Source organism: Hemicordylus capensis, chromosome 5 (genome assembly GCF_027244095.1).
Source record: "Hemicordylus capensis ecotype Gifberg chromosome 5, rHemCap1.1.pri, whole genome shotgun sequence".
NCBI classification, from domain to species: domain Eukaryota; kingdom Metazoa; phylum Chordata; class Lepidosauria; order Squamata; family Cordylidae; genus Hemicordylus; species Hemicordylus capensis.
Genome location: NC_069661.1, coordinates 193448345 through 193520433, shown reverse-complemented (window position 1 = coordinate 193520433; position 72089 = coordinate 193448345). Strand labels below are relative to the sequence as shown.

Sequence of the window (72089 nt, the reverse complement as noted above, 5' to 3'; positions counted from 1 at the left end):
TTGATTGAACAGCTAAAGAGGCAAATCCTCAGGAAAAGATTATATCCCCCCCCCCCGACTTTTTAAGGGCCAGTGTCAGGTGGTGGGCTCCGCTCTTAGCTTCCATGTTCACTTACATAGACCTAACAACAAATATGCCCAATGGCTGGGGACAGGCAATTGTCGTCCCAATTCACAAAAAAGGCCCGTCTCATGACCCGTCGAATTACAGACCCATAAGTCTATTAAGCGTAATTGGTAAGTTATACGCTAAACATCTAAATTCCAAATGGATGGAGAAAGAAAACATACTAGAACAAGAACAAGCGGGGTTCAGAAAAGACAGATCAATGATGGATCACTGTTTGGTCTTCCAATGTTTAATAGAGAAATACGCTGAGGGCAGAAAGGCGCTAGGGATGTGCATAAAACCGGTTCTCCCGGTTCGGTTCGGGTCCGAATCGGGTCCGGACCGGACCGGGGAGGTTCGGTTTTGGTTTTGCCGGACTACCCCCCCGGTCCGGTTCGGTTTCGAACCGGTTCGGATCCGAACCGAACCGGTTCGGATCACAAAAAGTGGCTGGTTTTGAAGGGGACATTGTGTTCTACCTGCCACCCAAATTTCAAGTCGATTGGACCTTCCTCTGATTTTTTACAAATTTTTTTTTAAAAAATTAATTCTTGCCCATAACTCACAATGTGGAGCCCTTAGGGGCAAAAAAGCTGGGGTGGGTGGTAGCCACCCATGGGTGTCCTCCACCCCAAAAATCCCAAGGCAATTGGTTGCTCCTAGTATTATTGGTGAATTTTTGAAGAAAATTTTTTTTCCATTGGCTAGAATGGGGGTTTGGGGCTGCCCCAGACCCGCCTCTGTGGGGTGGCAGCACCCCCAAAGTGGGTCCTGGGCCATGGCAAAAATGCCCTCAGTCCCTCCCTGCAATCCCCGTAGAGATAGGAGTGATGGTTCTGTTGTTTTTATGAGGTGTTCTGAGTGTAGATTCTATGATAGCTTATGAGATTTCCAATGAGACACCATGAATCCACTCTCATTTGCTATCACAGAATCCACACTCACTCAGAACACCTCAGAAAAACAACAGAACCATCACTCCTATCTCTACGGGGATTGCTGGGAGGGACTGAGGGCATTTCTGCCATGGCCCCGGACCCACTTTGGCGGTGCTGCCACCCCACAGAGGCGGGTGTGGGGCAGCCCCAAACCCCCATTCTAGCCAATGGAAAAAAAATTTTCTTCAAAAATTCACCAATAATACTAGGAGCAACCCAACAATTGCCACCCCATCTTTTTGGCCCCTCTCTCTGGGCGCCCTAACACGTAACACCTAGTCAGTCCATCTTAATGCCTACCTACTACCACCACTCCTATCCAAGCAAGTAAGAGGAGGACACTCAGAGAGACAACACCCACTCTCTGATCTAACAAAAAGGCCACTGCTGTGCTGCCTGCCAGCACAGCAGCAGCAGCGGAGCAGCACACTAAGCACAAGAGCAGCACACACAGAGAAGAAGCAGGAGGCGGAGCAGCAGAGCAGCAGACCTGCCGCTCTGCATGATGGGTGATGTGACGCCCAAAGAAACCACCGCCTCACTCAGTGCCTGCCACTGACTAGGCCCGACAGACAGAAGCCAGCCAACCTGCTCTGCTCTGCTCTGATGCTCCCCATGGATGATGCACACACACCCTACATCTGCATCCAAATTACCAGACCAGACCAAGTGCGCAGAGTCAGCACAGGCCAGCAGCCACCAGCCCAGCAACAACAACAGCTACTACTGCTACCACCACAACCAGTGTTGCCGCTACAATAACATTCCCAGTCCAGTCACGCATGCCACAGCCTGAGCCTAGCACACAGCCAACAGCTGCTGCCAGCCAGTGCCTGGCAAGCCCAGCCAACATGAGGAGGAGAGAGCTAACAAGTAGACGGCGCACGCACATCACCAACACATCACGACGGCGCAACTGCAAGGGGAGAGGGCACAATTACAGGCAGGAGGAGGAGGAGGAGGAGGAGGCGGGCGAGGCAATCCTAGCACAGATTTGAAAGTTTAAAATCCACCAGGACATCTTCTAGAATCTAGACTTCTGTTTTTTCTACCACCAGCTGTAGTGTCTAGTTAGTCAGTGTGCTGTGCAGCTGAGCTGAGCTGAGCTGCGTGTGAGGACGGGTGATTGTAGCTAGTTCTTTAGTTTCAGCAGACTGAGCATTGAGCATGGGCAGTGGCCTTGGGAAGCAACACAATTACACGACACTCACCTGCTGCTGCTGGTTCTAGAAGTTGCCTCTTCTCGTCTTTTCACCTCTTTGTGTGTGTGTGTGTGTGTGTGTGTGTGTGTGTGTGTGTGTGTGTGTGCAGTGAGTGCATGCCTTTTGCCTTGCTGGAAAGAAATGCTTCTCTGGTCCACCACCACATATCTGCTCAAGGACACAGAGGCCCAAGGCAGAGGTGGTGGTGGCACCAGTGTGAGTGCATGTGTGCTGGTGGTGTTTGCCACCACAGGTGTTTTGTGTGTGTATGTGTGCGCTGCTAGCTAGGAGGGGGGAGGGAGGCAGGGAGGGAGGCAGGGAGGCAGGGGGGAGGAAAGGGGAGGGGGAGAGGGATGTAGAGGGGATTGAAGGGGGGAGGGTCCGGCTCAGAGTTGGTCAGCCACATATTTGTGCACACACGTGCTCACGTGTGTGCTTCGGTGGGAGAGACCAGACTCTCATCATCTGCCAGACCGGGGTTGGGGGCAGGTGAGGCGGTGGTGGGCTGGAAGGGAGGGAGGATGGAAGGTGGTGAAGAGGAAGGGGAGAGGATGAGAGGGGAAGGATGGAGGGAGGCATGGGGGGGGAGGGAAAAAAACATGTAGACAGACACACACCACACTACACAAAGAAAGCATCCACACACAGAGACAGTGCTAGGCATCCATTCACACAGACAGACAGACAGACAGACACACAACAGGAAGAGACAGACTGCGCCTGCACCACACACACACACACACAGACCCAATTCCCCCCCTGCACAGTTATCAATCAATATGTTGTGTTGGCAGCCAGTTCATTGCTATTCTGATGGTTTTGGGCTTTTTGCCATCAGCCAACATCAACAGTGACCACAATCAAGATGAACATGAGATGATAATAATTCATTCGTTTCATTTGAAAAAATCACCCAATCATTTTCTCCATGTAAACCAAGCCCCCCACACATGATTTCTGGTAACATTTTCAATAAAATCAATTCATTTGGCATTCATCATTTTGTTCTCCCTCTGTCACCTTTTTTTCTTTCTTTTGCATAATTTTGAGGCTTGATTTTGACATGGGGTTTTTAAAGAAAAAATTATTTACATGTTTATTTACATACAGTATTTACATATCTACACTGCATTTTAGAACGTATACCCGCCGCTGCCGCTAAGTCTAGTACTCCGTGGGCTGTGCTACTTTGGGGGTGTGTGCCATGCCCACGCCAGGTCCCCAAATGCTGACAGGTGGATAGATAAAGGGCCTGTGCTGGTCAGCATTGGGTTTCTTTTTAGGTGGGCGTGGGCATTGTAAACATCTGGCCAGTCGCAGCACTACAACTACTACTACAACTGCATCTCTGTGTGGGCACACTACACGCTGCGACTGGCTGGCACAGCTCAGCATCTGTCACGTCAGCTCAGCTAGAGGTGGAAGGGGGGAGGGTAGAGATAAGCACAGAGGTCGAGCCAGGCAGGTGACCAACCATGGGGCAACCCACGGTAATCACTCGCCCGGCTCAAACTCCAGCTTGGGGTAGCCCAACAGGGGGAGGTTCACCTTAAGGAAGACCAGCTGCTCCACCAGACCAGGGTCCAAGCGGGAGCGAGAGGGTGTCACCACGTCCCCGGCACGTGAAAACACCCGCTCGCTCTGGACACTGGTTGGGGGGCAGGAGAGGAGGCGCACAGCCACCACCGCCAGGTCCAGCCAGACTTGGCGGCGGCTCGCCCAGAACTGTGCGCAGTCCACGCCGTCTCCCTCCACAGGCTCCTCCAAGTACTGCGCAACGCATTGCTCAGCACTGGAGGGGGGCCTGGCAGGTCGAGCCTCCCGCATACCAGGCATGGCGCCATAGCAGAACCGCTGAAACCACTGGGCGGATCTCGAGTCGGTAGCAAATGGCTGCTGCGATGGCGCCGCCTGGGATGCCGCGCTGCTGGACTGGGAAGAGGGAGGGGAAGGGGAAGCTGACGCCGGCTGGCCGCCCATGCTGCTGCTGGGTGCGGGTTGGGCCGCGAGGGCTGCCCCCGCACCACTACCAACACCCTGGTCTCTGCGGGCCCTAGCCGCCTCCTCCTCCCTAACCTTCTCGACCAGGATGCCCTTCCACCTGGGCAAGTCGTCGGCACTCACGGCATTGCCCTTGAGGGCTGGGTGACAGAGACAAGCGAGGACATACTCCTCCCTGTCTCCCAGCACATCAACGAGCCGCTTGTCAACCCCAGACCTCAGCCTCCCAGCCAGAGCACGACCCTCTGGCGTGGTCAGAGAGATATGGAGTCCACCCATCAGCTTCTCGAGACCAACAGCTGTGGGCAGCGCCTGGCTCAAGGGAGTGGTGTCGCCACACAAGCCCTTCGTGGCAAGCTGGAAGGGCTCGAGTGCCGACACCGCCTCGGACATCTGCTTCCACTCTGCGTTTGAGAAGTCGCAGACATCCAAGGACTCGTCCCTCGCCAGGGCGACAAGGGCTCTCTCCTGCTCCAACAGGCGCTGGAACAGGAGGAAGGTGGAGTTCCACCGCGTCTCCACATCCGTAGGGATGAGATGGCGAGGAAGGCCAAGGTCATCCTGCTTCTGGCGAAGCAGTCTCCTGGACTTCTCGCTGCGGTGGAAGTGGGCGGCCAGCTTGCGGGACTTATCCACAAGCGTGGCCGTGGCAGCAACAGCAGCTGGGATGGGGCGGGCCCCCTTCTCCTGGGACGCCTTCAGCTCCTTAAGGCCAAGGGCGTCCCTGACGGTCAGATGGAGCGTGTGTGCCATACACCGTATGTTCACACAGTCCATGACTGTCTCGACAGCGGCAGTAACGTTGGCTCCATTGTCGGTGACAATGAAGCCGCGGGAGAGGTGTGGACACCCGCCAATCCACTCCTCTATCTGGCGGTCGAGTACGGCCGCCACCTCCTCCGCGGTGTGCCTCGTGTCCATCGTCTCCACGTGCAGGACGGCCCACCTGTGCTGTAGTGCAGCGGGAGCCGCGCCGGACCCGGAAGCATCGCCCGCGGAGGTCCCCTCACTCTCCGGTCCCCACCAGTGGGCAGTGAGGGCCAGGAAAGAAGCGTGCATCCCACTGACACTGGTCCAGAGGTCAGTCGTGAAATGCACGCTTGTCCCGGCCGGAGCTGCACGCAGCTCGGCCGACACGAGCTCCCTGCACCGGCGGTACAGGGAGGGGACCACGTTCCGGCTGAACGTGGTCCTTGAGGGGATGACATATTCGGGAGCCAGGTATTGGAGAATCCGGCGGAAGCCGTTGTTCTCGACCACCTGAAACGGCTGGCCATCGGTGGAAATCATCTCCCCTATGAGGCGGGTGAGGTGATGATGGTCCACGCGAACAATACGCTGGCTGCCCGAGGACTGCGTCCACCGCTGGACGGGCAGTGTAGCCTGCCTGCTGGCTGGCACACTGCCGCTGCCCGCCCTAGTGGCAGATGCACAAGGCGCACTAGCGCTGCCAGCCTGTCCCCTGAGACCTGGGTGGTGACGCTCTAGGTGTCTCCACATAGGCGTCGTACCCAGGTGCGCAGGGTCCCTTCCACGGCTGACAAGCATCCTGCAGTGGACACAGCGGGCGTGGAATGGGTCATCTTGAGGGACCTCAAAATGCACCCATGCACCACTGCCCTTGGCCTCCTGCGCCCTGGGCGCCGTCCTAGGCCGTTTCTCGCAGGGTGGCTGCAGTCCTAGGGGGGGGGGCGCCGCTGCCTGCCCACTGCTGCCACCCAACCCGCCCCTTCCGCCCTCCACAGCGGAGGAAGGGCCCGGCTGAACTGGCATCGGAGAGGCAGGCCTCTCCTCCACCACCTCGCCAGACCGCTCCCCACCAGAGTGTCGGGCTTCACGAGGGGGGGCCCCACTGAGCGGCGAAAGGATAGGGGGAAGGGGCCCCAGAGGGAGGGAGAACCTGGCTGCATTGCTGCCAGCCGCACGGTCCTCACCGCCCTCTACCTGCTCTTCCAACTCCACAGTCTCCTCCACCTCAACAACTGGCGGTAGCTCAGCAGCACCTGGTGCCGCCGGCGAGGAGGGACCCGCCACAGCCCTAACGGTGCCTCTGCCTCTGCCGCGATTGGCGGCAGCAGGCGTGGGGAACTGAATCCTGCGCACCAAAGATGGGGCCGGAGCAAAGAATTCTCCAATGGGGAGAACTGGGGTGTCCTCAGGCTCCCCGCGTCCTCTCCCTCCCCGTGCCGCAGGCGCACCCCGCACCTGGCCTCTCCCACCTCTGCCTGCCAGCCTTGAGCGAGCCCTGCCCGCCACATGGCGCTCAGACATGCTGCTAGGTCAGAAGGAGGGAGACTTTAGGAGGAAGGCCAGACAGGGTCAAAAAAATAATTTGGAGGGGCTTAGGGGCCAAAAAAAAGGCAGCTGATTTGGAGGCGGCGGGGGGGAAGTTTGTTTTCAAAAAAGGAAGCCAATTGGGGGGAAAGGAAGACTTTTTGATATGGGGGGGGGAAGCCAATCGAAGTGAGGGGGAGGATGTCCTTTTGGGAGTCAACCACCAAGCCAATTGGGGAGATGGGTCTGGGAGGGTTTTTTTTAGAAAAATAGGGGGTTAAAGGGTGGAACCCCGGTGTGGGAGGGTGGCACGGGCAGTTGGGTGGAGTAGTTGTGGTGTGGGTGGCAAGTTTTTAACTTTTTTGGGGGGGGAGAGTGGATGGGGGGAGGGCACAGCACCTACCGGGGGTGGGGGGAGGGATGCAGTCAACGCTTGGGAACCTGCAGATCAAAGGAGGAAACCCTTATTTAGTGAACTTGAACACAAAGTGTGGGTTCTGGGGGGTGGTTCTCAAGTAATGCTCCTGTGGGGGGAGCATCAAACTCAATGCAGCCTATGTAGTGACTCTAAATTGCACACAACCAAAACCAGAACCCAGTCACACCAACACAGAGGTTGAACCCACCCACTCTGTGACTATGCCTGCCCAATGCCATGGCAAGCAGGCAGCAGCAAACACTTGATGGCAGCCTCATGGATTGAACATCATGATCATCATCATACGTGTGTATTGGCCCAGCATGTAGTGGCAGCATCAGAGCCCAGCCAGGACCCCACTCAGACTGCCCCAGAGGCAAGGAAGCACTCTGGCATGGCATGGGCCCAGCATGTAGTGGCAGCATCAGAGCCCAGCCAGGACCCCACTCAGACTGCCCCAGAGGCAAGGAAGCACTCTGGCATGGCATGGGCCCAGCATGTAGTGGCAGCATCGCATCAGAACCCTGGACCCCACTCAGACTGCCCCAGAGGCAAGGAAGCACTCTGGAAGGCACCTGTTCAAAAACCACCTGCAAGACGCATGCAATGCAACGCAACACACAGCAGCAATTTCTTTATTGGGCATGGGCATGAAGACACAAGTTTTACAACAGTACATCTCCTCTCCAAGGTTCCCTCCCTCCTCCCCACACCCAAATGCATTTCAGAATAGGGGTGTCCCTATTTAAAACCGCCAGCTAGGGAGAGAAAGGGGCAACAAAAGGTGCACAATCGCACACGCACTAACCCCTCTTCTTCCGGTCCTTCTCCTGCCGCTCACTGCTGGTCACGGATTCGCCGCCGCCAGCCAGCCACCCTGGGCTGAGACACAGCAGGGCGGCCGCACGAGGCACACAGGCAACCGGGGTAGTTCAACAACGATGGAGGGGCAGAAGTGAGGAGACAACACTATTTGTGTCGCTCAACTCACCCCCAAGCAGAGACAAAATCAACCAAAAACTATAAAAAGAAAAAAAAACCGATAGCAGCCGCCAGGTGGGTAGGCTACTGTGTGCGGCTGCAGCTGTGGGAGAGGAGGTGGAAAGTGAAGGGGAGCAGAGAGAGAAAAGACTAAGAGAGAGAGAAAAGAGAGGGGGGGGCAGGGACAAAGAGAAAGAGAGGAGAGAGAGAGAAAAGAAAGAGAGAGAGAGGAGAAATAGAGAGGATAGAGAGAAAGAGGAGAGAGGAGAAGCGCAGCGCAGCAGGGAGGGGGGATTCAGGTGTGGGGGGAGGACACAGCAGTAGCAGCGGTCCAAAGAGGTGGGGGGAGCAGAGAGGGTGTGTGTGGTTGGGGGCTAGTGTGTGGCAGGGGGCCTGTGGTAAGTGGAGAGAGTCAGGGGCAAGGAGAAAAAGAGGTGGGGTGGGGGGAGCAGAGAGGGTGTGTGTGGTTGGGGGCTAGTGTGTGGCAGGGGGCCTGTGGTAAGTGGAGAGAGTCAGGGGCAAGGAGAAAAAGAGGTGGGGTGGGGGGAGCAGAGAGGGTGTGTGTGGTTGGGGGCTAGTGTGTGGCAGGGGGCCTGGGGTAAGTGGAGAGAGTCAGGGGCAAGGAGAAAAAGAGGTGGGGTGGGGGGAGCAGAGAGGGTGTGTGTGGTTGGGGGCTAGTGTGTGGCAGGGGGCCTGGGGTAAGTGGAGAGAGTCAGGGGCAAGGAGAAAAAGAGGTGGGGTGGGGGGAGCAGAGAAGGTGTGTGTGGTTGGGGGCTAGTGTGTGGCAGAGGGGTGTTGGGGGGAAGGGGAGGGGGCAACAACAAACAGCAAAGGAGAAACTGGAACAACTCGGGCAGCAGCAGCGATTAGGCTGGATGGGGTGGTTGGGGGAGGAGCTGGGCCTGGGCTAGGGTCTGGGAGGAGGGAGGGTGGGGGGGCAGGCAGGGGGGGGAGGAGGAGGAGGAGGGTAGCAAAATATATAAAGCAATATATATCAAGAGAACACAAGCCAGAAGTTTTAAAAAAAAAATTAAAAGAAAGACTATAACCAGCAGAAAAAACTTGGGGGTGGGGGGGTGGGGAGGGGGAACCAAACACAGACTCTGAGGGGGGCCACTAAGTGAACAGAGACAATGAAACCACAATTGCTGCAAATTAATAATAGCAAATGAATAAGTGGAACCAAGCAAAGAAAACTGGACTCTGTTTGGCAGCAGCAAACTTGGGAGAAGGCTGGATGGGGTGGGGTTGGGGTGGGGTGTGGTTGGACTTGGAGGGGCAAGTTGGGAGCAGGGAACCAAAACTGATTATATGGGACAACAAGAAACAACAACAGAATCCTCTGGGGGTGGGGGGGAGGGATTCAGGGAACCAACTCGCAGGGCAGCAGCAGTCAGCAGAAACAAACAAAATGGTACAATTTAAGCAAAACCAGCAAGCAATATATAAATGAAACCAATGGAATGCAATGTGAAAATCAAAAAGTTGGACAAAATCAAGGCAGGACAAAGAGCAATAATTAATGGAAGAAGTTTTAAAGCAATGAGGATGCAGTGGGTGGGAGTGGGAGAGGGGGAGGGTAGGCCCAAAGGATGAGAAGGGAAAGGGGGGAGGGGGGGAGAAAAGCAGACAGACAAGGAACAGGGAAAATTGGGGGAAATTAAGAAGAAAGTAAAGTGAAGTAACACACAGTATACAGACAAGAGACAGACAGAGAGAGGAGACACACAGAGAGTCACAAAGGGCAGGTGGACAAAGGATTAGACAGAGCACACACAGAGAGACACAGGACACAGTCAGGACTCACAGAGACACCAGAGCAGCCAGCAAAGGGCAAGCAGGTCTCAGAGATGATCCCACAACTGCAGCCAAGAGAAGTTTCCAGAGAAGAGGCTTGGGTTTATATAGGTTTGAAATTCCCTCCTTTGGGAGCCCCCACCTTTGCACTCCCCCCACGGCCAACAGGGTGCCAGCTCTCAACAGTGCAACAGCCAAGCAGCCTACCAGACCAAAGGACTCATTCTGGCCAATCAAGGATCAATAGCGCAGCCAATACAATGCCTGGAAATAGCATCACAAAATGGATGCAAGGAGGAGCAAAAGTTTCAGGAAGGAGACACAAAATGGAGGACAGACTTGGAACTTTAAAGAGACACTCCAGAGACTCAGTTTCATTCCTGAACCGGTTCGGGAAACCCGAGCCGGTTCGGTACCGAACCGGCTCGAATTCGGTCCGGCTCGGTCCCGGAAGGGCCCGATTCGGTCCGGGATCGAGCCGCCGGATCCGGACCGGTTCGGGACGAACCGGTCCGGATCCGGACCGAACCGCACATCCCTAAAAGGCGCCATTATATGTCACCTTTATAGATTTTAAGAGCGCCTTTGACTCAATATCCAGGGATGTTCTCTGGGAGAAACTCGCAAACTCTTCTATCTATGAGAACACGAGTCTGCAATAAAATGTGACCATAATGGCCAACTATCCAGAGAGATCCCTGTAGGAAGGGGGGTCTGGCAGGGATGCCTATTAGCACCAGCTCTTTTCAATTTCTACGTAAACGGCCTAATCACCCGCCTACAGCAAGTTGAAACTCATGTACCAAAGATAGGGGATAGGTGTTTACCTATCCTCATGTATGCAGATGGCACGGCCTTATTGTTACAGACCAGAGTCAGCCTAAAAAGAGCGCTAGAATGCTTGTCTGCTCTGCAAAGAGGAATTTTTGGAAATTAACTATACCAAAACCAAAATTGTGAGATTTGCAAAGAAGCAATGGGTCTTTAGATAGTCTATAGGTGGAGCTAGAGTAGAGCAGGTGAAGTCTTACAGATACCTGGGGGTGGTGTTTCAGTTCAATGGGGGTACTTCTATGCACACCAGTGCCGTTAAATTGAATGCCACCTGGTCTTCTATGGCAATTAGGAAATGTTTCTGGGTACGTGGTGGCTACATTCCGGCAGCAAATAAAGCCTTTCAGGCCAAAGTGATACCTCAGCTGCTATATGGGGTTCAGGTTAGACCGTTAAAAGACCTACAAGCTTTAGAAAAAGTTCAATCGGGCTTTCTGAGATCTATTTGGGGGGTACCAAAATGCGTTCCGAACTCATAATACGGCTGGAGACTGGGCTTTTGAAATTGGAGACTAGGGCCTGGCTTCTTATCATCCTGCATTGGATTGAGACTTATCTTTACCCGGTAGGACTTATACCTAACCTCCTTGCCGCTACCCCACAACCCCACTGGTGTAAGGCGGTTGAGGAGAGACTCTGGAAGATGGGCTTCTGCCCAGCACAATTGTTAGAGTATGGCGAGTCAATGGCAAGACGCCTAGTTAAACAAAGGCTTAGAGACATAAACTTCCAGGAGGAAAGGGCCTCTATAAATAAGCCTCCACAACTGCTAAGTGCTAAGAAAGATTGGGTCATAGCCTCTTATTTTTACACAATCTATTCACCAAAACTTCGCTGGGCATTTACAAGAGTTCGCCTGAATGCCCTACCCTCAGCGATGTTATCAGGGAAATCTGAGAGAAAACCCTATGATGAGAGACTATGCCCCTGCGGATCTGCTCCTGAAACACTGAAGTATTCATTGTTACATTGCCCGCTGTACATCGTTAAAAGAGATTGTTATCCCAGTACCTGAAAGGTCTCAAAGGCCACTCGGAGGAGACGATTCTTACATGTTTATTAGAAGATAGGGACCCAACAATATCCTTGGCGGTTGCCAAATTCTGTTATATTTTGAACAAATTAAGAGAGGCTAGAGCACAGCAATCAGCTACTGCCAAAGGTTTTTGATTTTATGTATGTGACATTTTAGTTTTTGTTTTTCTCTCTTTGCTGAGTATACTTTGTTTGCTGTTTGATCTAAGATCATAACTAACTAACTAACTATCTTGTTTTTTAATTCTATACTCACTAGAAGAAATGAGATAGACTATAGGTTGGCTTGATTTTTTGTGGGCACTTAGACAAAGAAGGCCATTCACACATTATTGTCAACAATCATACAACAAGTGTACAGTGTACACAAGTGCAGATCTGTACACAGGAACAATCATTCACATGTTATGCCGAATGTAGGTATAGAAGTACACTTCCTGTATTTACCATGCATTTGAAGGGCCTGTATCCAGGTACACTTTTAAAATGAACACACCCAGGGACAGACGTTTGGGGCAGTCTACAGATTTGAGAAATAACATACATAAATAAATGTGCTAGTGTACAGACCTCTACAAACTTGTACAGCATAATCCCTGGTGTCCCAGGTTGAGGCGGTGGCCAGAGGTGCCTTCTATCAGCTTCAGCTGATATGCCAGCTGCATCCATTTCTTGAGATGAACGACCTCAGAATGGCGGTACATATGCTGGTAACCTCCAGGCTAAACTACTGCAATGCACTCTATGTGGGGCTGCCTGTGTACGTAGTCCAGAAATAGCAGTTGGTACAGAATGTGGCGGCCAGTTAGGTCTCTGGGTCATTGATCATGGTATCCTTTTGGATAGACTGGCCAAGTTGGGTGTGGGACGCACTGTTTGGAGGTGGTTCTGCTCCTACGTTGAGGCCCATCCCCAAAAGGTGGTGCTGGGGGACTACTGCTCAACCCTTTGGCAGTTATGTTATTGGGTTCCGCAAGGTTCCATTCTTTCCCCTATGTTGTTTAACATCTACATGAAACCGCTGGGAGAGGTCATCAGGAGATTTTTTAAGTCGTAGCTCAGTTGTATTGTTGGGTAATGCTTTTCTTTCTGTTGGTTATATGTTCAAAATTAAATATTTCATGACAAATGCCTCCCCTCAGTTTATTTAAAATATTTATACTTTGCTTTTTCTCTTCAGCAGAGATGTCCAAAGCAGCTAACAATCAAATTGCAAACAATAACACACTAAAAAAAAATTAATAAAGCAATAAATGCAATGCATCAACAAACAATACATCAATACTCAATCATTGGGATAACATGGAGCAGCATAACCAATTAAAATGCTTGCTGGAATAAAATTTCAAGAACCAGTAGCAAATTGATCACAAAAGGGATGATTCTAACTTCCAGTGGCAATGTGTGCCACATACAAGGTGCTTGCATGGAAAAGGTCCCCTCACTTGTTGCTGTCTATTATTGTACCTCTAAAGGCAGTGGAACATTCAAGAGGGCCTACCTAACCTGATTGTCTTAGGGGATGGGCCATCTTATATATGGAGAGAGGCTGTCCTTTAGGTACTTTGGTCCCAAGCTATTTAAAGCTGTAAAAGTAATAAATAGCACCTTGAATTGCACCAGAAACAAAATAAAAAGGGTGACTATGCTAAAAATCTAATTTGTACCATTTCCTTCCATGGTCATTAACTTTTTCTCTCTAGTAATCAGAGTTGTTCATTTAAGTTAAATGTAAGGCTTGTGTCCGATCACTTTGAAATTGTTACTCAAAAATCAATATTTTATCAATTAGTTAAGGCTTGGCGATCTGAAACTGATTTAAGTTAAAACCCCCATTAAAGTCACGTAACTTGAGATGGCAGCATAAGTAACCTGCAGAACAATAAATGAATGCTGAATCAGTAGACCTGCACTGAAGGCGGCAAAAAGGAAAGCTAAGTGAAAACAAAGAAAGCAAACACACAGCTCAGATGTGCGGTGTTCCGGGGCATTGTTCCAAAGGGTCTCACGGAGAAATTTAGGTTCAGCAACTGTGCAGGATTCTTTGTAGCAATATTTTTTTCTTGAGTGCTATGAAAATACTAACCAATATGGAGCCACTACATGGAAATAAATCTTTTTCATGATTTGTAGGGCTGATGCCCACTTAAATAAATCTTATTTGACTAACTTTGTGCATTTTAATCAACTACGTGTTTAAATGTGCATTGTTCTGAAGAAAACGGCATATTGAGGGCAGATTCTTTCCCTGTGTGGACACAGAACATGTGCACAAAGGGATCCCCATAAGGCAGGGATTCTCAGTCTTCCTTTAAAACAAGGGTATCCCTTCCGTCACAAACCTTCAGATCAGTACCCTGTAGAGATTGTGTGTGTGTGTGTGCGCGCGCACATACATACACGCACGCATACTTAAATGGTACAATTATAAGACATGCAACTCTAGTCACTGGTTTCCATCCAGACTAAGTTCTCTCCTATTGAAATTAATAGGGCAAGTAAAGTTGTCCCATTAATTTCAATAAGACTGCTTATGAATAACTTAATCTGGATGCAAGCCAGTGACTGGAGTAGCCTGTCTCATAACTGTAACAATTAATTGTGAGTGTGTACACATATATACATAAAACACAAATCTGAGTGCTACTACAGTCACTGACTCACACCCACACTGTGTTACTCATAAGCAGTCTTATTGAAATTAATGGGACAAGATTATTTGTCCCATTGATTTCAATGGGAACACTCAGTGCTAACTTTCTGAAGCCTGTTAAATAGGCTGAGGTGAGGGGTATCCCCTCAGCAAGTAGCTAGCCAATTGGGAGCAAGGAGCTAGCCAATTCAGCAAGTAGCTAGCCAACTGGGAGCAGAGGAGGGTCTTTAGCAAGTAGGTAGCCAACTGGGAGCAGAGGAGGGTCTTCAGCAAGTAGCTAGCCAGTTGGGAGCAAGGAGCTAGCCAATTCAGCAAGTAGCTAGCCAATTGGGAGCAGAGGAGGGTCTTCAGCAAGTAGGTAGCCAACTGGGAGCAGAGGAGGGTCTTCAGCAAGTAGCTAGCCAGTTGGGAGCAGAGGTCTTCACCGCCCTTCCTCTCCTTCTGCAGTGGACACATCACTGACTTTCAAGCCAGTAATCCTCAGACAGGAAATAAATCACATTCCTGCAATGTGGGAAAGCAAGAGGGCTCTAAATACACACATACCCTGAACCCTTCAGGTACCGCTAGGGGTCTACCCACATCTGACATCTTTATAGTCCCTCTTTACAGATTCCCCCCCCCCTTTACAGGGGTGAGTTAAACTGTGGGAGGTTCAGCTTTTCTCACCCATATGCCCCTTTTGCACAAAAAACTGGACCACAATGTGATTACAACAGACTTGTAAAGTTTAAACTAAGAGGGCTGGTGCCATCGTCCCTTATTTGGCACTGAGCCTGAATTATTGATGAGGCAAGCAGTTTCTTTTCTCAAGATACCTTGGCACTCACAGCATTCCTATTTTTTTAACTGCAAGGTCTACACATGGAAAGCAAGTGTAGTATAAGGGTTAGCTGGGGTGTAAGGAGCTTGCCTGCAGCCAGAGGACAAAGTCCTGCCGGCGGTTCCCCCACCCCAGCACAAGTATGCCTTAAGCCACGCCCCCTGCGCCTGACATGAGACACAGGGGGTGTGGTCAATACCAGGGATAGGGCCAGTCAGCCCCTGCAGTTTCCCCAGTCAGCATTCGCTGAATCACTGACTGGAAGCTCCTTTCCCTGCCTTGGGCTGTCCCAAAGAGGGTTGGGCCCTGGGGCAACACAGCATGTGCAGGGCTTCATGGGGAGGTGGCTGTGTGGGAGAATGCCCACCTCCATTGCCTGCCTGGGTGCCCTCAATTCAGGCACCCCCTCACTGCCCCGTTGCCCACCTGGGCAACCTCCTGACCACAGCAGGTGATGGACAGGAGGGTGGGTGCTGGGTGGGCAACGGGGAGCATGCGTCTGCTGTCCTTGCTGCTACCGCCCACTCGCCACGAAAGCCTGCTCATGACACAGGTTTGAAAGTGTGTAGAATTGCAGTGCTGGCCTTTTTATCTGCATGGTGCTGCTAGCCACCCCACCGTGCAGACGGGATCACAGTTGAATTTATCTGTTTTTCATAAATGCTTGTTGGAAGGCTCGTTCTTTGGGCAGGGTGACTGGGCGAGTCATCCCCAGCCCCCTGCTTCCTCAGGCCCTGTGTGCACATTCTCCCACCCACCACAACCACCCCCCCTACAGCCTAGCAGCAGCAGTGTGTCTGCTGCTTGGAGGAGGCATGCGGGTGGTAGGTCTCACGCGGGCTGCATTCACACATTCTCCTCCTCCCTCCCCACCGTAGCAGCACACACTTTCTCCCTTGACCCTGTCCCGAGTGGCTGCTGCAACTCAGAACTCTGAGGAACCCTGGGCACTCTCTCCGCTGGGCTGCAGGGGAGGTGGGGGTTGGGGCAGGCGAGAAAGTGCATGCACGGGGCCTGGGCGACCCTCCCTGGACCCTATCCCTTGAGCAACTGCCATTCAAATGCAGGCCAGGACTTTGAGGAACTCTCGGATCCTCCTAGCCACAGCAGGCGATGGGCACCAGGTGGGCGACAGGGTGCAGGCGCCTGCTGCCTTCCACACAACCGCCTCAGCTGCTGCTTTGCAATGGTAGTAAGGAGTGTGTGAGCAGGCGATGGGGAACAGCCACCTGCTTACCCACCTTCCTCACCGCCACAGCCTCCACCTTCACCTGCCACTTTTGTGGCAAATAAAGGTGGTGGCAGCAAGGAGGGTGGGCGAATGTTCCCCACTGCCCGCCCCCCTCGGCACCTCTGCCTCAGCCTGGTGGGCATCAGCAGCAGAGGTGAGGAGGGAAGGCGTGTGCTTCCCATCGCCCACCGACCATCCACCCTCCTGCCTGCTGTGGTCAGGAGGATGCCCAGACAGATAGGGGGGGGCAGTGAGGGGGTGGCACGGGGGGGCACCTGGCTTGGCTAGGCAACGGGGCAGTCACTCTCCACCACAACCATCTCCCCACAAGGCCACGCACATGCTGTTTCACCCCAAGCCCCCCACACTCCCAGGGACAGCCTTGCTTGTCAAGAGGTAAAAAGCAGCCTAGCAACAACAAAAATCTCCCTCAGACTGATAACTGGGGCGGCGGGGGGGAGGGATAAAATAAACATTTGTGAGGGGTGCGCGCGTCTTAATTGTCACCTAAGTTCTTAGAGAACGCTGCCAAAAAGCCTCTATAACAGCAGGCTGAAGGGGAGGCAGAAGGCAGCGGGCCGCCGCCACCCTTCACAGCGTCCCTCCGTCTTAGGTTTCCAGGCTCCATCTGTTCTGTTCACTTTCTCCCATTCTCCAGCGCGGCACTGGAGCTGCCCATTCCTGCCTCACAAAAGCCGCGGCTCGGCCCTTCCCCCCCGCTCCTCACAGCTCAGCCCCTCCGCCCCAGGCTTGCCAGGTACCACAAAGGTGGGAGGGGAGGGCGGCAGCTACGGCGGGGAAAGAGCCGAAGCTGCCAGCAGGAAGGCGCGGGACCCGGAGACAGAACGCGCCGAGTCTAGCGCCAACAATCCGAGCAGGACTTCGAAGCTGATTGGCGGGAACGCCCAGGCGACGCCCCTACAAAAAGCGCCTGATTGGCCGGATTGTACAAATATGTTTCAGGGCGCCAGAATAGAAGCTTTAGCGCCTAGTGGAATCTTCAGGGCAAGAGGGAAGTGGCCAGTGCAGGCACGTCGCAGGCGGGGTGGAGGCAAAAGTGGCAGCAGGAACGAGCAGTTGGAGTGCAGGCTTCCTCTTTCCCCTCGAGTAACCCCAATGCGCCTCAGACGTGGCTGCTGCCTCTGCTACTTTATAGGGCTTGGAGGCGCTGAAGTAAAGTAAGCTGGAAAGAGAGCGCGTGAGAGAGTCGGGGAAAAGGTAAGTCCTTAATATACTATCCGCTCCTAGGGCGGGAAAGTAGGAGGGAGGTTGTTGGCTAGTACAAGCGTACAGTAGTGTGCTGTATCTCTGTGGTTATTCTCGAGCTGAGAAAGATTTTGCTTGTACTCCACTCTTTCCCCCACCCTTGCTTTTATTCCTCAACATGGAGCGGAGTGTGTGGGATGCCCTTCGGGTTGGACAGGGACTATCCCGCGCTCAGATCACGGGCATTGCTGAATTATCCGCGCCTTGAACTGCTAGGTGGGCAGTTTGATTCCCACTTATTCAAGGCTGGGATTCCTTCTCCAGGTTGTTGTTTGCGCCAAAACTAACCGATCCCATGGCGAACTCTCTGTACTCCAGTGACAGATTCGTCAGAACTTTGTTCACTTCTCAAGATCTTCACACATCCCTGCCCGCCCAGTGCCTCTGTTTTCCCTGTGTCCAAAGACTTCTGTAGAATATTTTTTTGCCGCCCAAAAGTATGATCCCTTATCAGTGTTAAGATGTGTGAGTTCATGAAAAACAAGCTTATCTTAAAGTTGCCTGCGTTACTATTTATTGTTTTAAGAGGGTGGGGAAGAAGGGATGCTGCAGGATTTGAAAATTAGCTTTTATGGTGAGGATGTAAATTGCTGGTCTTAAGGAACTTTTAAAATTTACAGATGGAGGTAAATTGCTTAACACTAAAAGACCTGATTATCCCAAGACAAACAAGGACAGATTTTACAGATGAGGATGGGGAAAGTGCACAAAAGGTAAGTAGATGGATGAATTCCTTCAGTCACCCCCATTTGTTAACCATTAGTTGAGCCCAGATTTTCAAATCTCATGGTTATGCTTTATTTTAAATGTATTCTGCTTTATCGTTTTTCTTGTTTCAAACTGTGGTAGAAATGATACATTCCAAAATGTTAAAGTCTGACTATAGCATTGTTTTAAAAGTGTGTGTGTGTGTGTGCGTGCGTGTGCGTAAATATCATTATGATTACACAGGATTGTAATCATAACAACCAAAAATACATTAAAATGGTAATAATCCTGCATTTCTTTATCATTGGTCTTCAGGTTATAAATACACACACACTTTTCATTAAGCAGGGAATCATTTACTGTAGACTATTAGAGTTTTTGCAAGATGTTTGCCATATGGGGATCGGATTATAGATAATCCTGTCCTTTAATGCTTATTGGCTAACAGATGGAGTTGTTTCAATTTATAGTTGCAAGAGTGTAGAACTGTTAAAATGCTTGTCAGTACTCTGGTGGAGCAAAATAGTCATTAATGAATCAAAATCCAAAGTCGAATGTGATGCTGTGAATCTGAAGATATGATCCTGACTAAACTGAAAGCACAACAGTAAATATGTCTTTCTCGTGCCATGTGCAGAGGAAGGTTGCTTCCAAGAAAACCAAACTACACATTGGGGATGGGAGATCCATTTTTCCAACATCTTTGGGGGGTTTTAAAATCCAGCAGGTGCTATTTAATTTGTGACTCTGTTGATCAGAGCAATAGCTCTGGGGCTATGTGCTTAACGACTTTCTCTCTTTCTTTCTGCCAAAGCTGCTAACCACACAGGGAGGATGCACTGCCGCTCTCAAGAGGTTAACAGCAGCAACAGAGTACTTATTTAGTAAAAATAATTTTTAATAAGAAAAATTCTGGACTCCGTCTCCAGACCTTGCTGGGGCATGGGTGCTGTTTCTTCCCCTTCAAGTATCTTAGTTAAAGGAGGGAGTTCTTCACCTGTGCCCTCCTCCAAGTTCTTGGGACTACAGATTGGAGTCATTCCCCAGGAGCACCTGTCTAAGTCTCCATCTCCTCAACACTTGCTCTTTCTCAACTCACTAGACTTTTCCCAAGGGACAAGCAAGTGCAATGAGATTTCGTTGGCCATTTGTCTTTTCCCTGCCCCACAGAGTCTCAGCTTCTTGCTCCCACCTGTCTCAGCTGTAATCAGGCAAGAGCAAGCCACATGCATCCATTGTTGCTGGGATTATTCCTGCCTCATTGAGGGTGCAATTTCTGACATTAACATTTCCCCAAAAAAAGTTGTGAGTGGTTTGCATAGCAAAAGGAATAAGGAAATGGTTCTCTGCTCCAAAGTGGCTCACACTTTAAAAAGAAACACAAGAGTCATATTGGCAACAGCCACTGGAGGAAGTGTTGTACTGGATTGAGTGACAGTTGCTATCCCCTTCTAAACATAAGAGAACCTCTTTTAAAAGGTGCCTCTTTGCTCAGATAGCACGTATCTGGAAAATAGTGCAAGGGTGGAAAGATCAAACTCTCCTTTCACCACTATAAATGTTTCAATCAAATTCAGAGTCCTCTACAGCTGCATTAAAACAAACAAACAACTTCAGAAGAACTAAGCATTGATCTCCTGCATCATATGTAGGTTCGTCCTATGATCCAGCATGTTTACAAAGAGCATGTGAATTAAGTCTCATACTACAGGTGTCACTTTAACTAAGCAGACGGATAACATCTACTCCTTGAGCATAATTTTTAACTGGCGAGGGGGTAGGGCTTTTTAAAAAGCAATTGTGGTGTAAATATAAGCCTGGAAATATACATGTGGCATGTTGTTAAGAGTGAAGATGCCAGAAGGAAGATTAATGTATAACATTATGTAAAGAATCTGTTGTCTGAAAGCATGGTGCCAGCATGGTGTAGTGGTTAGAGTGCTGGACTAGGACCAGGGAGACCTGAGTTCAAATCCCTATTCAGCCATGATACTAGCTGGGTGACTCTGGGCCAGTCACTTCTCTCTCAGAGTAACCTGCTTCACAGGGTTGTTGTGAAAGAGAAACTCAAGTATGTAGTACACTGCCCTGGGCTCCTTGGAGGAAGAGCAGGATATAAACATGTAAAAAAATAAAATAAAGTGGAGCGGAGCGCGGGGATGCTTGCCCCAAATACAGAACAAGAGCATTGCAGGTTTCAATCCAGATCGATTGCACAAGTGTGTTCAAATTTCTTGTTGCCACTCCTTATCTACAATATTGCAAACTATGCAACCAAACAGGCCACACAAGTATAAAAGACCATTCACTGCTGCACATATTTGCTTTACTGAAGCTAGATAGATGTCCCAGTGAGGGTGATTCTATATGGTTCCAACCCAACAACATTTTTCGACTCTAGCCAATTGCACAAGATTTAAGAAAGAAGCACTGCGCTGGTGCAGCAGTTTCTGTCATGACTACATCAGCAACAGCCACAACTACAAGATGTCGAGCACTGGTAGTACACAAAATTAAGATGTCACATCAACATTAGATGAGTAGAGTGGATGACTTGTTTATGTGTCATCCAGAAGCTCTTTTGACCCTCCTAATGGCTCTCATTCTGATGATGTCAATGGTCTACAGTGTGGGAGCACAGTTGAGAGAGAATTCTGTGTCTTGGACATTAATACCAAACTGAATATACTAAAACCAAATTAGTGAGTCTGTTAAATCCCTGCCAAATGAATTTAATAACTGGCTGAATAATGCATGAGTCAGTGTGATCTATCATACACAGCAGAGATGAGCCAGTTGTTCAGTAGCAAAAATTACATCAGACGTTTACCATCACAAGTCTATACATATCTCTGCAACCTTGAAGAACAGATATTTATTTTAAACAAAAGTTTTGAGGAGAAACTTTCCACCTTGCTCAAAAGTTATGAAATTTCAAGTCTTGGTAGGATGTAAGATCATTGTGGCTGCTTTGATTGGTTATTTTCTCTGATGTAACTTTACAGTCATGAATGAGAAAGGAGTTTCCATTTTCCATCATTACTCACTTAGTCAGCAATTTATTTTGTGAGTATATTATTTTAGATACATCATCTACGCAGTTCAAAAACTGGTTTTGTGAGGTATTCCAGACAGTCGTTTGCCCAGCCCAGATATCAACATATACATCTGTCAGTTCCTGGGCTCCATCTTCATGTGACTAAGAAGCAGTACCTAGGGAACGATTATGCAAATGAGAATGGGCTATGCAAATGATTGGTTTCTACTGAGTTATATGACTGGAGCAAGTGGGTTTCAATCTGGGTCACAGTCATTCCCTCTCCAGATACTGGGGTCATTATTGTATGAGACAGACATGTGGATTCTGCCCCCCATCCCCACTTACAACCTAATTATTTTCTCCCATTTAAGTGAATGATTGCCATTTAATCCCATGGGGAAAATTATACCACTACTCCTGGGGATACAGTTGCAGAGGGAATTGCTCCCTGCCCATAAGAATACAGTAGTTTGGTCTCCACTACTCCACTGATAGGAATATTACCTAGGCGCAGTGTATCTCTGCAAACAGCAAAATGCCTGTGATTCCGAAGGCTGAGGTATATGTACAGAGAGAGCCCATATCTGCTAGGGTTGTACAATGTGTCTCTGTGCTCTGCACACAGTGGCATATCGCATACCTTCTGGGTGGAAGCTGTTGGATCTAGCTCCAAGCATTCCAGAGTATAGCCCTTTACTGGTCCTATTCACAGGTTTTCTGCAAATAGGTGTACAAGATGTGCACAGTATACACATGATTTGTTGATCTGTTTGTATGTACAGCCATTCATAAGCTATGTTCAGAGCAATATACAAGATATGTACGCTGCACTTCTAAAGGTTAAGTGTCTGAACTTTTTAAATGAATGCACGTACAGTCACACATTTGCATAAAAACTCCAGCCTCCTACCCCTTGTGATCCAAATGCTTGGACTGAGTGTCAAGAGTTTATTCCCACTCACATGCTATTTTCATATTTTCAACAACTATGAGTGCCAGAAAATTACTGTTCTATCATGATTGTCACAATAAGGATGAAAACCTTAGATAATGCACTATAAAGTCAAATTCTGCATTTTGCAGTATAACATCTTCCCTGTGTGCACATAGTTGTTATGCTAGGAGGGCTTACTCAGCCTTTTTTGTCCCTACATGCTTAGCCATGAGGATTGGTGTGATTTGCCAATTATATGAGAACATAATTCTAGGCCTGAGTGTCACTGGACTAGTATGTGTACAATAGAGTATACACCTGATCATATAGCCTTGTTGATATTTCTAAATCTGTTTGGCCTGGCCTTCTAGGGTTTTTTAATTGTTGCACATGGTTTTTAATCTACTGTAAGCTGGTTTTCCAGAGTTTTTAAACTGTGTTGAATGTTTTAATTGTTAATTGTTTTTATGGTGTGTTATCGTCTCTGTTTTTAACTGTTAATAGATTTTAATTGTTTTGTTTTAATGTAAACCACCTTGAGCCATTTTTGGAAGGGCGATATAGAAATTGAATGAATAAATAAATAATAAACTACATTCCCGATTGTAGCCCATTTTCTTCCTCCAATACACCTCAAAGGGTGTCACTGAAAACTGAGTAAGCCACTATTTCTTTGTGAGATGCTAGAGTGTGATAGAGCCCTGGGAACTGACTATATAATATTTATAAGAACAACTGCATTGATTGGTTGTTTCGCTATCTTCTAGTTACCTCTAAACTATCTTATCTTTCTAACAGGAAAACATATTTGATCGACCTAAAATGACCCCAAAGACTCCCATGAAAAATGAGCCTATTGATTTGTCCAAGCAAAAAAGCTGTACCCCAGAGAGAAGTCCAATTACACCTGTAAAGTTGAGTGATAGGCCCCTGACAGATCCGTGGACCCCCACAGCAAACCTGAAGATGCTCATTAGTGCTGCTAGCCCTGATATGAGGGACAGGGAAAAGAAGAAAGAGCTCTTCAGACCAATTGAAAACAATGAATGTAATGATGCTTTTCCTGATTCCTTGCAGGTAAGAGACTTGTCATAGCAAGTTTGTTTAGAATTAAGAATAATTCAGTTCTCTGCTTAATTTAAATAGAATAGTCTATCTGTTTGTTCATATAAAATAATTAACTCTGTTCTCATCAGCAGCCTAACCCGGGCTACGGCAGCCCAGCCTGGGTTAGACTGCTCACGTGGAGTGCTGGGATCTGTCCAAATCCTGGCACTCCTGCCCAGCCTAACCCTACTCTGAAGCCTGGCTCTTAACTGAGGTTAAGGGCATGAGCTCACCCTTAACCTGTCTGCCGGGATCGTGTGCAATCACAGAGACGAGTGCCTAGAGCACCCACCTGACAGGGGAACCCCCAATGCCCTTTGCTCAGCATGTGGAACATTGTGGGATTCCCAGAGGCTGGGACAGCCTCCAGAAAGCCACACAGCTCCTGGGAGTGCCATTCATGTGCGTGGCTGAGCTGCATGGCAAGGAGGGGGAGGGGAGGGCACGGAGATCATCCGTGGATCATCCGGGGAAGGTAAGTTCAGTTCAGCCTTCCCCACCTGCCCGCCTCCGGCGGTGTGAGTAGGCCCAGTGTGTTGTTGCTCTCTTCGGCCTGGTTGGGAACCCATGCTTGTCTTTCAGCTTTCTCCAGATTCACTTTACTGTCTGTGAGTTGTTGACGTGGCTCCAGTTTTGGACTAAGGTCTCTGAATCTTTCAAAGTTCAACCAATAGTTATAACTAAACATATCACCTTTCAGACTCCTCAGTATGAGGTTACTTCTTTGCCGGTGAGTCACTGACAGTTTGCACAAAACATCGAGCTGTTTTTAGAAGTTGTTTGCTGTGCTGGGTTTGGATGTTATCTCTAAAGATTGCGTGAAAGAATGCCTGCTGATAGTGCCTTATTCAGGAGTGCATCTGGCCACTAGCCATTGTCCAGCTCACCCAGGGAAGACATGACTAGTCTTAATGTCAAATTCTGCCTCACTTTGAATTTTCCTGCTCTCTAATTACTGTCTTGACTTGGGGCTAACGTCTGCCTTTTCTAAATGGGACGTCAACAATTGTGGATAATTTTCTCAAATTGTTCTGCTTTAACTCTTCTGAGCCATTTTACTACTTTTTTATTGACATAATAAAAACACCACTTTCTTTGGGGTGTTTTTTAAAATTACCTGCCATTTTGTTCTATACTATCACGTGTTACGCATCCATGGGGTCACACCATTGGGACAATTCTAGAGCATAAGAACCCACCCACCCCCAAACTCAAATACATTGTGCTTTCTAAATCGGATGAATTAGATTTATTTTGAAGGTTTTTAACCATTTTTCACTGTTAAGATGAAGTACATCACAGTGAGTACATTGTACAGTAAATGACCACCAGTTGTCAAATAGTAGCCACTGTGCCAGTGCAAAGCTTTCTCACTGTACACCTGAAGCTAAATACTTTGCACAGCTCCTTTGACACGACATGAAACCAACCTTTCCCACTGCTGCCCCTTTCCCAGCAATGTCTGGGAAGGTGCGTGGGGAGTGCTGGAAAGGATTCCACTTCAAGCATTCCTGTTCACTTTCCCAGACATCACTAGGATTTGGCAGGACTCAGTTCTAATTTCAGGAGCCTCAAAGATGCTGGGGAAAGTGCAGCAGTGTGCGGAAGCAAGCAGTGGGAACAGTAACCTGCCTGGTGCCAGGGTTTTGTGGAATATGCACAGAGCATTCGCCTTCTGGTGTTTTGGAGCCAAAGCTTTGCACTTGCTGAGCAACCACCACAGTCAAATACAAACTAGGTAATTACATGCAAGCCAAATATATCTATTGGCTGACATTCCCCCCGGGCTCAAACAGCAGAGGCCATGTGGGGATGCAAAGAGACTGGAAACTAGCAGCTCGATCAGGAGGAGAAGGGTGGCTTTTGCCACTCTCTTCTTCTCTTCTAAAGGAACTTGCAGGAACATGTACCCAAGGCTCTGCAGCCATCAGGGACACATTCCTGCAAGTAGTAATCATTAGGAGAGGAGAAAGCAGCAGAAATAGTCTCCTCCCTTCTGATCGCACTGGACTACAGAAGAAGGAAGAGGTGATGCTAGCTTCCAACCACTTTGCATCCCCACAGAGTTCCTTCCATTGTCAGAATACTGTGGGGAGTGTCAGCCAATGACTGACATTTTGCTGAGTGTTACAACTGCCTAGTAGAAGCTGCATCAGAATATTTAGCATTGCAGCTCTGCACAGCATGTTGATGAGCACAAACGTGTGGCGGCACAGCCCTCAAGGACATATTCCTGAAGTCAAAAAAATCCTCTTGGAGGGAGCTGAGAGCACAAAAAATTGCAGCCCACCCTGCCAACACACCCTGCCTTTTCCTGTTTAGTAACATGCTGCACAGAACTATGATGCAAGGTCTTCACCAACACAGCTCCTGTTACACAGTTCTAACACTGCAGAATCTCAGCAATTATCTTTATAGTCTTCTCTTCTAACATGGTTTTCATATCAACTGAAGAGGCAGATCCATTCCTGGTTTAACATATAATTTAGTTTAAAATATCAGGTAAGTTAAGACTTCATAATTCTAGAGCTTGCAGTATCTAAACTGCTTCTTGTAGCACTATGGAGGCTATTTGAGAATTGATGTCCCTTTTTAAAGAGATTGTTGGAGAAATTAACAAAAAACCTTATATCTGTTTTGTTAATAGTCTGACATGGTAGATGATGGAACAACAGATGAATATGAAAAACAGAGACCCAGCAGGAAACAGAAAAGCTTAGGGCTCCTGTGTCAAAAGTTTTTAGCTCGCTATCCCAGTTACCCTCTATCAACAGAAAAAACAACAATTTCTTTGGATGAAGTGGCTTCTAGTCTTGGTAAGTGCACAAGAAAACAATGTTGTCTCCAAGAACAGATGTTCCTAATGAACTATAGTGTGGCTTTCTTAAGGCATGACCCTCTGATCCTCCTGTACAAGCCTTATTTTATTGTTACACAATTGTGGAGTTGCCTGCATTTCAGTAGGGTTTGCACGAGGGAGTTGAACCATTAAAAATCCAAATCCAGCTCAGGTGCATCACATGTCATTCACACAATCAAAGACCGTGTGACTGTGTGGAAGCAAGGTAGGAGGAAAACCTGGGTAGCTTTTCCTCCTACCTTGGTTTCACACAATCGCTTCTATCCAGCTTTTCCTCTTTGCTTGCTTCCACCCAACTGAAAATTGGGAGCACACACAGCTCCCAAACCCAGGTAGAATGCAGTTTTTGATTGTTTGAGTGACCTATCTTATCTCTCGGGTCCAATTCCAGCTCAGATATTAACTTTCAAATGTTGTTCAGTAACAAACGGCATGCAGTCAGAAAGAGTTTCTGACTGTCTGCATTCAGATTGTATGCACCATTGCATGTGGAAGCAGGATGCAGTCTGATATTAAGTTCCTGTTCCCACATAGGCCTTCCATTGCACACTTTGGTGGTCTGAAGAGAGCTAACCTCAACAAAAACTGATTCTGTGCATGTACAATGCCATATGCTTAGCTGGAAGTGAACTTTGTGACTTCATTTGGATTTATTTATTTATTTATTTTCCATTTCTGGTTGCTTTCTTTTAGTGAGACCCTCTCCCAGTTCAATTTACCACTCAGTTAAGCTAAAATAGTAGGATTTAGGAAAATGTAGTTTGGATGCTTTCTGTGGCACTAAACCAGACAAACTGTTTTATTTAACTGGATTATAAATTGGGTTTTACAGCTCTGAACCCAAACACAATTACTTGGAAGCAAATTTTGTTGTAACGAGTTAGCAGATTGGTTCAGGACTGAAGTATAAAATTATTATTCATGTTGCTTGTTCACATAGCAAATTTTCTTAAAATAGATTTTTGATCTGGTGGTGTTAGAGTAGATTTCTATAGCCCTTTGGTATAGGAAGTTTAATGAAAAATGTAATGAGAAGTGACAGCATCAAAGAACATAAGCAGAGCAATAAGTCATCTCCACTTTAGGCTCACAACCCCAGATTTGCTGTTAAGGCAAAGTACCTATAGATCTCTTAGCTTTTTCCACTTCTGCACCATTTTTTGTTCCCTAAACTCACATTAATACTGCCAACTCTGGATGAGTCCATGGGAACAATGCCTTCCCCTAGATGTAACTCTTCATATGGTACTTGTGATAGGTGGAAGAATCTAGACTATAAAGTCTAGGTAACGTGTCCCCAGGTGAATTCCTGGAGCCCTTTCTCACGATCCGTGAGAAGAGCTTGAAGGGGCAAGGGGAGGAAGCCTCGAAAAGCTTACCTCCCCTGCAGATGATCCTCTTGTTACTGAGTGGGTGGATCGCCCGCCCAGATGATTGCTGGCTTCTGCAAGCAGCTGGGAAGTTTGGGGGCAGGAGGCCCCCAGAACTCCCATAATGTACTGCACAAGTGCCTGGTAGTATCTTGAAAGAGTCCTGGTGTGCGGGTACCATGTGGAGCCACGCGATATGACACACAATCAGCTCGTGCTAATGATGTGTTTGTGCTCTTGACCTGGGCTAACAGCCGGGGCTCCCTTGCGGGTTTGCCACCGTGCCACCGCCAGGAGCCACATGGTTCCCTTCAGTTCTCACACGCAGGCAAAAACGGGCTGGGCTTCCCTAGCCCGGTTTTGCCTGGGCATGAGAAGAGCACCCTGGCCTTATTAAAGCCTCTAGATCATACCATGGTTGGGACACATGTTTCCGAAGAACACCGGTGTAGGCCAGAGCAACAACTTGACTATGTACCTAGAGGCCAAGAGAGTCAAGTCTCTTAAATATCAGGTGGATTAACTAGAAGGCTAGAAGCCTATCCAGCCTACAACTGCTGTTGTAACAATACCTGAAGTAGCATTGCTGATGAACAGGAGCAGTGTATGTTAATGCAGAACTTACCATACTCTCATGCCCCATTACATATAACCCAATTGCAGCCGATTCTGAGTAACTTTCTATGCAGACTTGATAGAAGCTCAGGGATAATTTATGTCTATGTTCATAAAGCATTTAAGGATCATCACAGACATGCTAAATGTTGCTGCAGTACGCCTTACAGAGCCCCATGCTGTTCTTTGCTAAGTAGTAATATGCATTATTTACTCTTTGCGGGGTGGGGGGGAGAAGAACAGGGCTGACTACATGAAGACTTCCTATCACTGTCACATTGATTTGGTTCTTCAAAAGATAGTAATTAGTAGAATGTCTACTGCAACAAGGTTATTACACTTTTAAGTGGGACATAAGTTAGATGATAGCATTTACCAGCAGGCTATTCTCACTTGGATTGCCGTTCTTCAGACTATAGTGCCCGACTAGCAAATATTTTTTTAAAAATATTTTAATTTTGACATATAGACAAGGCTGGAAATCATGAGCTGCTTCTGACATAATGCTGTGTACTCAAGGAATGACTCCCCCTCCCTTTCTTTTAAAAGATTGTGAGGATCTTCCCACATGTGAAAATGTTATGTAGGGTTTGGTCAGTATGTAGCCCTTCTGGATCTGGATCCATGAGTGGAACTTCATAGGAATCTAGGCTTTTGTGTTTGGATCCATATAGTAAATGTTACACACCCTGCTTCAGGCTACCAGACCTCTGACTGCAACAAGCTGCCTTTCTTCTATGCTCCCGACTTTGCCTTTAACCTCCGGCTAACATGTCCTTGAACTTGAACATTAATAACCATGCAATGAGCTTCAAGAAAATATATGTATACCATAAGACTTCAAAAGTAAATCTCAGGTACATACGCTTCACAATAAACCAGTTATATACATGCACCTGACAATAGCTGCTTCTGCTGGAGCATGTTGTGCTCAGATATTATTAATATAATAATAAATATAACTTTATTTGTTAGCCACCCCATAACAAATTGTTCTCTGGGTGGCTCACAACATTAAAACATCCAATAAAAACACATCAAATCACACACACCCCAAAATACAAGGAAAAACAATTTTAAAACTTGTGTTTTAAAAAATCAATTTTTAAAAGCCTGAGTGAACAGAAAGGTCTTCACCTGGCATCTCAAAGAACAAAGTGACGGTGCCAGGTGAACCTCATTGGGGAGGTTGTTCCATCAAAACCATCAAAAAGGCCCTCTCCCTAGTAGCCGCCTGCCTCACCTTGTTTGGCAGGGGTACCCAGAACCGGGCCTCCAAAGAAGATCTTTAAGGTCCACGTTGGATGAGTCAGAATTTAGGCATTCATTCAAGCATAAAGCATCTCACCAGAAGCAGCTGTTATCAGGCACATGTACCTCAGATTTACTTTTGACATCTTGTGGTATAGGTATCTTTCCCTAAAGCTCAGGTGTTCAGGCCTGAAGTACAGAAGCAAGTCATGTTCTTGGGCACGAGGCCAACATCAGAAGCACCAATGCAATGGGAGCACCTGGTGGCCTTCCTCAGCAACAAGTTGCCCAGACAGGTAAGACAGTAGACCTGGGTTTTTTATAGCAATAGCCTCAGATTGGCCCTCTTATGTCACCAGACCAGGAGGATTATGATGCTCCTGTGGTGTGATCTGCAGTCATGGAACAGGCGGGCAGTGCCTGATCCACAGGGCTTCCACCTTGAGCCTGATGGCATTGTCTTAAGCATCCTGACAAGGAAGTGATGGTTAGGGGCATCCCATAAGTGTTATATAGGACGTGGCCCCGAAGGGACTGTTTTCTACATCACAAAATGCCATTATCTTCTGTATGATCCCCATCGCACGTTGAGGTCATCTGGAGAGGTCCGTCTCCAATTGCCCCCAGTACGTGTGGTGGCAACTCGGAACTGGGCCTTCTCTGTAGCTGCTCCTGGCCTATGGAATGCACTCCCGGTAGATATCTACAGTTTAAGCTCGCTATTGGCCTTTAAGAGAGCCCTAAAATCTTACTTGTTTGGCCTGGCCTTCCGAGGTTTTTAAATTGTGTTCAAGTATTTTAATTGGTTTTAAATTTTGTTCATACTGTTTTAAGTTAAAGGTATAGAAACTGACATCATCATCATTATCATTATTGTTATTATTATTATTATGGTGGTGTGTAATTGAGTTGGTATCGACTCCTGGCTACCACAGAGCCCTGTGGTCGTCTTTAGTAGAATACAGGAGTGGTTTACCATTGCTTCCTCCCACGCAGTATGAGATGATGCCTTTCAGCATCTTCCTATATCGCTGCTGCCCAATACAGGTCTTTCCCATAGTCTGGGAAACATACCCACGGATTCAAACTGGCAGCCTCTGGCTTGGTAGCCAAGCCATTTCCCCACTGCACCGTTAAGTGGCTCCCACTGTTTTAAGCAATGTGTTTTAAATGTTTGGTTTTAAAATGTTTTTTAAACTAGTTGTACACTGCCCAGAGCCTCTGGATGGGGTGTTTTATAAATGAAATAAATAAATAAATAATCTTTCTCATGCGCCAAATATCCATGGAAACCAAGTTGATGTCATAGTCCTCTGACACTTTAGGCACATAGTTTGTTTGGGTGTTATTAAACTAGAAGTTGAATGTAACTCTTTTTTAACTAAAGAATTACTGACTATAATTCTGTTCACTTTAACGTGATTCTATTCACAATTTTGGATGTAATTCTTCTGTGTCTTGTAACGTACACAGGAAAGGGAGGTTTTTGTAAATTTTTGCCTTTATTTCTACATCCAGGCGTAGAACGCAGGCGGATTTATGACATAGTGAATGTTCTGGAATCCCTTCATCTTGTTAGCCGAGTGGCTAAGAATCAGTACTGTTGGCATGGCCGACAAAGCCTGAGTCAGACTCTGAAAAACCTCCAGGAAATAGGAGAGCTACAAAAATATGAAGAACTGATGGCTTACTTCCAGCATAAAGAGTTAGTCCTTGAATGTAGATTTGGAGAACAAAAAAAGGAGACCTTCATAGATTTCCAAGACAGACAGTTGCTCGACTTCTCAGAGACAGATTGTCCGTCTGGTAAGTTAATTGAGGGTACATACAAATATTCTTGCTATCATCAATACATATAAAGTGTGTGGTGTGCTACTCTATTTTTCATTTTAAAATAAACTATTGCACAGAAAAGAGAATTGTATCTCTTGGGAGTCTGATCTCCTTTTCCTCCAGGTGGTGGGACCACATCATAGGCAGCTCTTCACAGATGAATATATTCCTTGCTCAATGCACCTAAAAACAGGTCCTCTTGCTTCTTCTTGCCAACTATCATTTTATTGCTTTATGGAATGCAAGCCAATAGCCTGATTTCACTCTCTTTTGCTCCGATATTATATACACAGATACAACAAAAACAATATAATGAGATTAAAATCCTAGAAGGTCTCACTTTCCAGTGCAACTCTTCAATATATCATTTACTGTCCTTGCCTCTTTCCTGAGGGGAGCTAACGTGCAACTGACCATCTGCTATAGGCAATTATTTTCTGCTCATTTTTTAAAAAAAACCTACTTTCCAACAAGGAAATGTTTTTCTTTCTTTTTTCTGCATGAGAAGCCTTCAAAATGCTTTCTTGGCTGTAATAGATGTAACATGCTGAGACTTGGGTTGTGTTTGTTATACAGCGTCTGCAAACAGCAGAAAGGACAAGTCGTTGAGAATTATGAGCCAAAAATTTGTCATGCTGTTCCTCGTGTCCAAGACCAAGATAGTCACTCTCGACATAGCAGCAAAAATACTGATAGAAGAAAGTCAGGATACAGCAGATCACAGCAAATTTAAAAGTAAGATTATTTTTGTTGGGTAAATTATCCTCCAGTCACTGGGAGAATGAGGCATGGCCATACTGAGAGGACCAGGGAGCATATTTGCTTTTTCAAAAGTCTTCTAGGAGGCAATTTCAGTTGGAATTAAGAATAAACATCATATAGGTGACGCATGAGCCTAATTCAAATTTTAGGTTGTGTGTGGGAAGGGAGACTTGGTCATTGTGCATTGAAGACAGATTATCTGAAACGTAAATGATGAAATGATAATGCTCATCCCCTGTGATAGTTACTTAAATGAAATTATCACACAAGCCTCGAATACTTGGGATCCATTTGCCTGCGTACATTTCTAATGCACTGATCTTTATATAGGGACAAGACTATACTCAGGAACTACAATAGAAAGTGAACTTATGTTGTCTTAAGAAAGTGCATTAGTGCTGCACAGATGAATCCTTGTGCTCCACAGATGAATCCTTGCATGTACAATACATTTATTTTGCTGAGGAAACCATCCAGTGGTCAGAGACCCATCCACCCCTCCACAAAAAAATCATAAGATAAATTGTGTTTTCCCCACCAGAAAACCTTCCTCCACAGTTCTCTTTTAGGTTTTCTGGCAATGGTTCTTGAACCCGGTCAATTACATTTGTATTAGTCAAATTTTGATTTAAACTTTGTTTCCTTTTTAGCGAAAGTACGCAGACTCTATGATATTGCCAATGTCCTAACAAGCCTGAGTCTCATAAAGAAAGTGCATGTAACAGAAGAAAGAGGCCGTAAACCAGCCTTCAAATGGATTGGGCCTGTGGAATTCGCTGGAGACAAGGGTAACTTTCAGTTGTCTCACTATCTTTTCCTATGACTCTCCTATTGGCTTAAATGGCCTTTCTGGGTTCTCATAAAACATCTTCTGCATTTATGTAAATGAGACTGGATAATATCCTGATACAGATATTATCTGTATAAAATCAAGTCAAGGGTTTGATTTTCAACAGGAAAAACAAGTCCTTCTCCAAGGTCCCATAATATGACACTCTTACTGGTAATTGTTTGTTTGGCTGTATCTATGGTTTTCTTCAAAACAAAAGACAAGTATGTTAATTAATGGGGGAGCTTCATTATCCACATGGTGTGCCAAGTCTCCATGTTTGACAACATGAAAACACACTAAAAAGAAATTTGTGTGGGCAAGCTTATATTCTAATATAAGACATGACAGAAGAGAGATGGGGAAGAAAATGAAGGTGGAATATTTATTAAGGAGCTTTGGCAAATGAGTTGCCCAGTATGTATGTGATACTGAAGCAAAACAAAGAAGAATTTCAGTATTGCATGATAGACAAATAACTGGGAAATGGGGCAATGAATAATGGTAAGGGTATTGTAAGTAAAATAAAGTGTGCCATCAAGTTGATTTTGACTCGTGGCGCCCACAGAGCCCTGTGGTTTTCTTTGGTGGAATACAGGAGGGGTTTGCCATTGCCTCCTCCTGCGCAATATGAGATGGTGGCTTTTCAGCATCTTCCTATATCTCTGCTGCCTGATATTGTACCAGCGGGGAACCGGCAACCTTCTGCTTCCTATTGTTAAAGCTATTGACAAGTTGTATTGTACACACCTACATGCTTAGATCTGAATAATTGTGCATGTTTTCACTTGAAAGTCGACGTAGGAACTGGATCCCTAGAGAAAATAGTTGTACTGAACATAACATGTGGTGTCAATTCTATGCCAGGTACAGATCAACAACTGGGTACACAGTACCCATGTGGTATAGGCATTGAATCTAACATGGATAGTAATATGGCCAGTGGCTAACATGATGAGGGAAATTACTCAAAATAGTCCCACTGAAATTTAAAGGACAAGTTAGGTAATGTCTAATTTGTCCTTTAAATTTCAATGGGGCTACTTTAAGCGATTTTCCTCATCGTGACAGCCAAGAGTAGAATGGAAATGGGCTAGTCAATATTTTGACTAGCTAAGTAACGAGAATGCCTTTATTTAGGTGATTTGAAGATGGACATTTCAGCCTGCACTGCTTTGACAAAAGTGAAAGGGGCTGGGCGTGTTCCACACCAAGCTTCTACAAATAGAAAAGACCGGCTATCACGGCATGCTTCTTTCAACATGGCTCAATCTCCCGAAATGGTCAAGAGGAAGGTCAGCTCTGAGCCGAGCAGCCCATGCAAAGGGAGGCAAGGTAACTGATGTGAGGGGACATCTCTACCCAAGTTAAGAGTCGTGGTCTGAGTTTATTGGCTGGTTAAGCAGTGCCTCTCCACACGCTGGGCTACACGGCTTTTGTTGGAATTCCACCCAGACAGATTGACGTTCTTTAAATAGGAAGAACATATTATTTTTATGGTTGCTGGTAAGATGGAACTGACTGGAACAATCCTGTTTATAGTACTTTCACACTTTAGCACTGTAAAGTTTGTAAAGTGATTTGAAGGTCTTACTATAATTTGACAATGGGTCCATCCATGCATGTTGCACAATGCAAGTTTAGAGCGGGGTTTTTATTTTACATGCTTTGGTCTGCTAAGCCTTCATGCTCTTATCTGTGCACAAGTTCCATTGGAAATAGCAGGACTGAGCAATGGGATGTAAAACACTCATTCTGAAATTTTGGCTGCTGTTTTCACAGGGTCTGCAGAGCCACTTGTGACAAGCTGGGGAGGGGGCAGGAGATTGCTTTCACAATTGCACTGTAGTTTTGAGCCATTTATAATGCCTCCAAAGTCTAATGCAACTGTGTGGACAATCCCCCACATCACCTCTCCATCTCAAAGCCTAGGATTTGGGCTTTTCCTGAACTTGGGGGTGGGGTAGGGGGCAGGGAAACATTTTTACACTCACACACCACTTCTAAAATGCTTCAAGCACTGTTGAATTTCAGTGGCTCTGGCAGCTAAGGCAAGCTAGAATTTGTGCATTGTTGGATTTTCATATAGACAACAAATGTTTATTTATATAATACTGCTTTTCAACAAACGTTTCCAAAGTGGTTTACACAGAAAAATAATAAATAAATAAGATGGATCCCTGTCTCTGAAGGGCTCACAATCTAAAAAGAAACCTGATGGACACCAGCAACAGTCATTGGAGGTACTGTGCTGGGGATGGATAGGGCCGGTTACTCTCCCCCTGCTAAATAAAGGGAATCACCATGTTAACAAGGTGCCTCTTTGCCCAGTTAGCAGGGAAAATAGAATATAGACTGTTCTGTGTTTAAATATATAGGATGCCCAAAAGCTCTCTGTGCACAGGGGGCTGAGGGCATACAAAGTGGTGGGAGAAGGAGAAGACAGTGATACACCCCCTCCCCTCCCCTTGCAGATTCTGACTAGAATGCCAAGATACATGACCTGAGCAAAATTGGGAGCAAAGGGAGGTTCTTGCAAAGGAGACCAAGAGCAGTGGGTGCGTAGAGATAAGTGAGTTACTTAAGAATGGTACTCGAGAACCTGGGAAAGAATCCAGAAAAGTAATTCCTAGATCTAACTTCTGGTCTTCTATAACAATTGCTGTCGAGGGGACCTTGAGGTACTGTTAAGAACATAACCACCCTGCTGGATCAGGCACAAGGCCCATCTATTCCAGCATCCTGTTTCACACAGTGGCCCACCAGATGCCTCTGGGGAGCCCACAGGCAAGAGGTATGTGCATGCCCTCTCTCCTGCTGTTGCTCCCCTGCAACTGGTATTGAGAGGTATCATGTCTCTGAGGCTGGAGACGGCCGACAGCCACCAGACTAGTAGCCATTGATAGACCTGTCCACTGAATCTGTCTAAGGAGTGTTTGAGTGTTCTCTCTGTGTTTACCCCCCTCTCACTCTCCCATTGTTGGAGTGTTTTTCTAGGGGAGGCCTAACTTGATGCTTGCTGTCTGGTCTTCACAAAGAAAACATACACCTGCTAATAATTAATTCAGTGTTCTGGTTTTCCTTCATTCTTCAGATGACTTCCACTCCAAAATGATAAATTTAGCATCTGCTTGCTGCCAAAAGATGGAAGATGACACAAGGTATTTGGAGATTTAAAACTGATACTCTGCAGAAACTATGTTCTATGTGTGAACACAGATGGCTACTATGCAGTTCCCATGGTGCACTATGCTCCCAGAGGGGAGCATAGCTCGGTGGTAGAGTGCACATTTTTGTATGTTTCATGACTTACAGCAGCCATACTTGTGGATTTCTCCTTAGACTTGGCCAAATTCCGGCCTTGCAATTCTTATATACAAACTGTAGCACAATCTACAATCAGTGAAGAGCAAGATCCAGATTAGCATTGCATTAGCATAAAGCTCTTGCATTAGTGCAAGGGCATATCCATGAAGAAAGGAACCTCTATTCCAGACTAGTTCTTGTGCTAGCAGGAGATGCACAACCTCTTGTGGGACAGGGCCCCACTAGCTACCCATGAACAAGAACATGCGCTACCTCCTGCTCTATCTCTCTATCTAATACATATCCCAAAGAAGGTTGAGGTAATGGTTTTCTTAATATTTTTGGCACTAATAATAATAGGGAATAGGTCTTGTTGAGTTGGTAGAAAATACTAATGTTTGGCCTTTATTTGGTAAGGGTTTTGCATTGCCTCCAGCATAGAGACTTCGAAATGAGAAATGATGCAGTGGCTCACATTTTGCTCAGGGTAATACAGATGGTTCAGCATTGACGTGCACATTTCAAACCTGCCTGTGATGTTGTGCAGCAGCCCTGTTCCACTAGGTCTTAAAATTGCACAAAAGCAGTTGCACAACTCTACGTCCACTGGAAATAAGACATAGCATTGTGCAGCAGCAATAGCACTATTTTAAGTCCAGTCCATTCTTTTGTAAGTCATAGCAGAATGGGCATGTTCTGTAATTCTGCAGGAGGTATTTGAGAGACATGCATGCAGTGGCACATGTAGCACTGAACTATCCGTATTATCCTGCGCAGAATGTAAGCCAGTATGCCTTGGTTTAAGATTAACTTATTCTCTTCCTGTTTTACAGTAAAGGTTTTGTTACAGAAGCAGCAAGAAACCTGGGCATAATTTGTCCCTTCTCTATTCTTCCTATTGCTGGAGACTCCGACTGTTGTCTTAACACCTTCCCTCTCCTTGCCTCAAATGCCAAGTCAGGTATGTCACACCTGTCTCTACCAAGTGACCAAGTTCTGCCAGCATCTGGTCCTTCGGCTTCCAAAATTGAGACTGGGAAAACTTGCTCCCAGAACCGAGACTGGGAAAAGTTGGGACTGCTTCCCAATCATCCTTTGGTTTGCTTGCCGCCTCCATCTCTGTATATGCTGTGTGGTAGTCTTCATGAAAGTCTCTCAAGGGAAAGCCTTCCAACTACAGAAGAAAAAGGAAATGGAGGTCTCAAAGGCCAAGCTTCACCTCACCTTCCAGAAGCTGTTGAATGTTCTGTTAGCTGCCGGAAGCGGAGTTCCCAGAAATCTGTGCTTCCCACTGCAGCTCCAGCAGATGAGGAGCCTACTTCTAAAAGGCAAAGCATGGAGCAGGGTGATGGTCCCATTTCACTGGTGTTATCTAAGGTAAGAGAAATGCATTTGACCAGCATTTTGGTTTCTTGCTTATAATTGCAGTAGGAGAAATGGAAGGTTGCACTAAAAATAGCTCTGAAATGAAAAATTACCCCCCTGAGTGACATAAATGCCACTTCCAATGCACAAACTATCCAGGATTTTTACGCACACCCCAATATGTGCAGCATACACACAATCTATCCTAAATGATGCTTTGCACAATACAAGCAACATTCATTCGGTCGGGGGCACTGTATGTTTCCATAGTGACTAATGTGTAATGTATGAAAAGGAGACATGACTAGAAATACATAGTAGACACATGCCTGGAAGTCTTGGACAATCATAGTTCCAAGACATGTATTTACTATATTAATACACCCTTCCACATGCTGCCGTAGTCACCATGGAGACATATGGCAGACAAGCATTTAACTTGGAACATGTGATGTGACGTCAGTACTAAAAGAGAAAAGGAAACGGGTGGGAATTTCTCCTTTTGCGTTATCTTAAAGTTAGCAGGTTAGAAGTTACTCAAGTCAAAAGTATTTTGCTCTACCATCCGCTCAAGGGCAGGATCGACCACAGTGCTGAGCGAATACCTCAGGATGGCCATTCAGTGAGTCAAAGCCTACATTTCAAGAGAATGATCCCTGACCTTTTAGATCTGGTGGTGTGAAATTTCTTCTGATGTGGAGATCACTCAAACTCTGAACATGAGCAAAACGCTTTCCACCAATTCACTCATCCCAGGACAAATGTAATGAAATGCATCTTAACACCACTGAGCTTCCTGTCCCTGCCATAATCCTTGCTGTTTGTCACTTAGAAGCACAACGCTGGTGCATGCTCCCTGATCATTTGGTGCCAGCTCCATTAATTCATCCCAGCCAGTCCAAAACTGGAATGCAGTGTGGAGGAAACTCCTAGTTAGGAAGATAATACTTTTAATAGAAGTTCAAGGCAAAATTTACAGTGCAAAAACTTTATTCTAGCCCTCAAAATAGGGCTGTATTTCTGAGGAGAGATAACTTGTGCTTTTGGTTTTTTCCCTAGAAGTCTATTAAGACAGATGCAGAATCTTCCTCAGAAAGTAACTTCAGTTCCACTGACCAATTAAAAGATTTTCAGCCCGAATCAGGGACTCCTGTTGTGGAAGATGTAATGAGAGACACCGCTAAATCCTTGGAAACTCGAGAGCAAGATAAGCCGTACCAGAGTAAAGACCTCAAAGAGAACTCTAAGGAAAATGAAAAGGGCACTCAAGAAAACGGCAAGCAGTCCTTCCTACCACAGTATCTCTATGTACAACCTACAACTGGTAAGGACTAATCTGAGAACTAGATCCTGACTTCACATCTAGCCAGAATGTAGTTTCAAATGAGTTGCCTACAGAATGGCAAGGCATTCCTAGTAAAGTAAATAAGTAAAACTAGCTGATCCTGCGCAAAGCATCTGTGCACCTAGTCCCCGTCCCCACCCCTGCCGCTTTTTGGCTTGGCTCCCCCACCGCATTCTTACCAGCCACCAGTCATCTTCTCCCCCCGCCCGCAGCCGCTGTGTCTGCCCACCTGTCAGGCCCACTTGCCATTTGCAGCTGCTTTGGCGGGCCGCCATTTGCTGCTCCGGTCGCAGCCACCTGCTATTCATAGCCGCTGCAGCCACTCCAGCTGCATGCACACCGGTCACAGCCACTCTGGCCTGCTGGGCCCACCTGCCATTCGCGGCCGCCCGTCAGCTGGGCCTGCTCACTGGTTGCGGCCGCTCCGGCTGCTTGCCAGGACACTCGCCTGTCCACCAGCCGCCCATCTTATCCCTGCCCCCCCCCCCCCCCGGCAGCCAGCCATTCGCCAGGCCGCCTCGCCCCCGGTGGTCCCCCGTCCCTAATCGGCAGCTATCTCGTGAGAGCTGCCACGCATGGGATTAGCAATGGGTGCACCTAAGAGAATCAAGTATATAGATAGATGACTTGGGAACAAAAGATGCTGCCTTATACTGAATCAGACCATTGGTCCATCTAGCTCATTATTGTCTACTCTGACTAGCCATGGCTTCTCCAAGGCTTTGGGCAGGAATCTTTCTCAGCCCTACCTAGAATTGCCACGGATTGAATCTGGGACCTTCGGCATGCTGTTCTATCATTGAGCTATGGCCCCTTTCCACTTAGGTATTGAGCTAAGGGCAAAACGAGGCAAGATGTGAGAGATCCATGATCAGATCTCCAGATTTATTTATTTTTCCTTCATAAAAGTGGGAACAATTGGAGCAGAGCTGTAAACTTCTACCTCACTCCCAGTGCTATTTTTCCTATCTAAATTCCCTCAAAAGCTGTTGTTTGCCCTAGTGGGAAAAACATAGATATTCCATTATGACAGATAGCAGCTTGGGGAGGGGGGTGTGTGTGATCTAGATCAGGAAATTGACATGGGGCTTTTAATCCTCCCCAACCCAGGTCCTAAGCTACCTCATCTTTCAGTTGCTTGAAAGAAAAACGGAACACTCTGATTTCCCAGATGTGTGATTTGGCCCTATTCCAGTCTTTATTGGAAGCCATCTTCATTCCTTCTACTGGCTATTTCTTTAAAGAACTTTAAAGCTCTTTTTTCCTGGAACAATGACTGCTAGGAACCTTGCTTTTAAAATACTGAACTTAAATACTTTGAATTCTATAGCAAGGACAAGGTTTGGGATCCACTTCTGCAATCAAACATAGTCATTGCCATGCAAGTGTCTAACTTCATATCTACCCTGGCAGTAGCCTGGAATGCTCTAAAAAATAATAGAGAAATAAGCTCAGGTGAATTTAGATGCTCCCCTTGGCATGTGGTTTGTTAATTTCATTGGCACTGTATTCCTGTCTCCCCTTCCTGAAAGAAGACATACAATATATATTATCTAATTGCAGTACCTGCCTCTGTTCTTATCTCTTTGGTTTAGGATTAAATGGTTTTAATTTCCTGCTGCCTGCCAACCAAGCTCCTGGTCCTGTCAGCCTACCTTCAACCCACTTGCCTTCACTTAATGTTCCCTGTATGATGGTTCCATCTACAGCGCTGGCACCTTTCCCTCTTATCTATTCCCCAGCAGTCACAAGTCAGCTTTCTTCTACTCCTGCTGGCTCCTTTCCAAACGTCACATGCATGAATTTCAGTATGCCTGGCCTGACATCTACAACACCTGTTTTCATTGGGACCCCAGCAGTAGTTACTCCAAATTCATCACAGCTGTCAACACTGGAACCACACCAGCAGATTCATTCAGCTGTGCACCTGAGCCCTGTGCTGGGCTCTGCTTGCAGCTCTGTTAAAACAGACTCGCCAGTTTGCATGGGGCACCCAGTCACCCTTCTGAAACTGCAGCAGGTGAGAAAAATTACTGTAATTTTTTTTTCCTAGATAGTTACTGTAAAGCTGAAATGGAGTGCAAAGAAACTGTTTGGTTTTAAACAGTTTTCAAACTTTCATTGCTTTTGGCAACTTAAGATTATTAGAGTGTTATATACAAAATGTTTACAACATGATACCAACCTGGCATCATGTATTTTTCCCAGGTTAACATGGCCAGAACTTGGGAGTTTGCACATCCCGTGAATCTCAGACTCCCCATTTACTGGGCATTGGTTTGATCATGGGAAAGGGTCCTGTGTGAGCTAGTGAGCAATCCTGGAGTGTCCAATTCCAATGGCTTGTGGGGGAGCAAACTCCCCACACAGCAGAAGCCCAGGCTCCACATCTGCAATTTTTCATCCCCCACAAATAACTGGATTCGATGGGGGAAAGAGAACTATCTAGAAATACTCCTCTTGCCTACCAAAAGTATAATCAGCCATTGGTAGTTCACGCTGTTAGGGCTGTCCATTCCCAGCTTGAAGATGGCTCAGCAAAGGGGTTGGAGTGTCATAGGGATGCTACACTGGAGACCCCAATGAGTCGATAAAGATTCCAGGCCTTATGCTGCACAACCTGGGTGTAAAGACCAGGAGAGATGCTTGCATGGATATATGTGATAGGAAATGTAAGATGGCAAGCTTCTACTTCTGTAATATTTCAGCCTTTCAGATTGCTAATAAAATAAAACACATAATTTTATTTTATTTCTCTTTAGACTGTAATAACCTGCTTTCTAAACCACCAGAATTGCAAGATGACTTACAATAAATTTTGTCTCTGATTTATTTTGTCAAAGATATAATACAATAAACGATTAAATAAATATAACTCTTTACCCATGAGTTGAAATACTTACCCACCACCCTGAATGTGAGAGCACAAATAGGAAATTAAATGGTTCTCTAGGTAAAAACGCTTAAACTTGCTATGGGCTCGAACATGTGTATGGAAGCAAGCTTCTGCACACATTCTCCTCTGGAAAGAGAAGTGTGACATGCACAGGTTTAAATTTGCTGTGGGTATGGTTAAAGTCACTGCATTCAGAATTTTTATTTATTTATTTAACATATTTTTATAGAATTGCTTCCGATTAAGATGATAGATGACTGTCTGCATTGACAGTGCTATTCATTTATTTGGAGGAAGGAAGGGCTGAAGGGAGCCTTCTGTTCCCCTTCCAATCAGGTGATTGGCATTGTCACTGCTGATCAACTTGATATGCAGGTGTTGGTGTGTATATATAGCCAAGCTGTGCATGGCTCAGAAGCCCACAGTTCTTTTCTATAGAACTGTGAATTTCTTTTTTTAGCAATCTGAAAGTTCTTTAGCTAGAGGAAGAATTGAATTTCAGATAAAAACCACTACCCAATTGCTTTGTGTATTTATGATTAGCCTTCTTCAACGCCCCTGACTCCTAAGAGCATTCGTCCTACACACCAAGAAGCATTTTTCAAGACACCCTGCAGCCTTGAAGATCCTGTTGCATGGAGAAAAAATGAAGGGAACCAGAGCAGAACTGCAAGTTCTGTTCAAAGAAGATTAGAAATCTCCAGCAGCAGTTCTGACTAAGCCAGCTCACTGCAGAGGTGCAGGCAGCCTAGAATAGAGCCTCTCCGTTGCCCACTGTGCATATTTTCTCTGTATTGGTTAACTTTTTCCCTTGTGAATCATCCCAGTGATGTAAATATGAATATCAATTAGAATTTAAATTATGTGCATGTTCATCAAAGGGGGTATGAAATTCTGCTTTTGGCTTTTAAGGAAAGAAATTATATTGTATTTGTGATGGGATATGTGAAGAGGTTTGCCCGAATTTGTTCCCAAGTCCAAAAATAGGAATGTGGCAAGCACTTATATAGGGGTAACACTTTTTACAGATATTGATGCAGGGTGGATAAAGTATGTGAGGTGGATAAGTAGAGGGGACCTCTAAAGTAAGTAGTGTAGCAGCTGCTTCTTTGGTAGAGCATTGGAGTACAATTTAGTAGAAATGTGTTGTAACTTCAGAGCAGCAGACTTTTGCAGAGTACTTGAATCTGATTGACTAATGTACAGTTATCCCTGCACTTCTTAAGCAAAAGTCTAATAACTTACAGTATAAATGAATGTATTCATGTGACAAACTTAAGACCAAAATAACTGTGAAATGTTACTTTTTCCATAGAGTTTTGTATTAGTGAACTTTGTAGCTTCTCTATTGTGTCCTTGTTTCTATGTGCAACATACAAGTTAACTATCAATTGGCACAACTTGTCCCTGAAATGTGTGCTAAGCAATTCATCCCTAGTCTAAATACATGGGCTACAGCCCTGTGTATTTTATTACTGAACCCGACTCATAAGAACACAACAGCCCTGCTGGCTCAGGCCCAAAGCCTATCTAGTCCAGCATCCTGTTTCACACAGTGACTCCATTTATGGCACCACCACACTGCTATTCTTCCATAGGCTCCACAAAGACAACTCTTGCAAGAAATGATTACCAGTCTGACATGCCCACAATAAGGACTTGTATGAGTTATATTAACTGTGGTGTCCAGTTTTCATTGGAATAACACTGCACAAAGTGTTTATGGTATGAGTGGTGGCTATGGTCAAAAGGAATATGTGAGGGTAAGAAACAGGACTTGTAGCCAAGAACAAAAATGGCAAAATTACTGTGTGCAGTTTTTGTCACCATATCTTAAGAAGGACATTGCAGAACTGAAAAGGTGCAAAAGAGGACAACCAAGATGATCGGGGGCCTGGAGCACCTTGCTTATGAAGGAAGGTACACCACTTGGTGCTTTTTAGTTTAGAAAAAAGACTTGAGAGGAGATATGATAAAGGTATATAAAAGCATGCATGGTGTAGAGAAAGTTGATAGAAATGTTTCTCTTAACACGAACCAGGGGTCACGCATGAAACTGCCAAGAAATTTAGGACTGACAAAAGCAAGTACTTTTTCACACAATGTATTATCAACCTACAGAATTCACTGCCACAAGATGTGGTGACAGCCAACAGCCTGGGTGGCTTTAAGAGGTGTTCAGATAAATTCATGGAGGACAGGTCTATCAATGGCTACTAGTCTGAGGGTTATAGGCCACCTCCGGCCTCAGAGGCAAAATGCCTCTAAATACCAGTTGCAGGAGAGTAGCAGTAGGAGAGAGGGCATGTCCTCAGCTCTTGCCTGTGGGCTTCCTAGAGGCATCTGGTGGGCCACTGTGTGAAACAGGATGCTGGACTAGATGGGCCTTGGGCCTGATCCAGCAGGGCTTTCCTTAAGTTCCTATGTAATAATAATTTTAAAAAAATTAATGGGTGGACCACCCTTTTCTTCTCTTGGTAGGAAGGAAGGCAAATTGGAACATGCATTTTAATTCAGAGTCCCCAGACCTTGAGAGCAATGTATATTTTACAAATTAACTGGGTCATTCCGAATCCAGGTTTACTCCACCAATGGAATAGATTGAAATGGCATTTGTTGGTTTTTAAAAACTCAATCATGTTATTTCTGTTTCTAAAATCAAGAGAATGGATAGTGGTACTGGTTCATTTTTGTTTTAACCAAGGGATGACTTTGCACTCATTGGTGTGTGTTTCTTTCTCAAGGTCTGACCTGTAATTTGACCATTTGGCATGGTGGGGGATGAGATGATGGTTTTAGTGTGAAAATTATTTGTTTTGTTTGGAATAACTATATGTGTTACTAAAAGGAAATTTAAGTATGAATAATAATTTTAGAAGAGTTGCAAAGTAAATTGGGAATGTCTTTGTTAGATGTAGACCAATAACAACCTTACAAGGAGGATGACAAGACTTAAGTGTCTTAAACCTCAGCAGTAAAATCAGAGTAGGAGCCTTAAAACATACCTGATTAGTTACATTTCCTAAATGTTTTTACACTACAGAATTTGCTTGTTTGTGACTTCTACCTGAAATGTGTTTTATACACCAACATTCAAGTTTTCCCAAGTGAAATTAAATCTTTTGTTAGCAACACACCTGTTGCCAAGCATAATTGCAGCAGGTGGCTGAGTTGTTGGTGTGCCTACTTCTTAGCTACCTTCAGTCAGTACCAGTTTTGGCTCTGATACTGTTGTTAACTGAAAGATCATAAGATGTGCCTGCTCTGAATCAGTCTCTCCTTCTCCATATGTATTTCACATAATCGTCAAGAGTGGTTCTTAAAGATGAAGGTTAATATAAAATGGGGAAGCTCTCTTAGTCTGTTTCTAATGACTGTATCTCTCCCGCTCATAAGTGACTTTGTTTATATTGTCATATTCAGTACCTAATATCTGCTTTCTTGGGCATGTTGCTGTGTTGATCACACAGGGTATGAGGCAAAAACAAAGGAGGTAGAGTGACTTATTCTGTTGGCACTTCTTTTGATGAGCATATTTGTTTGAACATCCAACTTTACAAAACTATGGGGGAAGGGGGCAAAAGATCTGTGAAACATGACTATCTGAAGACATGTCCACAAAGGTTGGACTAGTAATTAGCACAATCTATATGGAGAAGCAGGAAAGTGTCAGAAATTTCTTCCAGTTAAAGCTCGGTACTTCATTCCCAAGCTGGAAGCTCAAGAGAAACTCTTGAAGATTGTAAAAGACATGGAAGTCACCTTGTGTTATCACAAATTTGAGAGCACAGCCTACCTGGCCTTACTATTATTTCAATCTGTTACATATAGAAATTGGGGAGGTGGCAGACAGTAGTGGGGCTGAAGACCTGCAGGTTGCATGAATTGGAGGACTAATGTGGACTGGATTCCAATAGGAATGAGCTAGATTATAATCGTCTATATGTCAGCATAAGGTAGTTGAGATGGATATATGGCTAGCCAAGCCCAGTGTCAAACTAGGACAAGACTTGCTTCTAGACCTAACCATTTTACAATTAATCATTGGCAAGAGTCTTATTGTAAAAAAAGGCCAGACTGTGATGTTGCAGGGCTCGGGTGGGTGATGAAACAAAGAGCCTGCCATGCTGCTGACAGGCTGGTCTGGTAGTCTACAGTTTCTATAATTCCATTGTTTAAAAGCAATCTTGCAAAACAACTTCAAGGCAGGCAGGCACATCTATCATTTGCACTGATGCCAAGTGCATGTGCACTAAATTGTACAGGATTTCAGGGCTTGTGAAACCTTAATGTTCTGGTACAAAAGTGTTTGCAGGCGGAAGAGTGTGTGTATAATTTGTATACTTGAATCTACCTACACGTTTACATTTTTCAATTCCTTTTGTAAAGGGTGCTATTTCTGTATTTAAAAAGCTGTAATTTTTTTGTAATGTAAAGCTGCTTCCATTTATAACACTGAACTGCTAGTTATTATCTTGGTACTAACTTTACCACTGCTTGAAAATCTCCTTCACTGGTTAGAAATTAATTTTCTCCTGTCTATGTTCTTTGCTCCACTCTGCATAGAATATTAAGAGCACACACCATTGTTGTGGGAAGGCATTTTTTTATACTTAGAAGAATCCTACTCATTGTAAAATAAAAAAACCCTGTGTTGCTCCTTTTGTTTTTTATCTTGTGTTTTTAAATGTCTATCAATAAGTAAGGATATTATGTCCTTATACAAAACTATGGTGCAGCCACACCTGGAGTACTGTGTACAATTCTGGTCACAACATCTAAAAGGAGGACACTGTAGAACTGGAAAAGGTGCAGAAGAGGGCAACCAAGATGATCAGGGGCCCAGAGCACCTTTCTTATGTGGTAAGGCTACAACACCTGAGGCTTTTTAGTTTAGAAAAAAGACAACTGAAGGGAGACATGATAGAAGTCTCTAAAATCATGCATGGTGTAGAGAAAGTGAATACAGATAAATTCTTTTCCCTCTCACAGAACACTAGAACTAGGGATCATCCCATGAAACTGCCAGGAAATTTAGGACTGACAAACGGAAGTACTTCTTCATACAATGCATAATCAGCTTGTGGAATTCTCTGCCACAAGTGGTGACAGCCAACCTGGAAGGCTTTAAAAGGGATTTGGATAACTTCATGGAGATGTCTATCATCAGCTACTAGTTGGAGTGCTATAGGCCACCTCCAGCCTCAAAGGCAGGATCCCTCTGCGTACCAGTTGCAGGGGAGTAACAGCAGGAGAGAGGGCATGCCCTCAACTCCTGCCTGTAGGTTTCCTGTGGTATATGGTGGGCCACTGTGAAGCAGGATGCTGGACTAGATGGGCCTTGGGCCTGATCCTTGAGGGCTGTTCTTACATTCTAATGATAAAATAACACTATATAGATTCAGTCTGACATATTGCACAGGAGAAGGCTGACAGTTGCAGCACTGCTGGCATCTCTGTGTATGTGTAAGTACCATCAACAGTTAGGACATCAGCCTATCTGTCACCAACATGCTGCACAGATGAATGTTGACTTCTAGACTCATTCCGTCAAAGTTGCACAAATGCAGTTGCATAACAGGCAGGAAATAATGGGGCACCGTGCAACTTTGTGATGAAGTGGTACTACCTAAAAGTGCAGCACCATCGACAGTTAATCACAGTGGCTGACAGCCTAACAAAGCATGGGTGTAGCAATAGTGTTCTGAAGAGCACTAGACTGACAGTGTGCCAGTGCTAGTGAGTTGGGTGTGGGGGAGTATTTCAACAACCTTCCTTTCCCACAGAAAATTTCTGTTACCCAAAAATATTTCCTGACAACTGTGACCCTTTGGCACATTTTTAAGGGGCACAAAGCACTTGGAAATATTCTGGGGAAGGGATTGAGGTAATGGTGCATTAAAGTCTTAAGACATACATATGCCCAGTTTTAATCTGACATGCAGCTGTTATGAAGAGAAAATAAAACAGTGGGAGAGCCAGTCATAGGTCTCCTGTATGTAGACTAGTTTGGCCCTCAGAAATGCCAGAAAATGTAAGTGTGATAATGCTGTACTTGAGAAGAGGCTAGAGAGGCTCCACTGTATTACATGATAAGCCTCTTCTCACAAGCAGTAAGAAGTAGGGGTGTGCAATTCGGATTTTCGGTGATTCAGTTCGGGACCCGAACCGAATCACCCCGTTCTGTTTTGTGCACAAATCTGGGCCACCCGAATCACCCTTGATTCGGTTCGGATTTAATCCGAATCAGAATCGATTCAGGGGGAAGGGGCCCAGGGGCAAAATATTGGGGTGGGGTGGTAGTGCCCAATGGGTGGAAGCTACCACCCCAATTTCAGGGGGATCGGGCAAAGGGCTGATTTTTGGGGAATTTCTGAAGTTTTAGTGACTTTGGGTCAGTTCGGGGGCATAGCATGGGATCTGGGCAAAAAGTGGGGTGGGGTGGTAGTGCCTAATGTGTGCAGGCTACCACCCCAATTTCAGGGGGATTGGGCAAAGGGCTGATTTTTGGGGAATTTCTGAAGTTTTTGTGTCTTTGGGGCAGATTGGGGCAGAAAGTGGGGCCTGGGGCAGAAGAGTGGGGTGGGGTAGTAGTGCCCAATGGGGGGAGGATACCACCCCAATTTCAGGGGGATTGGACAAAGGGCTGATTTTTTGGGAATATTTGAAGTTTTGGTGTCTTTGGGGCAGATTAGGGGCAGAAAGTGGATCTGCCCCAAAGGAGTGGGGTGGGCTGGTAGATAGTGCCTAATGGGTGGAGGCTACCACCCGACCCCAATTTCAGAGTGATTGGGCAGAGGGGTGAATTCTGGTGAATTTCTGAGGTTTGTCTTCATAAGGTGAAGTGTGCTAAATTGATTACTTCCTCATTCATAGTAATTGAGAGTGTGAAAAAGTGAAAGTGGAGTCATGAGAGTTGTTTAATTGAAAAAAATCTCTTTTTTCAATTAAACAACTCTTGACCCCACTCTCACTTTTTCACACTCTCACTTACTATGAATATGATCAATCAATCAATCAATCTAACACACCTTATGAAGAAAAACCTCAGAAATTCACCAAAATTCAGCCCTCTGCCCAATCACTCTGAAATTCAGAAATTCCCCCAAAATCGGTCATGAGCCGAATCACCCAAATTTTTCGGCCCCGAAATTCGGGTGATTCGGCTTGGCCCCGAAAAATATCGGGGGGCATCGGGGGTGATTCGGTTCGGCTCCGAATCACCCGAAATTGCTCATTTCGGGAACAGATCAATCTGTGCCCAAAGTATTTTGCACATCCCTAGTAAGAAGGGCTCCAGAGTGGGCTGCAGGGAAGGTGGGTTAGATTTACCTTCCCCACAGATGACCACTCTTGTGCTGGTCGTGTTACCTGCTCATCCAGACAGTTCCTCACATGCCCAGGCAGCAGGAAGGGTTGGGGCCAGGATGTGTCCCAGCCCCCAGAAATACCATGATGCACCACATGAGTAGGGGGAACCCCTCTCACTGGGCTCCCCGCAGTCTGGCAGCTGTGGCTGCCTGATGATTTAAAAAGCAGGGTTAAGGGAGTGCTCACTCAACCTCGTTTTAAAGAATGGCTAGTTAGACAGTTGAGAAAAGGCCATAACTGGTGAACCAGCCGAAGCTGGGCAAAGGCACCCCCAGCCACGGCTCCCACCTGCTGTTCCAGCAGGAGCTGCGAGTCCAGAAGGACCCACACACACACACCGATCACAAACCGTCTTTCTCAAGGGAAGCACAACCAATCACAAACCGTCTCAAGGGAAGCACAACCCTATCAAGAGAGAAACATACACGGCAATTGGCCAAATTGCAAACTGAACAAGAGCAACTTGAGCAAAAGATTAAGCCTGAATTTGTTTTGGCCCATTCAGATCCTGACAGCCTCCATGCACTGAGCCAGCACATGGATCAGCCCTGGATTAACCATAAGGCAAAACAAGCACGTGCTTAGGACATCAAGGGAAGGGGGGCACTACAGAGTTTCCCCCCTAACTATCATGACCTTAACTCTTTCACTCAACATAAGAACAGCCCTGCTGGATCAGGCCCAAGGCCCATCTAGTCCAGTATCCTGTTTCACTCAGTGGCCCACCAGATGCCAGTGGGAGCCACAGGCAGGAGTTGAAGGCATGCCCTCTCTCCTGCTGTTACTCTCCTGCAATTGATATTCAGAGGCATCCTGCCTTTGAAGTTGGAGATGGCCTACAGCCCTCCAACTAGTAGCCGATGATAGACCTCTGCTCCATGAAGTTACCCAAACCCCTATTAAAGCCATCCAGGCTGTTGGCTGTCACCACATCTTGTGGCAGAGAATTCCACAAGTTGATTATGCATTGTGTGAAAAAGTACTTCCGTTTGTTGGTCCTAGATTTTCTGGCAATCAATCCCATTTTATGGGATGACCCCTAGTGTTATGTGAGAGGGAGAAGAATTTCTCTTTCTCCACACCATGCATGATTTTATAGACCTCTATCATGTCTCCCTGCAGTTGTCTTTTTTTCTAAACTAAATAGCCCCGGGTGTTGTAACCTTGCCTCATAAGAAAGGTGCTCTAGTAAGGCCCCTGATCATCTTGGTTGCCCTCTTCTGCACCTTTTCCAGTTCTACAATGTCCTTTTTTTAGATGTGGTGACCAGAATTGTACACAGTACTCCAGGTGTGGCTGCACCATAGTTTTGTATAAGGGCATTATAATATTAGCAGTTTTATTTTCAGTCCCCTTCCTAATGATCCCTAGCATGGAATTGGCCTTTTTCACAGCTGCCGCACATTGAGTCAACACTTTCAACGAGCTGTCCACCACGACCCCAAGAACCCTCTCCTGGTCAGTCACCGACAGCTCAGATCCCATCCGCGTATACTTGCAGTTGCGGGTTTTTGTCCCAATGGGCATCACTATACACTTGCCAAAATTGAACTGCATTTGCCATTTTGTCGCCCACTCCCCCAGTTTGGAGAGATCCTTTAGGAGCTCCTCACAATCCATTTTGGATTTCACTACCCGGAAGAGTTTGGTATCATCTGCAAATTTGGCCACCTTGCTGCTTACCCCTACTTCTAGATCATTTAGGAATAAATTAATAAGCATTGGTCCCAGGACAGATCCTTGGGGTACCTCACTTCTTACTTCCCTCCATTGTGAAAACTCTCCATTTATTCCTACCCTCTGTTTCCTGTCTTTCAACCAGTTTGCAGTCCACACATGTACTTGTCCCCTTATCCCATGACTGCTACGTTTCCCCAGGAGACTTTGATAAGGAACGTTGTCGAAAGCTTTTTGGAAGTCCAGGTAGACTATGTCAACTGGATCACCTTGATCCACACACTTGTTGACTCTCTCAAAGAACTCCAAAAGCTTTGTGAGGCAAGATTTACCTTTGCTGGTTCTACTCCAGCAGGGCCTGTTTTTCTATGTGCTTTACCATGTTTTCCTTGAGGATGCTTTCCATCAATTTGCCTGGAACTGACGTTAAGCTAACTGGCCTGAAATTTGCTGGATCGCCCCTAGATACCTTTTTGAAAATCAGTGTTACATTTGCTACCTTCCAGTCCTCTGGTATAGAGCCTGATTCCAGTGATAAATTATATATTTTGACAAGGAGGTCGGCAATTTCACATTTGAGTTCTTTGAGGACTCTTGGATGGATGCCATCTGGCCCTGGCAATTTGTAAGTTTTCAGTTTTTCCAGACAGTTTAGAACATCTCTTTCACTTCTGTCTGACTCAGTTCTTTAGCCTCCATCTCTGAAAAGCCTGATTCAGGAACAGGTATATGCTCTGTATTCTCTGCCGTGAAGATGGACACAAGGAACTCAATGAGCTTCTCTGCAATCTCCATATCCTCCTTAATAATTCCTTTCACTCCCTCATTATCCAAAGGTCCAACCGCCTCCCTGGCAGGTTTCCTGCTTCTGATGTATTTAAAGAAGTTTTTATTATTCCCCTTGATACTTTTAGCTAAATGTTCCTCAAACTCTCATTTCGCCTCCCTGATTGTCACCTTTCATTTCTTTTGCCACCTTGCATTTCACTGCCACACTAGTCGATTTTTTGTAATTGTTTTTATCTGCCGTGTTCGACTTTACTCTGCATTGTTAAAAAAATGTTTTCTTTGGCTTGGTGAGTGACTAAAGTTTCTAGAAACTACTAAACTATGTATCTGAAGTAAAAAGTCATTGATTTGCGAAAGGTTACTGTAAAGAGCAGTACAAAATATTGATAAAACATCACATAAAAGATGGTTGTATGTTATGATGTCTGACCTTGAAGATGAAATATTTTTCTCAATCTTTCCTTATGTTGTGGCTATTTATAAGAAATTATAGGCAGTGGGACTGTTTTGTTTTACCTTAAAAAATCTAGAAGAAAACTTTTAAAAATTTAAATAGATATTAAGGTATAAGTGAATAATTTGCTTGAGTCTTAATGTCTTGTCAGTTAAGCAATGGAGGGGGCCGAAGGGGGGCACCATTGTTGGGCTGTGCTTAGGGCATCAGTTGCCCTTAATCCGGCCCTGACATGGATGGCATCGCCTGTTTGGCCAGGGGTAGAGATATAAAGCTGAGTATCATCAGCATGTTGATGAAAACCTACCCCAAACCGACAGATGACCAGGCCAGGCAGCTTCATGTAGATGTTAAAGAGACTGAGAGCAAGGACCGAGCCCTGTGGAACCCCACAAGAAAGGCACCAGGGCGCAGAACACTCACCCCAAATCGACATTGACTGGAATTGCCCGGTGAGATAGAACCAGAACCACTGAAGAACAGTGCCCCCAAGGCCCAGCCCACCTAGGTGTACCAGAAGGATAGCATGGTCAATGGCATCAAAATCCGCTGAGAGATCAAGAGGAACCAAGAGAAGTGTGCTTCCCACATCAAGGTTACAATAAAGGTCCTCCAACAGGGCGACCAATGCCATTTTAGTGCTGTGCTGCGGCCTGAAATGCAACTGGCAAAGGTTCAGAAAATCAGTTTCCTCTACAAGTCTCATCAACTGAGCACAAACCACCTTCTCCAAAATCTTACCAAGAAAAAGATTGGAGATCGGACGATAGTTATCCAGATTGTCAGGGTTGAGAGAAGGCTTCTTCAGGAGAGGGCAGACTACTGCCTCTTTCAGGGTTGATGGAACAAACCCCTCCCGAAGAGAAGAATTAACCATCTCCCAAAGCCAAAAAAGAATATTCCCCCTCGCAGCCCTAATGAGTCAGTAGGGGCAAATGTCCAGGCTAGAGGTCGCTGAGCCCACGTTGGCAAGAATCCTATCCACATTTATCAGCCTTAACAAGCTCAAAGGTATCCCAGATAGTATCACAAGTCCCAGCCTCAGTTACCTCAACGGATACCAAGCAATTGGACTCCAACTCTGACTGAAGGCAAGCAACTTTATCAGCAAAAAAACCTGGCAAACATCACAGCAGCCAGATGGAAGATCACCAGAATCATCCCTTCCCAGCAAAGAGTGGGTGATTTGGAAAAGGGCCGCCGGATGGGAATCCACTAACGCAATAAGCACAGAGAAATTAGCAGATTTTGCCCCCCTTATCACCACTGTATATTCCCGGAACATGGGCAAGTAGCCGTGCTCGGTTGGCTTCTGCCTTAGTATTCCTCCAGCGGCACTCTAGGCATCTTTTGGCTCGCTTCATCTCTTGAAGTTCCTCAGAGAACCAAAGAAGTCAAGATCCACGAGCCCTAAGAGACTGCTTGTGAGCAATTTCATCAAGCATCCTCGTAGCCCCGATGTTCCAGGCCTCAACGAGTAGTGCTGATGAGTTGCCTTCCAGATTGCTGGGAAACTCCCCAAGCGTCCCCTGAAAACCATAAGAATCCATAAGGTTCCATAATATATCTGTGCGAGGTTCCAGTTGCTCTCAGACTCCAGTCTCTCACCCTACCCATGCTGCTTCTAACAGTGGGGTTGCTCCATGGCTACTAAACCATGCCATTGCACTTGTGACACTACATCCATCATTCCCAATGAGCGCAGCACTGCAGGAGCAATTACTGACTGCTTATATCCCCAGAGTAGCCCTGCCACTGGATGCAATGTGGGTGGGATGTAGAGTGGAAGCAGCAAGAGCACCTCTCACTTGGATTAGCAGCATGCAGAATGGGAGCCCCTATATTTAATAAGCCTTCTTCCATCTCGTATTTTGCCCAGTCCTACCTATAATACATAAATACAATCCATAAATACCTATAATTTTGTAAATATAAGAAGTCTCTGAGAGGCATCAGGCTCTTAGTTCATCATTTGACAAGTGGGAGATAAATTTTATCATGCAGTCATACAGGAATTTATTTGGTGTGATTTCTGAAAACTTAGAGAATTGCCAGCTAGATACATAGTCTGTATACATATATACAGCAGATCAGGTTAATAGCAGCATCAGTTGGCCATGTAATAATACTTTAAAAAAAAAAAAAACAAAGCAAGCAAATTGCAAATGTGAAGAAATATATCAGATTATCTTTGAGCAAAGTTTCTTAGCCTTGCTCAGTTGAATCTACATTGATTTTAAAAAAATTACATTGGCGAGTTTAACACTTGCAAAGACAAGACACTGTAGTATTAAACTGCAATGTTTGGGCATTTTTGTAAGTGGAAGGTGGAGTAAAAATGCTTTTAATAAATAATCATGAATAAATATTTTTGAGATCAAGTAAATTTTTTGTGATGCTATTATATACAGGTATTTACTGTTTTGACACCTGATCAAATGATAGATTATGTGAGTCTTCCAAAATTTCTGTGTTGCCTTCCATTGTTCTACTCCCCCTTCAAAAGATTTTACTTTGGCTCACCACATGATGGCAGTAGTGTTTGTGTGGAAAAACAAAGTATGGTATTTTTAAAAGTGCAGTTGTAGGGAGTCCCTCCCTGCCTCTTCATATGGGAATTTCATTCTGGGTGGATATTCTAATTCCTTGTCACATTTGTTTGGACTGTTGTGCAACTCTAAATCTCAGACCAATTGCAACAGAGTCCTTTTTTTGGTGATAACATACTTTAAAAATAAACTGATAAAAGTGCCTGTAGCACAAAATAGTACCTTCTGGATCCAGTCGATCATTTAAAACAACAACAAACAAGAACAACTTCAAAGCTGAGATCCTATCTATTTCATAGATAAAGCTTTTTCTGCAATGCAGTCAGGCGAGCTGAGATCAATAGGCCTTCAACCGTGTACTTGCATTCATAAGGGAAATATCCTTTACGGTCAGAATGACTGGCACACTGTCCTGCTACCAATTGTTCTTGTTGTGCTGCTTTTCACCTAGTTCCTGAAATATTTTGAAATTTTCTAGTTGAGATTGGATGAGAGCTCACAATGTGAGCTTCTTGAAGTCTGGGGGCTTGTATTAAACCATCAGAACATAGCTGCTCAGTAAACTGGTTCTCTCAAAGAAATCTTGAAACCAATAGATTTTTGAGAGCACTGGGTGGGGGAAATCCTACCCTACTTAATAGTCTAGTCTGCCTCTCTAGCAGCAGCAAATTGCTTTTCTTAATGCACTTTCCAGGAGAACTTTTGTGCAATTGGTACCAAGGAAAGCATATCCGTGTGTTTGCCAGTGCTTGGAAACATTTCTGTTAATTTCAGTCAAATGAGCTGAAGGTTGCAGAACGCTTCTGTATCTCTCTTTTTTTTAATTCCACTTTTACTGACCCATTGATTCCATTTAATAACTTTATTTGGTGGTGTAGAAAAAAACCATGAGCTCTGTCAGCAATAATCCATAAATCAATTTGCAAACTGATGAATCAAGAACCTCTTGGCTTCAAATGTTCCACATATTACAAGGTCATCATATATATGACATAGGAATATAGATGCCCAGAGGACTCAGAACAGTTTATAATGGCTATAAATGAGCAATTGTGGAATTGACAACTACCTACATTTTTGCCTAAGCTACTACGAATATTGGAAAATGTCAGCAGCTCTGCAGATGTTTGCCCTGGTGTAATGAGGAGCATTTTGCACAAGGAAATAAGTTTCCATGTGCAGACTACTGACCAAGAGAGGCAACCGGAATCCAGAAGCAATTATACCCAACCGACCAATCCACAGATCAAGCTGAGAAGCAGGTTGTCTACCCAGGGCTGTAGCTAGGGGAGATGGGGCCCGTGTTCATTGCTCTCCCCAGCGGCCCCTCGGAGTGAAGGAGATAATGAAGAACATAGGGAGGAGTAGAGCTGGGGAGCCCTCAGGGCAGGGAGACCCTTAGGAACTGGAGGACCCGGGTTATTTGAACCTATCCTTTCAATTATAGCTACACCCTTGTGTCTACCTTCCACTGACCTTGTACAACTTGCATCCTTTCCCTTCCACAAAATATTATTGAGGCATCGTCTTCCCCTGATAATTAGAGGCTATGTGGGGCTATGACAAGACTATGCTCCTAGGGTCAGACTGCCCCGCCCCACTGCCCCACTGCCATTTCTTATCTTGGCCTCCAGGGGGTGGGAGTGAGCCGAGCTGAGCAGGCCACCCCCTATGGCGGCAGAGGGGGCTCTTTGGGTGTTGGGCCTCTCCAGCTGGCCGAATTGCACACCTGCGCAGTTCAACTATGGACGTCGCATGCCCGTGACATCACGGACATGCAACGTCTACAGTCTAACTGCTCAGGTGTAAAGTTTGGCTGGAGAGGTATGCAGGCTGGCCAGAGAGGCCTGACAGCCACAGTGCCTACCACAGCCACAGGGGCCAAGATATGTGATGGTGGGGTAGGGGCAGTGGCAGTGGCAGCAGCAGCAGCAGCAGCATTGGGGGTAGCTAACAGGAGATAGGAGCAGCGGTGGGGAGATGTTGGTTGCCCTGCCGCTTGCATATGATGTCAGATGCAGGGGGCGGGGCTTGGGTTGCTGGGTGTGTGCGTGCTTTGCGCGTGTGATGGGGGGGGCCTGCCAAGATTTTGTCCCCTGGCCCTCGGGGGGGCTCGCTATGCCCCTCACTCCTAGATTTCCTAAATTGGCGTTTCAGGCTCTCAGTATAGCCATCTGCTGCCAAAGGATGTTGAGGTGACTTCAGAGTTTTCAGCCAGGGAGCTTTAGGCTTACAGGCAGGACTTGTCCCATTCACCAGCCCCGCCCTAGGGTTGCTGCTCCCGAGGCTCAGTCAGAGTTCCAAGGCTCCTTCCACACCAAGTCCTCCTCCTGGACTGGCCAGTCCTCCCTTATATAGCTCCTGGTAGCTGTGGCAAATCTCATGAGATCTCGCCTTGAGATTTTGTGAGCGCCGCTCCTGAGCCTGCAAAGCTACACTGTCTGTTGATGGTGAGGCAACATCCCTCTGCTGGGGCCAGCGTGAACCCTTCCAGGTGGGTGTATTGCTCTCCACTTCTTCCCCTGCCCAGTAGGGTCCTTCCTGCAAGACCCAGGTGTGGGAAGCCCCGACATGAAGCTCGCCGGATTTACCCATGCCCATAGGCGTAACTATAGGGGGCAGGGGGGGCACGTGCCCCAGGCGCCACTTGGCAGGGGGTGCCAAAAAGTGCCCCCGCCGGTTTCCCGAAAAAAAATTTTTATTTATTTATTTATTATTTTTTGCAGAGCAGTCCCCCTCCCCCGGTCCCGGCGCGGGCCCCCCCCATTGGCATTGCTCATCCAGCACTGGGCGCCGTGGCGTCTTCATAGTCCAAGTCTCTGACTCTCACTCCCCGGCGTGCCCCGCTGCCCCGCCACCAGTCGCGCATGCGTCGAGAGGAGAACACACACCAGAGCAAACTTCCTGAACAACTCCCTCTTCTGAACAACTTCCTGAACGCCCGAACCAGTTCCCCTTTTTGCTCATTCAAGTCCTTCCTCCCCTATAATCTAACCACGTTTTAACTGAAAAGGTTCAGGGAGGGGGAGATGGGGGGGAATGTGGAACCTTGGGTTCCACATCCCCCCATTTCTCCCTTCCTGGACTTTTTCACTATGTAATGCAAGCTAATTTAATTATATGTCATCATCAAAATGGATTAGCTGTTTCAGCCCATCAGGAAAGTCTAAACCTCCACCGATTTAATTAACCAGACTGAAAATCAGATGAACAGAGAATGTTTTAATGAAAGGTGGTATATAAATTTAACAATAAGTAAAACTATCATTAGGAGCAGTTAGCGATTACTTAAACATTGGTGCTGCCAAGCAATGTGTAAATAAAACTTGAAGCCCTTTGAAAATAAGCTGGAATTAATTGTAGGTTGGGCAGGGGGTGAAAGTATATACTTCTAAACATTTATTGTTAAATTTATATACCACCTTTCATTAAAAACAACCCCAAAGTGGTTTGGTTTTAGTCATGGATTTTAATTTTAATTGCTCTTTTTGTCAATGTGATGAAGATTAGTTAAATCTGAGTGGTCTTAGGCAACCAATGTTGCATCTGAAATGCCATTTCATTTTTTATTGTCATAAATACTCTCCAACCAATTTAAATAGCAAAGGTGTATATTATCGCTTTATTCAATTGCAGGGAATCTCAAAAAAGCAGGATTTGCAACTAAGGCAGTGCATATCTTCTCTAAAATGGCCCTTTTATAGTTTTTCTAACTTTGTAATCGTAACATAAAACAAAGCATAAATGCATAAATGCTTCCCCCTCCATTTGAAACCTTTTCTGGTATAAATATCGTGCGGTTTTGGAAAAGGGGAGTCTTTCTTTAACAGCGGGAGAATAAGGAGTCTTTAGCACTATCACCCTAGTCCCTCGAATTACTTTGGAGTCCTTGATTTTCGTTTTGTTAAAATACAGTCACTCACAAGGGAAAGTCAGGAACAGAACCAGGGCGTGAGTGAGGGGCATCATAATCATAATAATCATCATTGCATCATAATTCTGATGTTTGAGATACAAGCCAACTTCACAGGGTTGTTGTGAGGAAAAACCTAAGTATGTAGTGCATTTTGAAATTTTTGGTAATTTTTGTAATTTTTTAAATTTTTAAAATAAAAGTTTTCTGAAACATGTGTGTCAGTCAGATGTATGTTGGGGGGGCGGCGGCGGGGGGGCGCAGGGGGGGCGCAATTTCAGTGCTTGCCCCGGGCGCCGTTTTCCCTAGTTACGCCTCTGCCCACGCCGATTGTTGGCTCCACTTTGGGGAGTCCCCTACAAAATGTCTGTATTTATTGTTTATTATGTTTATTGTTTAGGTGTCTCTTTTTATTGCTCTGCTGTTTTAAATGGTTTTAAATTTTTTATAACTTTTAATTTGGTTTTAATTCTGGTTTTATTGTTTGCTTTGCAAACCGCCACGAGACGCTATGTGGCAGTATAGAAATTTATTTTTAAAATAAATAAATAAATACATACATACATAAATACATAAAATAAAATAAAATAAAATAAAATAAAATATCAAATTCTTAGTAAGTCTGTGGAAGATCTGCCACTGTTACATGATTGGCCAGGAGCAGTCTGTGGAACTATACACATGAAGTATGAGGCAAGGGTGTTGAAGCAACATGTTACTTATTAATGGGGGAAATGTATCTTGGCAAATAGTCCCTATGACTGTTTGATCTCACACAAGAATTTAGGCCATAAATAAGTATGACATTTAGGATTTACATTTATTAGCATTCCAAGAACAAATAGTCAAAAGGAAGGAGAGTTTCAGCTATTCCTAAGTCTTTGCTAATCTATAAGAAAGTGAAATGAATTCAGGTGATAAAAATCTATGATGGACCATAGCATAGAACTCTGTCTCCCCCCCCCCCACACACACACCTCCTACACCCATTCTCATATCGCATATCGTGCCTCTCCGGAATCTGTGCAAGCTCTCCTATCTTGTGCAAAGCAGGATATTCTTGGAGCACTGTGACTTTTCAAAGGAGCGGCAGTGGCAACACCAGTAAAAACCTGAGTGGGGAGGTGCACAGAAGGTGCTAAGTGCATTTGTGGGTGGGCGAGCTGTGTCCCACACATTATATTTCTAAACTAGAACTGCAGGCAAGAGGGGGCAAACTAGTTGGACTGGGTGTTGGCCTTCCTGAAGCCACCCTTGAGGAGTGGTCATTTTCCTAGATTAAATTATGCTTTCAGTTAATTCAGAGCCAGTGGTTATGCCTGAGCCCAGTGTTGGCTTGATCAATATTTATCCTGGTCCTCTAATTCTATTTTATTAGAGGATCACGTTGGTATTTTACAGCTGACACGGAAACCATATTCCAGTGCCTTCATCCAGCAAAGGAGATATGTGTGCATAAGAAGCTTCTATATGCAGATTCCTTTGCTCAGTAGGGAACTGCATGCATAGACTAGATGCATATGCACATCCAGATGTGCATATTCCACAATGAAAAGTACATTCAGAGGTGAATTATTAATACTTTGCACAACACTGCTGATGCATTCTCATCCACACTGAAATATATGTGTACATGGGAATACACATCTCCAAGCCTCTCTTGGATCTATATTGTTGCATGAGACATCTCTGGATCAAGCCCTAAAAGTAAGAAATAATTCTGGCTTTCTGCAGTATATATTTCAAGCAGATTCCATGCAGGCATTTTTCCAGATTCTGAACAAATAGGTGAATTAATGTGAATGTCACAGTCTTGCCATATCTCCAAGCCCTTGTGACATAAATGCTGTCTCTACCATGGTAAAATATTCCAACAAGCTTCAGTGTTTCTGATTGTGAACATACCAGCAACAAGAACAGGACACAAATTATTAACTTCTCATCATTCCACTACACAAGAAACATGCCATTTTTCATGTTTTGTGAACAATTCAAAATTCAATATGCTTTAAAAAACTTTAAAAAACCAATTCTGACATTTCTCCTGGCATATATTCTATGAGACTATCAGTCTCCAAAGAACTGAAATAAATAGGCTCAGCATGGAACAACCAATTGCTTTTAGACTGCAAGCAGCCATAAGATAATGCATTCAGGCTTCCAAAAGTATAAGAATTTATCATTCTTTCCCCTGAGCTCTTTGGTTTTGGTTAGAGAGAGGATACAGGGAGGATTTGGAATGCATTCATACTACAAGGTGGGCCAACTTTCTGTCCTCTCTGGTTAAAGCTGCAATTATTTATCAGGCCCAGTGATATAATGTTAGTTTAACAACTTGATGTACCATAATCAAGGCTACAGCTATAAGCCTTGCTTTTCAATTACTTGCTCCTAATGGCGCAGTGGGGAAGCAACCTGCCTAGAGAGCAGGAGGCTGTTGGTTCGAATCTCTGCTGGTGTGTTTTCCAGGATATGGAAAACTCCTATATCGGGCAGCAGTGATATAGGAAGATGCTAAAGGCATAATCTCATACTGCGCTGGAGATGACAATGGTAAACCCCTCCTGTATTCTACCAAGAAAACCTCATGGCTCTGTGGTCACCAAGAGTTGACACCAACGCGACAGCACAGCCTGGCCTGGCCTGGCCTTTCCATATAATTGCATGGACCAATCTGGGCAAACATTTGGGTGTGTCAGTTATGATGCAGAAAAGAAAACCCAGATTAACTGCACTGCGAGAAAATTTGAATGGTTTCAGATGTTACTCAAGTCACACATTCTTCAAATATATCTCTGCTCCTAGAGTCTGGTCTGCAAATGTAGGAAGCAAGCATCTTGCTGAAACTTAAGAATGTCTGGAGCCTGGCCTGAATGAGAGACCACCTGGGAACTCCATGGATGCCAGCTTGAGTTCCATGATGGAAGAAAGGCCAGATATAAATGTAATAAAATAAAAATCATGCAAGAAGAATCAGCATGGCATTTATGGCAGGAAGTCCTGCCTTGGCAAGCTTTTTTTTAGATTTCTTTGTGAGTGTCAATGTACATGTAGATAGAGGTGATCTGATAAGTATTATACACTTGGACTTCCAAAAAGCTTTTAACAAAATCCTTCACCAAAAAGGCCCTAAGTACACTTAGTAGTCAAAAGATGGAGACAGGTCCTTTTGGTAGATCATTGGCTCACATACAGTGCAGTATGCTGCCCATGGATTGCACACTCTGGCTCCATGTGAGTGCAGCCTACATCCTTGCTTCTACTGAGCTTGGAGAGGCTCCATCGCTACTAACAACTGAGTCATTGCTGTATCAGTGAGACTGTCATTGGGAATAATTGGAAGCTTGTTGCTATAGCAATGAGATAATTATTAGTAGCAATGGAGCCTCTCCAAACTCAGTAGAAGCAAAGAGAAGCAAGTTTGGAGAGGCACAGAACAAGTGTACTTGCCCCACCCACTCCTGGATCCTCAGGGTGCTGCACTATATAAGTGTCACTAAGTGGTTAAAGAACAGGAAGCAGAGGGTTGAAGTAAACATTAAGGATGTGCACGGAAGCACGGCAAGGAGGCTCGAAGGTGGCGGGGATGCAGCTTTATGAGTGGGGGAGGGTGCACTTCCCCACACAAACACCGCTTTCCCCCCAACGGTGTTTGGTTTTTGAAAGGCCCATCAGGGCGGCGGTGTACCTCCCTGCCGCCCCGTTGCCCACGTTTTCTGGATATGACCAGAAGTCCCAGATGCACTGGCACGTGTGCAGGCATGCGCACAGGCACATCAGGGACTTCTGGTCATATCCAGAAAACAGGGGCAATGGGGCAGCAGGGAGGTAAACTGCCACCCCGATGGGCTTTTAAAACAAAAACAAAAAACGCCAGCAGGGGGAAAGTGGCAGGAGGGGTAAGTGTACCCTCCCCCGCTCTTACAGCTCAATACCCCCCACCGCCAAACTGGCAGAACCACCAGTTCTTTGAACCGGTTTGGAGGCCCATAAAGGGCCTCCGAACTGGTTCTGTGCACATCCCTAGTAAATATACATTTCTAATGGAAGTAAGAAAGCAGAGGGTTCCCCACACCTGCCAGGATCTGTATTATAAATGGTGCTATTTAATTTATTCATAATTCATCTGGAGTCAGGGATGAGCAGTGAGGGGACAGAGTTTGCACATCACATTATTCAGAATGGGAAATCCAAACAGATTGTAAAGAACTCCAGAGAGAGAACTCCAAATTGAGTGAATTTATTAAAAAATGGTGTATTATATTCAATGTAAGTGGAAAGTGATGAACAGCAGGGCAAGAATTCCTAACTTCACATGTAAACTGAACTGCAGTAATTACCAAGGGAAGAGAGCTTGGAGTCATTGTGGATAGTTCAGTAAAGACATTAACTCAATGTGTGCTAGTAGTGATTAAAAAAGGCAAATTCCCTGCTAAACCAGGGATTATTTAGGAGAAGAACTGAAAATAAAATGTTATTCTGTCATTCTATAAACCACAGCATTTGGGGTGGTGTGCATAGTTTTCATTGCCCCATCTCTAATATAAAATTGGAATTAACAAAATGGCAACTTTGTTGGGGGAAAGTGTTGTGGGAAAGCCATTAATTATACCGGCATATGCTTTTCTTTACAGACAAACCTTTTTATTAAGCTCTCAGAATGACAAAACATTTCCTAAGGAGAGGATCTGAAAAACAAAGTTATTCTGTGTTATCTTCAAAAGAAGTTCACATTTAGGGTCCGTTGGGCTTTTCCTCCAAATGGCTATACTTCTATGTGGCCAAGAACATGTGGAAATCAAAGCAATGAGAACCCAGAGACTGAGACCAAGCATCATCCATTGTGAACAGTTTCTGTGCAAGTCTCAGTGAAGAGAATTGGAACTGTCCTGCTAAGAACAACTTCCTTAATGAAGCTGTCGGTTTCTTTAAAAATCAGAGAGATAATATAACAATTATAGAGGAAATAGTGGGATACTTGGTGAATATATTAACAATGGGCAACAACCAGACTAGGTAGTTATGATTAAGCACCCTTGAAATCAATAACACAAGTTAGTTGCGGTTTCATCAAACCTAATTTAGACTGGATGTTGCCCAATAACAGCAGCAAACAGGATTTTAGTATAATTATAACAAAACAGAAATAAAATACAATCACGGTGCCAGAATGTGGAATATACATTAATAAAGGTGGTGGAAACAAAAAAAATGTTCTGCCTGTTTTTCAAAATTGTGATCCAATATGTGCTATTTATATGCTTATTTTAAATATATTTAAATAATATAATAAACACACACACACAGAATTATTAATTAAAGAATAAATTGGGGAAAAGGTGTCCTGTTGCAGTGAATTGGATCTGGGCAGGCCAACGATGTTCTCATGCTTATCCTATTCATTTCAATGGATCTTGCATAGTAGAAATTATAGTACCATTGTTATTATGTATACATATATGCTGGCCATTGCATTCAGTGGCCGTCCATTGTGCAACTGTGTTTGTGCAATTATTGCATCTTGAACAAATACTCTCCAGTACAACTGTGTGCACAGTTCATTACAAGGCAGACAGAATGTTGTACAGTATGAAAGCCACTATTTTAAAATAATGGGGGGGGGGGATTCTCAGCGTGGTTTACATAGCAAAAGAAATAAGACGTTTCCTGCCACCAAAGAGGCTCAAAATCTAAAAAGCAACACAAGGGAGACACCAGCAATGACCACTGGAGAGACACTATGCGGAGCTAAACAGGGATAGTTGCTCTCCCCCTGGTAGATATAATAAAGCCTCAGTAGTTAAAAGGTGCACCTTTGCCCAGTTAGCAGGGATAAATTTCATTATATAGATCACTAAGGACTTAGAACATTTTTGTTAGATGGTATCCCAAGGTCTGGTTCGCATTCACAACGCTTTATAAAAGATGAGGTGAGGAAGTCTTTAAGAGCCAAGTTCATGACTGAATGTGTATTCTGTATATTAAGAAAGGAATGTCAGAGGACCTTAGAGTTCTTTTTTTTTTTAAAAGACAGCCAGCATTTATCTACCTATTGTATGGATTATGGCCCACTTACAACATTTCTGAAAATGAAGGTTGACGATAATTGAAAACGGTTCCTGAGTAGTCCAATGGTGTCCAGTGCAATTTCTTAAAGAAACAACCAGAAATTCCCTAGAAGGTACAAAATAAGCAGAGCCAGTTCCAACCCAGCTTTCCCATAACCCTTCTTCTCCACAGAGACTGCCAGTTGAATCCAGCAGTTTTCAGCTGACATTAGGCCTCTGTGTTCAGTTAGGCTGGGGGAGAACAAAGAGAAATACAACACTAGAGCTTATTCCCAAGGTCAATATTTTGAAACAAACATTAAAATAAACATTTACATATGTTAAATTCCAGAGGAGTAACTTTAGGTGCTGGCATCATCAGGCAGCTGCCAAGAGCTCAGGCCCCAGTGCTGACTCCTGATATCACTTCTGTTCCCATTGCCTGTGTGTGGGAATTTTGCTCTAATATGTCCAGCCAGTAGGTGGCACTAGCATTTGCTAATAGTGACCCTCATTGGAGGCAGAGTCCCTCCCTTCTTTCTGTCTGTACTGCTTGTTGAACTTGTCTCTTCCTGTTACACAATAGTCTTAGCCTATTATGGCTGCCTTCCTCTGAGCACTCATGACAGCCTACATTTTATGTGCTGGAGGGAGAACAATTCTCTTAGCTAAAAGGGTCACTTTGCCGTCACCTCCTCTCTCTTATCCCACTACAAAAATCAGAGGAGTCCCCCAAAACAATAGGCTGGTTGCCAAGGGCCCTCTGAAACCAAGCCCTATCTGTTCAGTTGTAGAGAACGCATTAAATGAATATTGTATTCTGTTCAGTAGTCTTTTGCCGTTTCTTTGTTTGGACATTTGTCCCAAGGGGGATCCTGTAGAGAGTGTGAGGGAGGAGTCAAGAGGGAAAGGGAGAGGAGGAAATGGAGTTGTTGAATAAAACTTTAGTTAAATCTACTTAAGATTTCCTTGTGAGGGAAGCAGCTATAAAACAATGTGGTGCTTTCATACCATTCTTGTTATTTAGGACTTCCTGGGTCAATACATCTCGCTTTGTACTGAGAAGGCTGTTGCAACCTAGTGTTAGGGATGTGTACGGAACCGCGGCAGGGTGGATCAAAGGTGGCGGGGCAGGCACTTTAAGGGTGGGGGAGGGTGCACTTACCCCGTCTGCTGCTTCCCCCCCATTAAAAGCCTTCGGGGCGGCAGCGTACCTTCCTGCCACCCCTTCCCCCGCCTCGGCCGGAAGTACCGGGTGCACATGCACTCACTGTGTGCATGCACGCCCATCTGACATGCACACGCACCTGGAACTTCCAGCCACTTCTGGCCAAGGAGGGGGAAGGGGTGGCAGGCAGGTACACTTTTAAAGGTTTTTAATGGCAACGAGTGCTGGGGGGGGAAGCCGGAGGGGTAAGTGCACCTCCCCCACCCTTAAAGCAGCACACACACACCCAGCCTTGAACTTTGAAACACAACACACACACCCCGGGTGTTCGGACCTGTTCGGAGGCCCGTAAAATGGCCTCCGAACAGATTCGTGCACATCCCTACCTAGTGTACATCTGATGTGTTTAGAAAAACCAAAGCAACTCCATTTTACTTAGAAAACCTCATCTTAACTTAAAGTAACCCCAGCCCAGCTCAGGGACACCACTGCCTCTCATGATTAACATCATTATCTCTCTGTAGCAAAATTGTATCTATGAAACTTGCTAAGACAGCTAAGCTTCCCACTGTAAGAAAACAGGATTTAACCAAATAAGGAGTAATCACCAGATGAACAATGAATCATTCACATGCATACTAGATACTTAGACCACCATTTTATTGCCACATATACTGTGTCTAGGGTGTCAGCATCATTTAGATTGTCTGTAAAAATGTAAGATGCGCCTGTAACCAAAATGTAATCGGTTTGAGAGTGTGAGCCTATTGATTACCTATTGCTGACTGCAGAGCAATAAACCTCAATTAATAATTCCCAATCCTTGTGTCTGACTGATTGGTTAAGTGGGCCCAGGAACGAGCCCCATCCACATCACATCCACCGGGGCTTTGGTGTGATGTGTTTGTGGTAACTTCTGTGCCGGAGCAGGCTACTATATTCTATACCCTCTGAGATCACCAGGGGGAGCATCACAAACATATGCTACAGAATGGCAAACAAAATAATTTGAACCTTAAATCTTTTAAACACAACTCACTGCTCACCAATTAAGACAATTTCTCCTGGGCATTTTCCAGATCACACACTACAAAGTACTTGCAACGTTTACACTAAGTGCCCCTCCATATTGCCTGTGTTTCCACATCAGTGGAAAGAGCCAGCGTGGTGTAGTTGTTAGAGTGCTAGACTAGGACCGGGGAGACCCGAGTTCAAATCCCCATTCAGCCATAAAACTAGCTGGGTGACTCTGGGTCAGTCACTTCTCTCTCAGCCTAACCTACTTCACAGGGTTGTTGTGAAAGAGAAACTCAAGTATGTAGTACACCGCTCTGGGCTCCTTGGAGGAAGAGCAGGATATAAATGTAATAATAATAATAATAATCACTGTTGCTGTGTTGTCAGCAGGGTGCCGTTCACATTTCCCATGCCTTGATTCGAATTTTAATGGTTTTGGCCTAACATTGTAAATACGCTGCCGGGAAGTAGCTGTATTTTTACACTGTAGGGAGCCTTTCACTGCATTTTATGCATTGTAGCATTTTGCAATATGGACAGTTCTTTGCTCCCCCCCCCCCATGCTTGCTTCCTCCGCCCCCTCTCTGCAAGGAGATAAACAGGCAGGGAGAAATCTCGGCTTTCCCCTCCTTTCTTCCCCACAGATCCCAAACCACACACCTCCCACCTTCTCTGCTTGCTTCTAACATAACTTGAGCTTTTCAACACAGAAGGGGAGGGGAAAGCAGCTGAGCAGATTTCTGAATCCAACCCTTTCTTCTGCATTTTTTACTGAAGAGGAAGCCCATTGAACTAAATCATTTACTACTGTGCTCAAGAGCCTCCCCATCTCTTACAACTTTAAAAAAGGCAGTCAAGACACATTTGTTCAACCAGGCTTTTAACTAGATACTGTTTTAATTGTTTGATGATTTTTAATAGTTTTAACATTTTAAATTTACAATTGTTATGATGTTTTAACCTTTTTATTTGTTGTTATTGTTTTGTTGTAAACCATCCAGAGACGTGTTTTGGGCAGTATACAAATATGTTAAATAAATACTTTTATTTATTTATACAAATTTAAAAATAAAATAAAATATTTTATATTTATAAAAAATATAAATTTATTTATTTATACAAGACAAAGGGCAGGGAGAGAGAACAGTCACTTATTTAAAAGGAAGCCCATGGAACTGAATCATGATTCATTTACTTCTGTGCAATCCCATAGCCCTCACTGGAGGAGTGCTTGCCTCCCCTCTTCCCTTTCCCTCCTCTTTCTTTCTTTCTTTCTTTGGAGGCACGCCACTGCCATCCTCCCTCCTTAGAATGCCCTACAGGAAGGAAGCAGCAAGGGCGATGGTGGAGAGGAGAAAGGTGCCCCATCACCGCCACAAGGCTCCCCGGCCCTATCGAGGCTCTGCCTGGGGCACCGACCGAGGAGGATGGTGGAGGCTGCTGCTACGGCCACCCACAGCAGCCCCATCAGGGGAGCTGAGGGGCCACTGGCCGCCACCGGCATGGAAGAGAGTGCCCACCCAGATGCGCCAGTTCCTCTCTTCCCCCCTTCCAGGCTTGCCACAGGATTCCCTTTTTGAAAGAAATCATGTCACAAACACTCCACTACTCCATTGGCCCAAATGGAGCAGGAGGTGGGGCAGATAAATGCGTTTCAGTGAGAATATGGACAGTCCTGCCTAGAAAATACGTTTCAGCAGATGGAAAATATGAATGGCCACCAGCTTACAATGAAGCATTAAACAACCCTTTACTCTCGTTTTGAAACCGTTGCACTATTCCGTCATAGTTTGCAACGCATTAACCGTTGCAAATCTCATAGTCCAGAAAACGCCCTAGCTATTATCAATGTTCAAAAAGTTCTTATAACTCCATTAGCCCTGGTTTCTTTGTGTCCTCCAAAGCATTGTCAACAGGTTCCTCCAGCAGTGCCCCAAGCCCTTATCCTCCTGCAAAACACTGACTGCCCACATATAATGCGTTCTTGCTCATTGGGAAAGTCCTTGGGTCTTGAAGGGCCTCCAGTCTCTTGAGAGCAGATGTAACAGTGCTTGCTTTCAGCCTCAATGGCATGCAGTGTTTTCACTCCACTTTCTTTAATATAAATGTACAGTAATTGCAATCAGAGTGCTTGCTGCTCATTGAACTTAGTGACCATGAAAATCTACTCTGTTCAATAGCTCTCAACAAGATTTCTTATTGCTTCCTTGTGCTAGAATAGTCTATGAGCAGCATATTTAAGTACAGAGTAAATCATGCAGGAGCATCAAGGCCAAGCCCGCAATTGACTTTTATAACAATTCTTGCCAATATCGTCACAGATTCAGCACCAGATAAATGCATGCCTTTGAAACTTATTTGGTTTTAATAGCTGTTCCCAGTTCTAAATGGGATTTTGCTGTTAGTCAGAGAAATTAAATGCTGCAGAATGAATGAGCCATTCCCTAGAGAAATGATCTCTAGCAAATCACGTTGAGGCATGTGAAAAACTCTTCCCCCTTGTGTTCAGCACTGGTTTAAAAAAGGAGCCAGGTAATGTATTGCTTCAATTAATTGCAGCAATTACTAGGAAAATTGAGGTAAAATCTGGCATAAAAAATTATAGAGCTTATGCCATAGATTGATTATGCAAGTAGTGGAAGGATCAGAGATGAACCTGGAGCCTCTGTTCTGTGGTGCATTCATAACGGTGCACTCTCCTCACATCTCCTTACTATTTTATAAAGGACAGATTGACCTCTTAACACCCATAAAACAAAAAGTCAATAAATTAATTCACCTTTTCCAAGCACTTTACTGACATTCATCAGTCTTCCCCGCATACTGGCAAGACAGGTGTTATTATCTTCATATTTGAGACAGGAACACTGGAGTGAGTCAGCGAAGTAATTTCAGAACAGCATGACTTCAGAATCAGCTGTGATTAGCCCACAGCTAGTTCCAGCCCTGTTCTGTGCTCAGTAGACCTTGTATCCTGGCAGCTTGGCTAGATATTACATGGAAGAAATATGACATACATATTTCTTGTTTTATTATAATAAAAACTGTTAAATAATAAACTTTATTTGTTCGCCACCCCACAAAAAATTGTTTTCTGGGCAGCTGACAACAGTGGATTTAAACATACAATAAAAACACATAACACATTCAAACATAAAAGACAAAAAAAGTGAAAATAAAATGCAAAATAAAATACAAAGCAGCTTAAAAACTCATTCTAAAATTAGTTAAAAATCAGATTAAATCTGAAAAACAGAATTTAAAAGGCCTGGGTGAACAAAAAGGTCTTTACCTTTGTTCTTTTACCTAAAATAACAAAGTAATGAAGTCAGGCAAACCTCACTGGGGAGGCTATTCCATAAATGGGGTGCAACCACTGAAAAGGCCCTCTCCCTGGTAGCCACCCACCTCACCTCATTTGGCAGGGGCACCCGGAGGACCTCCAAAGAAGATCTTAAGGTCTGGGTAGGGACAAATGGGACAAGGCGCTCTCTCAGGTAACCCAGCCCCAAGCCATTTAGGGCTTTAAATGGCTTGGGACTGGGTTACCTGAGAGAGTGCCTTGAGAAACGTTACACGTTTATGTGTCCACAGATGCTGCTAAATCACCCACTGGGCTTCATGTTTGTATTTCCAGATTAAAGAAATATTTGCATCTCTAACAAACTCCAGAGGGAGGCATTTGCTAGAGTACATAAAAATATGTGAACATAAGAAAAGTCTTGCTAGATCAGACCCAAGGCCTACCTAGTCCAGCATCCTGTTTCCCATAGTGGCCCACCAGTTGCCTCTGGGAAGCCCTCAACCAGAAGATGAAGGCATGCCACTTCTTCCACTCTTTCTCCCCTGCAACTAGTGTTCTGAGGCATCCTGCCTCTGTAGACATCAGGGGAAGGAGCCATTAAGAGACCTGACCTCCAAGCATTTGTCTAAGACCTTTCTAAGCAATCCTAGCTGGCTGCCATCACCACATCCCGTGGCTAATGAACCCTGGTCCTAGGCTGCTTGGACTTTTAAAGGTTATCACCAATACCTTGGATTTTACCTGAAAGCTGTCATCGAACTTCAAATGGAGAGAAGTTCTTGCTAAGATATGCTGGATTCAGGCCATGAGGGGCTTTAGTGGTTAGGGTTTCATGAACTTTAGCCATGAAGCATATAAAATCAAAACAAGCCCTTTGTCACAGATTGGATATTAATCAGCATTACTTTGTTAAGCAAAGTGCTTCAAACAGTGGCAAAGATTGATTGTGCTGTCTTCATGTAGTTGTTAACTATGCTGTTATTCCTGATGCCATCAGGCAAAACAAACAGAAGAAGCTAGGGAATCAACCTCTGGTGTTTGGCAGCCATTAGTATGGATGGCTACAAGCAGTTGCTCTGCTTAGGTAGCTCTGCTCTGGTAGGCAGATTTCCTGACAGGCTCCCTCCATTATAATCCATTCATAATTCATGGTTGTCAAGCACAACCACTTTTCCACTACTGGAGCTCCTAACAAGTCATCAGCATGACCTTACAAGCGCATCCCAACTACATTGGCTTTTGTTATATCATCTTCTGAGTTCTCATAGCACAAGGGGAAAGGATTCCCCTGATAAAATGGCAGAAAGGAACCTTTCAAATGATGGTTCTCTTATATTTAAGGGGGAGAGTAACTTTTCAGTGGCTGTTCTGGTGTCTTCCTTGTGTCTTATTTATTAATTAAAACTGTAAGTCACTTTGGGACAGGGAATCGGTTTTCATTGTTGTGTAAGCCATGATGTGAAATTCTTGTTCAAAAGCAGTATATAAATATTGGCTGACATCCAGACAGTGCATGTGTGCTTCTAACAAAGGCACACATGCAGCGGTAGCATCCCTACTTGTGAAGTGCAGGCACACTTGTGCAGAGCACAACAATTTTTGCCACTCTTCCCTTGCTTTGGAATGCAGCAAATATACATCCCTGAGGGTCATGCAGCCCTCGGGGATGTGTTTCCATGGGTCAAAGAGTACTTCCAAAGCAAGGGGAGAGCAGGTGAAAATCACACACCAGAAGCACACACCATATCAACCACAATAAATAATTAATAATATTAAAAATATAATAATATACATAAAATAATATAATGCTTCATGTTCTCTCTCAGTTTTACCTTTCATACTACCATTTATTGCAGTTATTTTGTTTAAGGACATTTATGCCTTGCCCTTTAGGGAGTGTTGCTAGCACTGCTCTTCTGCAAACTCCCAGAAGCCTCTCTGCTTTTATGTAAGACCACAGGTTTGTGGCTCTCACTTTTAACATGCTCAGGAGCCTCTTGGGATCATTGTTCTCCAT

General features: G+C 45.2%; 1 protein-coding gene and 1 long non-coding RNA gene across 4 annotated transcripts; one reads left to right on the top strand and one right to left on the bottom strand.

The window, feature by feature from the left end:
• Window positions 1-12718: 12718 nt before the first annotated feature.
• LOC128328338 (uncharacterized) lies at window positions 12719-17383 on the bottom strand. The gene is made up of 2 exons (XR_008309146.1): window positions 16804-17383; window positions 12719-14746 (listed from the first exon to the last, which is right to left on the bottom strand). It is a non-coding gene; the product is annotated as an uncharacterized LOC128328338 (long non-coding RNA).
• On the top strand, window positions 17185-46442 carry E2F7 (E2F transcription factor 7). Of its 3 annotated transcripts, none has more exons than XM_053258230.1 (13): window positions 17185-17514; window positions 18183-18275; window positions 23043-23321; window positions 25999-26167; window positions 30966-31253; window positions 31857-32015; window positions 32693-32830; window positions 34012-34206; window positions 35966-36032; window positions 37011-37554; window positions 38602-38866; window positions 40630-40907; window positions 42327-46442. In XM_053258230.1, exons 2-13 carry the CDS (start codon window positions 18183-18185, stop codon window positions 42501-42503), a joined length of 2652 nt encoding a protein of 883 aa, XP_053114205.1. In that variant the 5' UTR covers window positions 17185-17514; the 3' UTR covers window positions 42504-46442. The 3 variants fall into 3 exon arrangements, with proteins under 3 accessions (XP_053114205.1, XP_053114204.1, XP_053114206.1); XM_053258229.1 differs by having other exon boundaries at window positions 17186-17514; window positions 40483-40907; XM_053258231.1 differs by lacking the exons at window positions 17185-17514; window positions 18183-18275; window positions 23043-23321 and adding an exon at window positions 29606-29743 and having other exon boundaries at window positions 26061-26167; window positions 40483-40907.
• The last annotated feature ends 25647 nt before the right edge of the window (window positions 46443-72089 follow it).

Coding starts and splice junctions, on each gene's coding strand:
- E2F7 (XM_053258229.1), top strand. CDS start 18,183: ATGGAGGTAAATTGCTTAACACTAAAAGACCTGATTATCCCAAGACAA. Junction 23,322..25,998: donor CTTTTCCTGATTCCTTGCAG/GTAAGAGACTTG, acceptor TTTTGTTAATAG/TCTGACATGGTAGATGATGG. Junction 40,908..42,326: donor CCCTTCTGAAACTGCAGCAG/GTGAGAAAAATT, acceptor ATTTATGATTAG/CCTTCTTCAACGCCCCTGAC.